We start from the raw sequence: 72089 nt of genomic DNA on the forward strand, positions 1-72089 counted from the left end.
TACATGGGAAACAATTATCCTTTCACTTTTCTTCATGAGGAGGAGCAGGACTCCATTAATTCCTTTCTGTGAATGCTCATTTTCTGAAATGCTAAAACACATTGGAGGAAGGGTTTTGGAGCCTCTGGTTCTGTGTGTACTGAGGCAGCTGTGAAACCAACTGAAGTGGTCTCTTGGGGTCTGGAAACAAGCCGCTGTCATCTCAGCCACTCCAAAGCCCTTTAGGGGTGAAGCGAATCACTGGTAGTCATAGCCCTGTAAGAATCTACAGTGATTGCAGCTGAGATGACAAACGCAGGATGATGCCCTCCTTGGGCTTATAGGCTTCAAAATCAAACCAAACAGAACTTTCCCCCTGTGAGACCTTAGCGAATAGTTTCAGTGTCTCTTTAGCTTTTATCAATCTAATGTCAGGATGGTAAAGTATCACCGGTAATAAATATGTATACAAAATATCTTATTCACCTCCTTTTACTCCCACAAGATTCCTTGGAGGACTATTATACCCACAGTGAAATAGCATGATGGCTTTTAACTAGTTCTTGTTACTCCATCGTCCACAGAGGTGTTGAATGCGTTTTCTTTTCATGTGTAAAGTAGATTATGTCACTTGTGAGGCCGGGCGTGGTGGCGCACGCCTTTAATCCCAGCACTCGGGAGGCAGAGGCAGGCGGATCGCTGTGAGTTCGAGGCTAGCCTGGTCTACAAAGCGAGTCTAGGACAGCCAAGGCTACACAGAGAAACCTTGTCTCAAAAAACCAAAAAAAATAAAAATAAAAATAAAAGATTATGTCACTTGTGTATTCAAATACCTTTTAAAATGTTTTTATTAGATCTTCGAGAATTTTGTACAACGGATTTCAGTCACCTTCACTTGCTCAATGCCTCCCAGATCTACCCCAATTTTCCTCCCTACCCAACCTTGTGTCCTTTTTCTGTGAAATCCTTCAAGACCAATTTGTGCTATCTAAATATCCTTGGCTGTGCGGCCTTCCACTAAAGCATAGTTGACATAAAGAAAACTATCCCCTCAGCAGCTGGCTGAGCACCTATTCAAATAACATTTTATTCCACTGAGGGAAGAAAAGCAATCTCATTAATTGACAAGTTTGATTTAGCCCCGGTCTACCCTTTCTCCACATGTTCTAACATCTGTCATCAGTCCCCCACGTGCCCACGTCTTCTCTACTCAGGGACTTTTGTACATGAGTGCTTCTCCTGGTTGTTTGCATGCCGTTTCTTCTGTTTCTTTGGGTTCAGCATTATATATCTGCAGAGTGATCATTCTTTATCCCTCATTGAAAATCTATTCCCTTTTGCATTCTCCTATGGTGTTATCCAGTTCCCCTTTAGAAAATGGGTGCCTATTGGCATGTCTATGTACTCGTAATTACAGTTTTATAGCTGACTCTTGACAAGTCTCTCTTTGCATCATGAGTACAGAGGTAGTGTTACTTTGTTTGTGCCTTTACAGCAGGTTTTAAATCAGTGTTGAACACATGATAGATAACTAAGTGAATGATCTCGGAATCAGTGTTGAGTGGCTATAACAGAGTGAGCAACCTTTCCTCTCACCCTCCGGAGCACGAGCAGACTCAGTACAATACAGCATCTGTGATTTATCACATAGGTACTGTGTATATGAATTAATCTGAATTATTTACTGCTTCTCTTCTCACTTAATATTAACACACTACCATGCTGTATAGATAAGAGAGAAAGGACCATGCCCAAGGTGCATAGCAGTGAAAGAGAACAGAATTGGATCCATATATGTTTGTCTGACTTAAATTCTATAATCTTGCCATAAAAAGGAGAGTAAGTAAGGTCACCATTCAACCAGGTAATAACATTATTAGTGTGTGTTCTTTGCCATTCTCCTCTCCCCTTCTTCTCAGAGAAAGGACCCCCCCCCCATTCCCACGTCATCCTGCCTCACCCTGGCACTCCATGTCACATCATACATCAGGACTATGCTCATCCTCTTCCACTGAGGCCAGACAAAGCAGCTCAGCTAGAGGGGAGTGATCCAGCAGCAGGCAACAGAGTCCATGTCAGGCACAGTCCAGCTCCACTTGCTAAGGGACCCACATGAGGGTAGAGCTGTCCACCAGGGGGCCTAGGTCCAGTTTATACATGCACTTAGGTTGTTCAGTCTCCAGGACCCTCCATGGGCATAGGTAAGTTGACTCCATCAGTCTTCATGTGGAGTTCTTGTCCCTTTTGGGTCACTCTATCCTTTCCTCAACTCTTCCACAAGATTCCCAGATGTTCATCTAACGTTCGGCTGTGGATCTCAGTGTCTGTTTCCATCTGCTGCTATGGGTGGAGCCTCTCAGAGGATAGTTAGCTTGGCTCTTGGCATGTGTGTCTTTCTGGGTCTAGGTTACCTCAATGAAGATGAGCTTTTCTAGTTCCATCCATTTGCCTGCAAATTTCACGTTTTCCTTCTTTTTTTAATAGCTGAGTAGTATTCCATTTTGTAAATGTACCACAGTCTCTTTATCCATTCTTCAGCCGAGGGACATCTAGGTTGCTTCCAGTTTCTGGCTATTACAAATAAGGCTGCTATGAACACAGTTGAGCAAACGTCGTTGTAGTACAATGGGGCATCTTTTGGATATATGCCCAAGAAAGGTATAGCTGGGTCTTGATGTAGAACTATTCCCAATTTTCTGAGAAACTGCCAGATTGATTTCCAAAGTTGCTGTACAAGTTTGTACTCCCAACAGAATTGGAGAAGTGTTTTTTTTTCTTTTTTTTATTTTCTCCTTTATTAATTTATTCTTGTTACATCTCAATGGTTATCCCATCCCTTGTATCCTCCCATTCTTCCCTCCCTCCCATTTTCCCCTTATTCCCCTCCCCTATGACTGTTCCTGAGGGGGATTACCTCCCCCTGTATATGGTCATAGGGTATCAAGTCTCTTCTTGGTAACCTGCTGTCCTTCCTCTGAGTGCCACCAGGCCTTGGAGAAGTGTTTTTATTTGCATTTCCTTGATGAATAAGGATATTAAGCATTTCTTTAATTGCATCTTGGCCATTTGAGAATCCTCTGTTGAGAATCCTTGGGTTAGTTAAGTACCCTACCCCCGCCCCTGCCGAATAAAACCACTTTATTTATATTAACTTACAAAACACAATAGTTCAAGAAGGCCCACTACTTGCCCAGCCACCAACACCACAAGCCTCGGTGAACATCTGTAGTTAGACCTCTTTCATAGCCATTCAGAAGCAATGGAGCTTTGGAAATAAGGGTCCATACTTGCACTATCGATTACATAAAGCCAATTTGCATTTCTTCAGTTTGAATTTCTTGAACAGATTAAGCCATTTGCAATTCTGCACTGCTGCAGCACTTCGTTGAAGCCCTTGCAGAGCTTGATGTCACTCTGGTTCTGGGCACACTCCAGAAACTGCTTGATCTCAAGAGAGCAAGGCCCACGAGACTGCTGGTCCAGCAACTGGGATCCCTGAGGCTCCTGGTAAGTGATGTCAGGCTTTGTGGGCTCAGCGTTACCTCCTCCACTGAAGTCACCAGTGATTGCGTGACCCAGGGTGTGCCCCACTGCAGAGCCCACAATTGTACCTGCTGCAGTGGTTGCCATCTGGGCTATCCGGGGTGCAGCGGCAGATGAGCCAACTGCAGATGGTGCAGCTACTGCTGGAGAGAGGGCTTATGGTCTGGAAGGGAGGGCTCATCCAGGAAGTGTGGCTCTAGCTTTCATGTGGCACCATCCTGAATGCTAGTAACCTCTGTCTTCAGCGATGACTAACTGTCTGTATCCCATTTTTAAATTAGATTATTTGGTTTGGTATTGTTTAATTTCTTTAGTTTTTTTTTTCTATTTATTTTTGATATTAGCCCTTTGTCAGATGTAGGATTGGTGAATATCTTTTCCCAAACGGCAGGTTGCCATTTTGTTTATTGGCAGTGTCCTCTGCCTTACAGAAGCTTTTCTGTTTCATGAGGTCCCATTTATTAACTGTTGATCTTAGTTTCTGAGCTGTTAGTGTTCAGTTCAGGAAGTTGTCATTCCTATACAAAAACATTCCTTATGAACTACTATATAGTGTTTTAACTTTCTAAATGGTAAGCAAGAAATCAGACAAGAATCAAAATTGCCTTTTTTCCAAAGCTAAATAGAAACAAAGAATTAATTACCAGTGGCCTAAACTTTGCATTTTTCCTCATGATGCTTGTATTGTCTAAGTCTGTTGTAGAAATAATAGCTAGATAACTAGTAAGCTATATCTCCTGGACGTCAGTGAGCCTCTGTACTCACTGTGCAGCATTTCTCTTACCACTGCACATAGCTGCTTCATCACTAACAATAACCTTCAGCCAGTAAAGACAATGGGAGTCTATGTTAATTTATATAAAAAAAGAAATACTGAATGTCATCTTATTTTATTTATGCCCTCTCAAAGCAAAAGGACCATATTACCTTAAGCAGTCAAAGAGATTGTACCTTAGTTTTTCTCATAACCCCAGAATTGACTTAAGATCATCACACTCAATTGAATTTTAACCAATTTCATTGTTCCAAGAACAATGACAACACTAAGATACATTGACCAAATTTTTTAGACTGTAGTGTCACCGCAGAAACGTATAGATTCTAAAACCTACTGCAGGAATTTGCAGACATAATGTCTTCTGACCTTTTAAATTTTCTGATTAGAAATATTTACTGTGGAGTAAATGTTTGCCTGAGTTTGTTCCCTGGGTTCCTCATAGTGAAAGAAGAGAACCAATTCAACTACTGTTAGTTGTTTTCTAACCTCCATGAGTACTGTGGCACGCACACACACACACACACACACACACACACACACACACACACACACACACACACATGCGCACGCGCACACATTCATGCACATACACACACATGCACATAAATACACATACACATACATGAGGTAGCTAAGTAAGTATAATAAATGTACAGTTGTATCTGCAAGTAAGCCCACTTTAAGTCTTGAGAGCTCCAGCAATCAGAATTCCTCTAGTTTGGCTTCCATCTATCTATCTGGGAAAGTCATTAATGGCTTTCTGGTTTCGTGTTTGTGGTAGATGACCCACTCATTTCCTTTAACCTATGCAGTCCTAACCAGGAGAAAAAGCTCATTTTTGATGTAAGAGTTCTAAGCTTTTTCATTACCTAACATTCATTACATAACCTAAGTACAAATATGGTCTCTGTATTAGTCTTCCTAAAACAAAATATCCTAAACAATGTGTGGCTTGAACAGAAGAAAATATTATTTTTATAGATCTACAGCCTGAAAGTCCATAACTAAAGTTCTGAACAATTTTTTGTGGTGCTTTACAGAGGGGTACATTTTCACATAGACAAGATGGGCAGAGACAGACTGTAAAAATGGAAGCACCACTGTGTGTTTCTTCCCTTAAGGACACAAGTATTTCAACATTGTGATATCATTTAATCTTAATGGTTTCCTTAGAATTCCCAATGGAAAATGCAGACAGTAGAGAAAGTTTCTGTCTAATGAATTTTGGAGATATAAACTATCAGACCCTAAGAGCCAAATGAATTTTCATTTAAAGTTACTTAATAAAATCCATGAGCAGTTAAAGAGGCAGAAATATTTTTTTTTAAATCCCCATTCGAAGTCACTGTCCACCCCTAAGTTAGTTAAGAATAATTAGGCTTTGTTTCAAATGAGTTGATTCTGCTTACAAAGACCAAACAGTTTAGAAGTCAGATTGCTTTGCTACTGCAGGGCCAGGATTTAATGCACTTATTGCTAATAGCACTCCTATTGTAAGGGAAGAGTAGCGAATCTTAGGCTTCATCCACTGGACTCATGTAGTAGATTGCTGACCTCTGTGCAGTCCTGGTCTTCAGCACTTGAGTCCAGGGACTGAGCCCAGGCCAAAGGTCCTCACTTTTTCTTCTCCAGCAATAGAACCACGACCTCCACCCTTCATCCCGGTGCTGTGGCTCAGTACAGAGTAACTCCCTTATGCACATTTATTTCCCTCTTATCTAGAAGGCAGAGCCACAAATCCAGGAATGTGTTTTACAAGAACATGCCTTTAATGCCCACAAACTCCTCCTAGACAATGCCCACTACCATTATAATTATAAATTTGGACAATCTTTTGGGGATAAGAATGGCATACGGAAGCTGGGTGCTGGGGGACCCTGCTGGATATGGTTGCAGTCTGACTTTTCTGGATGGCCATTTTGTACTCAGTCTATAAGGATGGAATCCCTTTCTTAGCAGGGTTCTCACTCCTCCTTATCTGGTAGCCCCAGATTTTGTAAGGGATGTCACATAGTCCTAGAAGTCACCCCATTACACACGTAGGGTAATTAAGAACTGTCTTCTCCTTCTTGTGATCGGGCCCCCTTTTACTACATGCAGATGAGCTACTGTACCACTGTGTGTAGATTAAGTATCCTGGCACCCTCAGCCCTAGTGAATCAGACACCTTCACCCTCAAAATCCCTCCCAACTGTCCAAGGTTTATAAACAAAGGCTGACTGGCTTCGGCGGGGGTGGTAAACTCACACACACTTGTGCTCAAGCTTTCTTGTTTGCCATTCCGCCACCGTGACCGTCTGAGACTCCATTTATTCCAAGGGAAGGGGGTGGGGGGAGTGCTGCTGGCCATATAACAGTCTTTAGGACAGCTGCCAGCTTCTTAATTGGGAGCTGGCGGTCAGGCAGTAATGGCAGAACCACCTTTGCAGCCAATAGCTCGGTACTGACTTCAGTGAAGTACAGCCCAACCAGGATATTCATCTGTTTCCTCTGCTGTGCTTGGCATAGTCACTCAAAGGAGCTGTAACACTTGGGGAGCTCCTGAGTCTCCAACGCTTTTGAGACTTGCAGCTTCATTCTAAAAAGAGCTAACTGTACCACCTGTTGTGGAAACTCACTTTCCACCTCCCCTGGAGAGGTTGGGGACCTGGCTTAGTGCCCAGGCCACCAGCCTCATCCCTGAGTGCTTTAATCTTTCCCTGAGCAGACCTTTGGTTGTGAGGTCCCTCTGCTCTTATCCAGGGGCAAGCAGCACCTAGACTGACCTAAGGACTTGGCGGCCAGGCTCACCACCACCACAGGATGCAGAATGACATGGTAATAGTGACACATTCTCTCAATCCCAGCACTTGGAGAGGCAGAGGCAGGAAGAGATCACTGTGAGTTTGAGGCCAGCCTGGTTCAAAAACACCAACTCCACCACCACCAAAAAAAGAAAAAAAGAATGACTAGGCAAGAAGCCATGTTGTACTCTCACTGTTTGTGCACATCCGCATTTGTATCTTCATTTACTGACTCTCAATGGTCAAGAGGCTTTTCCACAGCACTCAGTCAAGTGAGAAAGAGAGGGAATGAATACTTAATCTGAAATCCTAGGACTCCAGTTTCATTTACTTGGGTGGCTGAGGCACTCTCCTCAACCTCTCTGAATTTTTTTTTTTTTTTTTTTTTTTTTTTTACCATTTTAAACTTGCACGTAAGCCTCTGATCCATGTGTTCTTAGCTTAGAGTACTTACAGTTTTAGTGACTTTCCTATGGCTGTGATAAGACACCATGACCAAGACAATTCATTTTTTAAAAACTGTTTCTTTCAGACTTCCAATTTCAGAGAGTTAAGAGTCCATAACCATCATGGCAGAGGCCATGGCATCGGGTAACCAGGCATCGTACCGAAGCAAGAGCTGGGAGCTTACATTCTGAGACACAACCATGTGACAGAGAAAACTAACAGGGAATGATATGGACTTTTGAACACCCAACACCCACCTCCAGTGACACACCTCCTCCAACATGACACACCTACTTACCCTTCCTAAACAGATTCACCAACTAGGGACCAAGAATTCAACTACATGAACTATGTAGGGGCCATTCTCACTGAAAACATCACACTGATGTAAACATACCATTTAAAGAAGTTAGTCTGATGGAGGCCTACAGAGACGGAAGCACCAACCAAAGAGCATGCATGGCCTGGACCTAGGCCCTCTACACATATGTAACCAATGGGCAGTTTCATCTTCATGTGGGTCTCCTTGTAAGTTGAGCGGATGCTGTCTAAGGCATAGATTCTGTTACTTTCCTTCAATCTCTTCACCCTACCTGAGCTGCCTTGCCTATCCTCAGCGGGTGAGCATGAGGTCAGTCATGATGAGACTTGATGTGCTGGGGTTGGATGGTTGAGGTGGGTGTTCCCTTTTTCTGAGGACAAGGTAAGGTGAGGATAGGAGGAGGAAGGTGGAAGGAGGCTATGATTGGGATGTAAAGTGAATATATAAATTAAAAAATTATTTAAGAAATCAATTAGTCTCATGCTATTGATGGAATAAACCTCCATATTTGTCTTATCCTGGCTTCTGATAAGACTCTAAGAAATGGCTGTTTGTTCCTTCAAAGATGGCCTTAACTACTTCACTCTAAGTCATATGATTCTCCTAGGGTCTCATAACTAATGGTTGATAAGGGACGTAAGTGCTCGACTAGGTAGGATTGGCCATTTCTGCTCCCTAGCCTATGATACAGTAGGACTTCTGCACTTCCTTTATTTCTCTCACTAATTGTAAATAGAGCTGATTAGGGTTGTCTTCTAATTTTATATGTATTATAGGTAGTAAGGTACTGAAAAGTTTTAGGTGGAAATACTGCAGCTTAACTCACTTCCAGCCACTTAATAGCCAAAGCATTATGCTTGGGCCAATGAAAGTATTTGTTAGAGAAGATTTTTAAGGGTTCTATTGAAAGTAAGATGCCTAGAGTTTGGACCATGATGAAACATGGAGAGCATGCCAGAGGGACAAAGTCAGAGCCTGGGCATATAATATTTCTAAAGACCCAGTATCCCACAAGGTATCTACTACCAGATTATTTTGTCATGAACAAAACCTTATTTTGTTTTAGCACTTTGGGGGCATCCTACAGCTAAGCAATGGATTAAAGGAAAAATAAACAAAGAAAATGTACCAGAAATTATAAATTCTTAAGTGAAACAAAACATTTCAAGGGGGAAAACGTTTATCCAGCCTTGCCAGATCAGAGCATGACAACTATTTCTACAAGATGCCTTGGAACAATAACATGTCTGACATATTTAATGCCGTGAAAATTCTATCTGAGATATTTAAAGAGCTACTATGATTTTCTCAAAATTAGATGTTCTCAAAAAAATTTAAAACAAGTGAAATAAGTATGCTCAGAGATTAAAAATACAGAGTAGATAGCAAATTTATTTTCTGTTTCAGTCAGTATATGTAAAGTTCATGTTCAGGATTATTTTAACTAAATGTTGACATATTTAGTGGAGTGAACAAAAGGAAATAAAAGAGTAACATGGGCTAAATTGTTATTATATACAGTATTAAAATATAAGTTTTATATTAATTATATATAAGTGTGTTTATTTGGCAAAGAACAATCATGTGTGGGGCAACATATGATACCTCATGGCTCTCCATCACCAGCATGAGCAAGGTAGCCTGGAAGCTCCATAGAGAAGTCACAGTTTCCATCAGTGTGCACTTGATCCATTTGGGTGTGTGATGACAGTGGCGTAAACAGTCAGACAGTTGTCTGTCATTTGCCAAGTCTCATCTTATTGATTTTTAAGTCAGTTTCTGGAACTATATTTCAGTTGGTTTGTAGTGGGCTTGCATAGGAACTCTGAGTCCAGAGCCAACTCCAAGGTAATGGCTATCTGTATTATGCTTCTTTGGTAACAATAGTCAAAATGTTTTACATGAGAGATAATGTACTATGTTCTCATTTCAAACCATAGTAATAACTCCTATAAAATAAACTAAATTAGTTAAAAGCACTGGTTCCTGAAGAGTGTACCAGGAGAAGATCATTTTCATGTATCTACTTATAATTAATGTTTTACAACCATATCTTTGCACATATAATACTCTCACATAAATATTTTACCTTCAATAATTTAGAGAAAAAAAAAAAAAGAACGAAAGGGGTCTGAGGAATGCCCAAAAGACACGAGAAATGATTTGCAAGGCTCGAGATACTGAGAACCTTAAATGTAGATGTCTTTGTAGAATCACTTTCTCATCACAGGATGTGTGTGCAATCCAAGCCGTGGCAACTGTCATTATTGCCCAGAGCCTAAAATTTCTCTAGAGAACATTAGCTCTCTGCCAATTCGCAGAAGCTAAATGTCCTGAACTTTCATGCTCTGAGTTAATGTTCTTCCCAGAAGGAACGCTCTCTGATGCCTTCATTTCTAGACTTTGCCATATTGTGGTCTGTTTGAAATTTCAAAAGACATTTAAAACTAGGATTGCCAAGGGAAAGGTTTTAAACATCTGATGATTACCAGACTGCATATTAAACTGCTGTAAAAATAGAAGACTCAACCATTGTAGAGTCTTTGTATGCATTAAAGATCTTTTGTCTCTTCTGGTGATGCACTTTTTCTTTCCTTCCCTGACCATGTGTGACATTTTTAAAAACACCAAGACTATAACCATCTCAACAATTACTCCAGGAACACAGGAATCTCTGTTTTATGATTTTTATGTAATCTCTGCTTGATCAATGAACTACTACTTTTTACTGTTTTACCTAAAACAGTATCTGTTTTTATTATAAAATTTTCCATCACAGAGATTCCAACCCTGATATTATAAGATATAAAAAAGTCTACACGAGAGATGGGCACTTTAGCAAACTTAAACCAAGAGTTTATCCAACCTATCTACATTCATCAATAAGTGTATGCCAAATGTTGAAATACTTTAAACACAATCAAATACCCTATTCTCTTGTGCCATTCTCCTGCCCCAATCATAAACCATTCTTATAGTTTTTTTTTCATAAAAATTTAAAATTTGTCATTTATATTGAAAAATGTTATTAAACACAATTTATCTGACCTTCCAGGTGCTTTAAATACATTTGCGATTAGAGACTACATAAGTGCAAGTATTATGATTAATATTACTGCATATGCTTCTATTAGTTACTCTCTGTTGCTGTGATAAAACGTCAACCAAAAGTAACTTAAGGAATAAAGAACTCACTTTGGCTTAGGATTCCAGATGGAGTGTTCGCAATGGTGGGGAAGCGTGGCAGCAAGTCACATCTTCAGTCGTACACATCAAAATGAACTGAAAGTGGAGTGAGTCTCTAAGTTCTCAAGTATGTCTTTCAACGGAGCTGCACACCCCATAACCTTCCTAAGCAGTGTCACTACCAGTTGTCTTAGTTTGTGAGGGATGCTTCTTCTTCAGGTTACCACAGTGACAAAAAGCTCCCAAAATTTAGCAGATTAAAGTTCCATGGTACTGGCCTAGAAAATTAAATTTCTGGATATATCCTCAAAAGCAGTCAGGAAGAACAAAATTGACAACCTAGATTACATCAAATCAAAAAGCATCTGCTCAGCAAAAGAAGTAATTTAGAAAAACTGAAGCATAGAAATACAATTTGGATGGAATATTTGCAAGGCACATATCCAAAAATATATTTTAAAAAACGTAAACAATTAAATAAGCTATAAGTATTAACAATTTAAAAGTTGACAGAAGGTTAGAATACACCTTTATCAAAAGAAGACATATGAATGGCCAAGAGAGATATAAAAAAAATAAGTTCAACATTACCAATTATAAGAAAATGCAAATTTATAACAATGAGACAGCATCTTACTTCTTTGAGAATGGCAGATGTGTTGGCAAGGGTTTGGGAAAAGAAAATTGTGTATTGCATATTGTGGATGGTAATGTAAAAGTAAATTAGCTTGATTTGGTCATTGTAGAATGTAGGTATTTTTCAAAGAACCATTCCATATGCCATAAGCATGTACTTTTTATTATTTTCATCTTTTGATTTTATTTTTATTTTATGTGTGTGAATGTTCTACTTGCATATATGTAAATGAACTACATGCAAACATACTAGCTATACAGACCAGAAAATATGTCAGAGTCCCTGAATCTGGGGTTACAGACAGTTGTAATCCTTCACACGAGTTTTGGAAACAGAACCCTTGAACATTAGCATGAGTTTCTCTGTCCTGCATAACAATCAAGTTTAGACAGTCTCTATTCTAAAATGTTCCTAACATATCTGGGTATGAGGAACATAAAGGAAGATACAGTTTAAACTCTTTTTTTTTTTTTTTAGTGTATAGGCAGTAAGGCAAAATTTATGTCCTTTTTAGGGACATTTTAGGGAAATGTCTATATTTACCATTTCATGCCTATGCATAATTGGATATGCATATGGTTCAAAGCACATGCATTATAGGAAATGACATGTGGAGAAAATTATCATATAACCTAATCAATCAATTGGAGCATCATCTAAATTGCATCTCTTAGTAACAAACTATTCCTTCTGTTGGTCCTCATAAAAGGAATCCCCAAACAAAACTCAGGATCCTCCAGTATTTCCTTCCACGTGTCCTGCTGTCAATCTGCGCACACTCTCTCCCTAACTGCACCATCGCTTTGATCCCTATAAGGTAACCTTGCTACCTTTGCAAATCTGTTTGAGTCCTGTCTTAGCTTGGGCTACTTTTGCTGTGAGGAAGTGGCGTAAGCAAAAGCAACCTGGGGAGGAGAAAGTTTATTTGGCTTACACTTCAACATCACAGTTTTCTATCCTAGGAAGTCAGGACAGGAACTCAAGCAGGGAAGGAACCTGAAGACAGGAGCTAATGCGGAGGCTGTGGAGGGGTACTAGCTTGCTATCGTGTCTTGCTCAGCCTCCTTTCTTACAGAACCCAGGACCACCTGACCAGAGATGGAACCACCCATGATGGACTGGGCCATCTGCCATTAATTGCTAATTAAGAAAATGCCCTACAAGCCTGTCTAGAACCCTATCTTATTGAGGCATTTTTCTCAGTTAAGGCTCCCTCCACTACAGTGATTACAGTTTGTGTCAAGTTGATATAAAACTAGCTAGCACAAAACCTTATCTTCAGTTCTTTACCTGAGAGGTCAAGAACTTTGAAACACATGGTCAGAACCTGACATAAGAAACAATGTCACTTCTGGTGCATCCTACCTGATTGATGACGACCAATTGCCCATTCTGACTCAAGGATAATGCAACAAAGAACATGCTTTCTGGTTAACTCAAAACACTTTGGACTATATTTTATTACTTATTTAAAATTTCTTCATCATCACATATGACAGAATTGCTTAAGAACTAAGAACATATCAGTGAGTAAAATACTGAAAGAAAGCAGGCGCATGTGAGCTGGGATGGGATATAGAACTGGAATATTACATACCAGTGTTTAACTAAATCCATAGAAGCCCTCCCCCAACCCAAATCCCTGCCAACCCAATAATAAACAGATTAATGTAAAAATTATTATTATTATATATTCAAATTATATTCCGACTGTTACCCCCTTGCTCGTATCTTCCTTTTCCTGCCCTCCCTCCCTCTTCTGCCCTATTCTGTTCTCCTAGACCTCCTCCCCCAACATCTGATCATAGCCTATCAGGTCTCATCAGGATAGCCTGCATCCCTTCTCTCTGTGTGCCCACAAGGCTGCCCCAATAATAGCGAGTGATCAAATCTTGGGTACCAGAGTTCCTTAAGAGGCAATCCTTGCTTTCCCTCCACAATGCCTCCACATGGAGAGTGAACTGTCCATTGGCTACATCGACACAGGTGCCTAGGTTCTCTGCACGCATTGTCCTTGGTTGGTGCCTCAGTTTGTGCAGGGTACAGATCTGCTGGCTTTGATGGTCTCCTTGTGGAGCTCCTGACTCTTCTGGTCCTTCCATGGCCCCATTCTTCCATACAACTCTCGGAGCTCCACTGAGAATCCAGACGCAAGTTCCAGCATCTTTCCTGATCCCATGCTCAGTGGAGACTCTCAAAGGACATATATGTTGGGTTAATATTTACTTGTATGTGAGTATATAGCATGTATGCCTTTCTGGGTCTGGATGACCTCTCTCAGGATGATCTTTTCTAGTTCCATTCATTTGCCTACAAATGTCCAGATTTCCTTGTTTTTGATAGCTAAGTAGTATTTTGTTGTGTAAATAAATGTACAAGAGGTTTTTTTTTGTTTTTTTGTTGTTGTTGTTGTTGTTTTTTTAATCCATTCTTCAGTTGAGGACATCTAGGTTGTTTCCAGATTCTGTCTATTACAAATAAAGCTGCTATGAACAAAGCAGATGAAGTTTCCTTGTTGTATGGTGGAGCATCTCTCTGGTATATGCCCAGGAGTGGTATAGCTGTATGCTAAGTAGCACTATTCACAGTTTTCTGAGCAAGCAACAGTTTCAAAGTGGATGTACAAGTTTGCACTCCTACCATCAGTGGAGAAGTGTTCCCCTTTCTCCACATCCTTGCCATCATGTGCTGTCCCTTGAGTCTTTTATCTTAGCCATTCTGGTAGGTATAAGATGGAATCTGAGTCGTTTTGATTTGCATTTCCCTGATGACTAGGGATGTTGGATATTTCTGTAAGTGTTACTCAGACCTTCTATAGTCCTTTGTGGAGAATTCTTTGTTTGCCTCTGTACTCATTTTTAATTGGGTTATTTAGTTTGGTGGTGTTTAATTTCTTGAGTTCTTTATATAATTTGGATTTTAGCCTTTTGTCAGATGTAGGGTTGGTGTCAATCTTTCCCCAATCTCTAGTCTGTCATTTGGTTCTATTGGCAGTGTCCTTTTCCTTGCAGAAGCTTTTTAGTTTCATGAGGTCCCATTTATTAATTGTTGATCTTAGATCCTGAGCTGTTGGTACTCTATTCAGGAAGTTATCTCCACTGCCAATGAGTTCAAGACTCTTCCCCAATTTTTATTCTAATAGATTTAGTGTGTCTGGTTTTATATTGAGGTCTGTAATCCATGTAGACTTTAGTTTTGTACAGGGTGATAAATATGGAACTACTTGCACTTTTCTACATGTAGACATCCAGTTACATAAACACCATTTGTTGAAGATGCTATCTTTTTTTTCTATTTGAAAAAAATAGAAAATAGAAAAAATAGAAAAAATTTCTATTCTAGATTTGAATTCTTTGTTAAACATCTAGTGTACATAGGTGTGTGGGTTTATTTCTGAGTCTTTGATTCAATTCCATTGGTCAACCTGCCTATTTCTATGCCAGTACCATGCTGGTTTTATTACTGTTGTTCTATTGTACAGCTTGAGATCTGGGATAGAGACTCCTCCAGAAGATCTTTTATTTTACAAGATTGTTTTATCTATTGTAGGTTTTTTTTTCTATTTGAAGTTGAGCATTGATGTTTCAGGGTCTGTAGGAATTTTTATGGAAATTCACCGAATCTATAGATTGATTTTGCTAAGATGGTCATTTTTACTTTGTTGATTCTCCTAGTCCACGAGCACGGGAGATCTGATATTTTCTTCAATTTCTTTGTTCAGCAACTTGAAGTTTCTTTTCCTACAAGTCTTTCATTTGCTTGGTTAGAGTTATACCAAGACACTTTATATTATTTGTGGTTATTGTAAAAGGTGTAGTTTCCCTAATTTCCTTCTCAACCTTATTGTCATTTGTATACAGGAGGATTTATCATTTTTTTTAGTTGATTTTGTATCCAGTCACTTTGCTGAAGGTGTTTCTCAGCTGTAGGAGTTCCTTGGTAGAATTTTTGGGGTCACTGATGTATACTATCATATCATCCATGAACAATGATAATTTGAATTCGTCCTTTCTAATTTGTATCCCCCTGATCTCCTTTAATTGTCTTATTGCTCTAAGTAGGAGATCAAGACCTATATTGAAGATATATGGAGAGAGTGGTCATTCTTGTCTTGTCCCTGGTTTCAGTGGAATTGATTTAAGTTTCTCTGCATTTAGTTTGATGTTGGCTATAGACTTGCTGTATATTGCCTTTATTCTGTTTATATATGTGCCTTGTATCACTGATCTGTCCAAGACTTTAACCATGAATGGTGTTGCATTTTGTCAACTGCTTTTTTGGCATCTAAGGATATGATCATGTGAGTTTCTTCTTTCAGTTTGTTTATATGGTGGATTAAATTGATGGATTTCAGTATATTGAACCACCCCTGATGCCTGGGATGAAGCCTACTTGGTCATGCTGAATGGTAATTTTGATCTTTTCTTGGATTCCATTTGTGAGTATTTTATTGAGTGCCTTTGTATTTATATTCATAAGATAAATTGATCTAAAGTTATTTCTTTGTTGGGTCTTTGTGTGTCTTAGATATCAAAGTGACTGTGGTCTTATAGAATGAGTTTGATAGTGGTCCTTCTGATTCTATTTTTGAAAAAGTTTGGAGAGAATTGGTATTAGATTTTCTTTGAATGCCATGTAGAAATCTGCACTGAATCCATCTGGCCTTTTCTTTTTTTGCTTTGGAGACTCTTGGTGACTGCCTATATTTCCTTAAGAAATATAGGACTATTTAATTTGTTTACCTGATCTTAATTCAATTTTGCTAATTGGTAGCTATCAAAAAATTATCCATTTCATTTAAAATTTCAAATTCTGTGGCATTTAGGCTTTTGAAGTAAGACTCAAGATTCTTTAGATTTCTTTAATGTCTCCCTTTTCATTTCTGATTTTGTTGATTTGAATGCTCTATTTCTCTCTCTCTGCCTCTTAGTTAGTTTTGATAAGGCTTTGTCTATCCTGTTGACTTTATCAAAGAACCAGCTCTTGGTTTCATTGATTCTTTGAATTGTTCTCTTTGTTTACAATACATTGATTTCTACCCTGAGTTAGATGATTTCCAGCTGCCTACTCCTTTTTGGTATGTCTGCTTTTTTTTTTTTTTTTTTTTTTTTTTTTGTCCTAGAGATTTCAGGTATACTGTTAAGTTGCTAGTGTTTTGCCTGGTTTAGCAAAACCCTAAGACCACTTTGGAGCTGATTCCAATGCAAACACATGAGGGTCTTTATTGCTAGCTTAAGCCAGACTCACACTGTCACCAACACACATGATCATGCATGAGCCCTGAGAATAGGTAGGGAAGAATTTTTTATGGATTATAGCAAGCAAGCAAGTGAGCAAGCAGGTAAGCATGTTTCTAGCTTGGAAATCATCTCATTGGTTAACATTTATAGCAAGATATTGCCTTTAAACTGATTGGTTTAAGTCCAGTGTGACTCCAGTGCCAAACCACAAAATATTAACTTCTTTAGAAGAGCTAAGGATGAACTTTTTGGAAGATCTGGGGGGAGTATGTGGATTTCAGTAATTTTCTGTTTTCTAGATGATTGGTTATTCTATATCTCCATGCCAAGTGTATCTTCTGTGGATTTTTCTGGATACTGAATTCAGGAGTAGGTCACCCAAATACAGAAATGGAAGTTTTAATCAAAATGAAGTTACTTTGGTCTGTCAGCTAGTATGGGATTTCTCTACAAAGGCACTTAGTGCTACAAACTTTCCTCTTAGCATTGTCTTTCATTGTGTCCCATAGGTTTGGGTGTCCCATTGTGTCCCTCATTATCATTGAATTCTAGGAAGTTTTTTCTTTCTTTCTTTTTTTAAATTTGATCCCTGTCCCAGTCATTGAGTAGGGAGTTGTCCAGTTTCCGAGAGTTTGTAGGCTTTCTGTTTCTGTTGCTATTGTTGAGTACTAGCTTTAATCCTTGGTGGTCTAATAAGATGCAAGGTGTTATTTCAATCTTCTTGTATTGGTTGATGTTTGCTTTGTGACCAAATATATGGTCAATCTTGGAGAAGGGCTGTGAGGTGCTGATAAGAAGGTGTATTCTTTTGTGTTTGGATAAAAGGTTCTATAGATATCTGCTAGGTTCATTTGACTTATGACATCTATTAGTTTCATTATTTCTCCATTTAGTTTCTGTCTTGATGATCTGTCTATTGGGGACAGTGGGGTGTTGAAGTTTACCACTATTAATGTGTGTGCTTCAATGTGTAATTTAAGCTTTAGTAATGTTTCTTTGATGAATGTGGGTGTTCCTGCATTTGGGGCATAGATGTTCAGGATTGAGACATCCTCTTGGTGTATCTTTCCTTTGATGAGTATGAAGTATCCTTCTCTATCTCTTTTTGTTAGTTTTGGTTGAAAATCTGTTACTAGAAAATCAGATACTAGAATGGCTACTCCACCTTGTTTTTTGGGTCCATTTGCTTGGAATACCATTTTTCAGCCCTTTACTCAAAGATACTGCCTATCTTTATTGATGAGGTCTGTTTCTTGTATGAGGCAGAATGATGTGTCCCGATTTCACATCCATTCTCTTAGCCTGTGTCTATTTATTGGGGAGTTGAGGCCATTTATGTTGAGAGAGATTAATGACCAGGGGTTATTGGTTCCAATTTTTGTTTTGTTTTTTTGTTTTTATGTTGGTGGTGGTAGAGTGTGTGTGTGTGTGTGTGTGTGTGTGTGTGTGTGTGTGTGTGTGTGTGTGTATGTGTGTGTTCTTTCTTTTGGTTTTGTGGATATGGGATTATTTATTTCATTTCTTTTCCTGGAGAAAGTTAGCTTCCTTGGTTTAGAATTTTCCTTCTAGTTGTCTTCTCTAGGGCTGGATTAGTAGTTACATATTGCTTAAATGTAGTTTTGTCATGAAATATCTTGTTTTTCCACCTATGGAGATTGAAAGTTTTGCTAGGTATAATAGTCTGAGATGGTATCTATGATCTCTTAGTATCTGCATGGTATTCATCTAGGCCCTTCTTGCTTTCATTGTCTTCATTGAGAAGTTAGGTATAATCTGATAGGTTTGCATTTATATGTGACTTGGCCTTTTTCTCTTGCAACTTTTAATGTTCTTTCTTTGTTCTGAATGATTGATGTTTTGATTGTTATGTTGTGGGAGGATTTTCTTTTCTGGTCCAATCTATTTGGAGTTCTGTAAGCTTTGTGTATGTTAATGGGCATTTCTTTCTTTAGATTGGGGAAGTTTTCTTCTACGATTTTGTTGTAAATGTTTTCTTTGCCTTGGAGCTGGGAGTCTTCTTTTTCTTCTATTCCTGTTATTCTTATCTTTGGTCTTTTCATAGTGTTTCAGATGTCTTGGATGTTTTGTGTCAGGAGCTTTTTAGATTTAAGATTTTCTTTGACTGTTATATGGATTTCTTCAGTCACATCTTCTATCCCTGAGATTCTTTCTTCCATCTCTTGTATTTCATTGGTGGTGTTTGTATCTGTAGATTCTGTCCTCTTCCCTAGGTTTTCCATTTCTAGGATTGTCTCACATTGAGTTTTCTTCAGTTCTTTTATATCAATGTTTAGGTCTTGAATAATTTTATTAATTTCCTTCTCTTATTTGATTGTAGTTTCCTGTCTTTCACTAATTTATTTAAGTGATTTGTTAAATTCTTTCATCTCTTTCTTTGTGTATTCCTATTCTAATTTAAGGCATTTATTTTCCTCCTTTAAGGCTTCAATAATTTTCTTAACCTCATATTTGAAATCTTTCTTTGGTGTGTCAGTTGGGATAGTATCTTCAGGGCTTGTTGTCATTGTGGGACTACTGGTTTTTGGTGGTATCACATGGTCCTTGGAATTGTTGCTTGTGTTCTTATACTGATCTCTTCCCATTGTGATGTCTCTAGTGTTAGCAGGTTTGGTGGTCTCTGATGGTCAGAGAGTTTTGGCGTAGATGTCTAATGTGCTTTAGCCCCATGCCCTACTCACTTCTGCTGAGATCACTGTCTCTATTGGCTTCCTGCTTATGACCCAAGGAAGACAGGCACCTCTGTTGAGTTTACTCTCTCTGTTGGCTCTCTGACTATGAACTAGGTAAGCCAGACAGTTGGGGAGCAGGTGGCAAAATATTCAAGCAGAGAGCTGCTCCAGTGGGCCCTCTTGCCTCCAGGGGTCAAAGGACAATGTGTTACCCTAGTGTTTTTGTAGCCCACCACTCCCTCTGAACCCTGGAGGTCAGAAGCTATGCACCTGCCAGGTGTGCTGTGGCTCATTCTTGGAGCATGTGCCCTTGCTTTCAGGGACCTGGGAACTTTCTGTGGATTGGCCTGGGGGCCTGAGGTCAGATCCACTTGTGTTCCAAGCTGTGTGGGTCTCCTGTGGGCAAACAACCCCCAGGAACTTGAGTTTTAGCAACCCACAGCTCTCTCTGGAACCCAGAGGTCAGAAGTTGTGCTCCTACTGGGCGTGCTGCCACTAGTCCTTGGAGTGCACACATGTGCCTGCAGGAACCAAGGGACTTCTCTGTGGATTAACTGGGTCGCCTGAGGCCAGATCCTCCTGTGATCCACATAGTTTGTACCCCTCTCACCTGGAGATCAACAGCACTGGTGTTTTGTAGTTCTCAGTTCTGTCCTTATGTTGCTGTACAGTCACGGATGTCCTACTGATCAAACAAGGTGTGTGTTTGGTTCCGACTTCTCAGATCCTCCAATGTGAAAATTCTTTTGAGCTCTTCTGGCTCTATTTTCTTTAAAAATAAAACAAACAATTTTTCTTCTTTTAATGGAGTTACTTGGTATAAGTATACAAAATGTGTTGCTAGCTGTAAATAAAGATGATATAGTAGAAATCTGGAAGTTATTTATCTTGTATAATTGAGGTTTTTATATCGTTTGATTGGTAATGTCCTATCCCTTCCCTTTTCAGATCCTAGAAACTACAACTCTGCTTATGTGACCTCCATTATTTTGTGTGTCTCGCATAAATAACATCTCATGATATTAGTTCTACTGTAAGTAGCTTATCTCACGCAGCACGTGTCCTCAAGGCTCATCATGCTTCCACACACGGAAGCGTGTACTCAGCCAGTCCCTTGCATACACTTAGTACATTGCTCCTGTCCATTCATCCAACTACAGACATTTAGATAATATCCACAGTTTGGTTTTGGAGAATATCGCTACAGTGATAATTGTAATAGTAATACCTCTTTGGGGTCCTTATTTCAATTATTTTGAATAACCCGAAGTGGGATTGCTGGGTTGTGTGGGTGACTATTAGTTCTAAGCTGCCACAGAAAGTCTAAATGCCAGAGTCAAATTATCACAATATGAAGTCGTTTTGTTTTGTGGCTTTTGAGAAAAAGTTTCACTCTATGCAGTTCAGGTTGGCCTTGTATTCATAATTTTTCCCCACTTGTGCCCTGTAATTACAGACATATGTTGTAGTTTTTCAAGATTTCCTAATACATTACCCTTCATGCTTGCTGTATTTTTCAAGAGTTCACTACTGTATATTTGAAGTAGCCTTCTACTTCTGAATGCTCATTCCTCTTTGGCATGTCAATATTTTGACAGATTTGACCATTGTGTTAAGTCTATGTTTAATGGAAAGTTTTCAGCCACCTCCAAATACATTTATTAATATAGTTTTGCACATGTTCTTGTTACATTCCTGTCTTCCTTTCATCTCCTCCATTGTTTTCATTCCTTTTTTATCTAAATACTCTTTCCACTTCAAGGGATAATGGGATGAATAAAACTCATTCCTTGTTCTTTAAGAGCTCACACTTTGATCAGGGAGATAAGAGCAAAAGGTGACAAAGAATCTGACAAATGTGACTTCAGTGATGTGTGTAAAGGCTGTGAGAGTACCTAAGATTTCCTTCATATCTCACCTATTCAAAATGGAGCAGGGAAATTTTCTTATTCAATTTATCTTATTTTATTTTATTTTATTTTTTTTTTTAGGACAGAAGAAACTAGAATCTGAGACACATGGCTATGAGACTCACACATGTCTGGATTGTGAACTGCCAAATAAAAATTATTTTATGTGATATATTATGACAATAAAATTTTAAAAAAATTAACAGTACCCACACTTACACAGATACCTGACGATACATATTAGTTTGAAATCAACATATGCCTCACACTGTGAAGACAGTGAAAGTCCCACATTGTGAAAACAGTGGAGAGAGTACATGAAAACCCTTGGGGATAATGAGATCTTCCAACCCACTTTAGTGATTGGATTCTCACAGCTCAATTAAACGAGAAGCAGCAAGCACATCTGGTCATGATAGTTAAAATATTTAAAAGGACGAAAGCCCTGTGAGAGTTGCTTCTACTCTTACTTCATAGCTAAATGGAAGCAGAGGTTTTGGACTCTTTTTACTTCCGTATACTTTCTATGACAAAATGTGCCAATTATTTCCCATTAGGGCTAGCTTATGAGTCAAATGAACACTTCTGCTTTGGATGATTTACTAACTATTGAGAGGGAAGACTGAGGAAAGAGAACTTTCCATTTCGTGAAAGACATCAGCATACTCTATGCAGTGATATTGGGCATGTGAGTGAATTCAGAGGAACCAATGAGTCAAGTTTAGGAGATGTTTAAGGCATCTTTTAGCAGATAAATGGGTTACAAGGACCTTACCTCACACGAAGAATTGATCGCAGATGATATGCTGGAGCTTCTGAAGTACTTATGGGAGGACAGAAAAGGTAAGAGAATCCGTCTTCCACAGTAAGATACCCTGCACTCTACGGGGAAACACTTGCAAATACAGATATCAATCTCACGAAGTTTGAATTCCTAGCATCCATCTGGGAGTCTGATCAGAGTGTACACTCAATAAATTACACTTAATGTATGAAGCTATAAATGTGCAGACTGCAGCATCATCGTAATAAAACATTTGTCAACTATAGTTGTGCTAAAGATGGGCAAACAAGGCCTCTTTTACTTGAAATTTAAGAGTCCATTCTCTTTGCCATTGTTCAAAAATTTCATCTAAATGTGATCATCATAATTTTAAGTCTTGAAGAAATGCATGCAATGTTCTCCAATGTTAGAACTATGAAGAAAATGGAAAGCTTTAAAAGACGAGTACAATAGACAAAGGGAGGCCTCTGCTGTGTTAAGTGATTTGGTATTGAATTACATCACCTGCCCCTACAATGTGGGAGATGGGAGAGATAGAGTGGTGCTTTAATGATCCGCTTAATTTTTTTTCTGATGTGTTCTTGACAGATGTATGCCACAGCTTAGCAGATGCGACAGTGACATTGATTTTTCACAGTGTCAGACTCTGTCGTTACATATTTTACAGTTCATTACAGTGGTTTCCCCCAATGTTTAGGCTTCATTTCACTGCTGCTTAACGGTAATGGAATGATTTAATCCTGCAGGTGAGAATGCTTAGTACATTAAAATTCTCAGTACAATGTCAAAGAAAGCAGAATTTTCACCATGTAAGAAAACTGGCTCTGTCCCAAAGATCTAACACTTCATGTTACTACTTGGTTCTCATTTCAGCAAGGCCTCAGCCCACACTAGTTAGTGTTTATAACAGCAAGGTACGCAAGTTACCCTTTTCTGAGGATACCAACATCAGAATGGTAATAACATCTTACTGACTTAACCTTACCTTACTTATCTGTTTACGAAATGTGACTGTGGTGAGTGAAGCTGCCATGTTCAAGACACTCATGGAAAACTTGTTCTCTCATTTCTCCTGTGGCTTACTCATCTTTTCTCATTCTCTTATTCTGGAACTGATCATCAGGGAATTTTAATCTGGCAACATGGCTGCTCTGATCACATCTGTCTAGGCCTGTGTGATCTAACTGGAATGCAAACATGTCCTTAGTCCACACCTTTAATCCCAAACAATGTTGGTAAGGTTAGTTTGGAGAAGGAAGCACCCATGTTTGAAAGTGATATCTAATTGAGGGATAGACAAAGTGATAAACTAGAGAAAGATTTGACGAACTGGGTCAGAGATAAGGATATGCCTGACTCTTACAAGAAGACACAGGAAAGAGAGGTAACTTAATTGCAGGAAAGAGGGGGGTAGCAGTTTTACGGGGACAGGATGTACAAAGACAGGTTGCAGAGAGAGAACAAGCTAGACACAGGTGAAGACTGAATGAGCCAGAGAATGAGAGGGAGTCAGAAGATTAGAACATAGTGCCAAAGTTACCACGAGGGCAAACAGAGCAACTCAGTCAGAAGCTATGAGAAGCCAATTTGAATCAGTCAGCTTGGAGAGGAATTTTGAGCCATAAAACTGAGTTGAATCAGCCAGCTAGAATTCAGAAAGAACAAGAAAGGGTGAACATATTCAGCGGTAACTCTCAGAGACTGAAAATATTCTGGGGCCAAATTAGATTGTGTGGAGGCTAGACACTTTCAGGACTAGGTCTAGGTTAGCAGATGGAGGCAGTAAGCTTCCACGAAGACAATTTCATCAGGAAAACAAAAGTCACTTTACACTGTTGTAGGATTGTACTTTTTGTTGGGTCGTTCTGTTAGATTTCTGGTGTTGTCAACAATGTTTAAATATAAACCATGAATTTGCCTCTTTTATGCTATAATGGTAGCAATATGAGAATACTATGTGGAATAATCTTTTGCCTTACCCATTCCTTACTGTTTCGTGTATCAGTTGATTCATACATTTATCCTATAGACATGAACTGAACCCTAATAATTAAGTCTACTTGTTGCATCTGTTTTCTTACAGACACTGATTCTATTAGATTACAGTTGGCTTCAGAGTATTACAGGTCTTTAAGTACTTATTTTATACCCGAAAGTTGGATAAATTTAACCTACTGCTACCTCAAGGAGCCTGGTGAGACGGGAATGCTTTTCTATGTGCCAGAAAACCCAACTCCATCTGGTGATTCATTGACTTGGGTTTTCCAAGAAGGTCAACAACAAGAGAAACCTCAAGACAACTTAGCATTTAGTTCATTTCTCAGTGCGTTTTCAACATATTTTCTCCTCCTTTGTACTGACTATGTTCTCAGGGTAACTTCCTGTGGAATAAGAGGACAAGGACTAGATACTTCTTCTGTCTTTGCCCATTGGTAACACTGAACTTTACCTTGACTGAACTATTTAGGAGTTAATTGTGAGTAAGAAAGTTCCTTCTTTGATTTTGCTTATCTCTTCCACCCCTTTTCTGCACCCATAACTGTAGCATGAATAACATGATTAAACTTATTGATTTGTGCTTTTGAGCAGAGGTCCAATCAATTTCCTTAAGTCTATAAGGTTGCCTCACAAAAATGGAAGCTGGCTATCTCAGGGAAAATCCAAGTGTGGTTATAAAAGAGGATGGTGGGAAATTGGTTTTGGTAAGGCAATCCGTGCATACGTGACTGAAGTCTGTTGATCTCGCTCTTTCCTACTTAGATCCATATTCTGCACTTTCATGTTTGATTGCAAAAATGGCCTTAGTAATAGGACTTTGTATGCAATCCTTCCCATCAAGAACTGCAGTGTATTCCTCTATCTCTTGCATCCTAAATGAGCTAATGATTTAATTTAACAAAATAAAGTTTTGGAAATAGCTATGTAGCAGTTATGAACATATCCTTCAAGGGGCTTTGTGTCAATATTTTTGACTTTTACTGCTGCCCTGTAGAAAGGCCCAGGCCAGTCAGCTGGGTTGTTGAAGCACAACTAGAAGAAATACAAGCTATCTCGTTGATAGACCAATGAGTGACCCGGTATTTGATCACAGATGTATCAGGGTCAAAAGGGACTAGTGGAGAGTTGAAAGCAAGGGTTACCTAGGGATACTGCTACGTCATCAGTCTTTAAACAGTAGATTCTTAAAAACCAAAAGCACAATTTATACCAATCATGGTAGCAACACCAAATTTAGAGTCTTGTAAACCTGTTGACATTGTTTGTGTCAATGAATGTATCTAGACATTTGTTTCGCTGAAGAAATTATTAGTGCGTTTGATCAGAACAGTGTTGCCACAGATCCCATTGGGATTTCACAATATGTACATGCAAAACCTTAGCTTTTCAAATGACACTGAAAGAGAAACACTTAAAATGAAACAGAAGCAAACAAAAGGCCAGGTGTTCAACAATAGGTGAGTGGAAAATGGCAAGCGTGTTATGTATACACAGTGGAATATGTTCACAAGCCAATGAAAGTATTCCTAACATTTTTTAAAAACATGAGTGAATCTGAGGAGCACTATGTTTAAAAAATTATAAGACAGGAACCGAAAGATAAATATCCATGATTTCAGGATCTTGTAAGATCTGGAAAAATTGATTTAACAGTTGAGAGTAGAATAGGGGTTATAGGAAACTGGAGAGGTGAGAATATGGAGGTTGCTGGTCGAGTGTAAAATACAGTTATGAAGAATGAATTCTGAATTCTGGTATTTCATTGCAGAAGAAAATAACTATAGTTGACAATAATGAGTTACATATTTCAAAATACCAAGAAAATTTCAAATATTTTCTTTAGAACAAAGTGGCAAATGCTAGAAGATTTGGCATACTAATTGCCTTCATTTAATCATCTTTATGTATAACAAGAACATGTATCAAATATCATGTTTACACTATGTGTATAACCACTTAAACATAAAGTAAAATTTTAATAACCCCATTGCACTTTTTATTATTACATTTCTTTGTTTGAGGGTGGGGAAAGTGGCCATTTTGTGCCCATGGTGAGCCTGTAGAGATCAGAAGACAGCTTTTGGAAGTTGGTTCTCTTTCTATAATGTGGGTCCTGGGGGGAAAAACTCAGATGGTCAATATTATTGGCCCTTTACTTGAATCTTTAAATGTTAGAGATGCAAAAATCTGCCTTCTATTGAAAACTTCTTAATCTGTTTAGTGGCTGTTGTTGCCCTTTTACCTTCCCTTTCCACTTGGCAAGTATCTTTTCCAATCTCCTCTACTATTGTTTTTTCCTTCCCCTTTCCTTTCCCCTTCTCCTCTTCCTCATTCACTTCCTCCTACTCACACACTCTCTTCCAGCCTCCTGGCCTCTCTAGATTCAACCTCCTCCAACTCCTTTTGAGTACAGCACAGTTTAAACCCATCTCAGCTCCTATTTCATACTTTGATGTGTTCCTCATCTCAGCAAATTGAAAGACACCCTTTAACATCTGCTGTCTTAAACGTGGGATGGCAGGTTGGAGATCAAGGGCTAAATTATAACAGAAGTTCTCCCCTTTCCCAGAGGCAAATAAGGAAAGCAATATGTCAGCTGTGCTTTGATATGAGTTAAATATTCAAATTATGCTGAGAAACAAATCATTGGTCTGTTCTAGGCAGGATCGAGAAAGGTTGCTAAGACCCTATGAAGTAAGCTACCACCCAGCCAAGGCAGGAGGCATTCAGAGGATCTCTGGCTTGACAGCTTTGAGGGGTGAAAATTGGAACCAATTTGTCTAAGTGGGGAAGACAGATTGGTAAGGGAGCAAGTGGAAAACTGTGTTGAATTTCATAGTTCATGAAACATGGCAGGATGTCAGCAGAACCAAGATCAGAAACAACGTCAAAGGGAAGCAAAGCAGATGAGCCGTGACTAAAGTTATACAGTCACTTCAAGGAAGCTTCCAAACCCAGGGTACATCCAGTCCAAGAGAAAGTTTTGCTATGAGTATGAATACAACAAAAAATAGCCAACTGTCTGAGAAAAAAACACCCCATGGAAGAAAGATTAAGCAAAAGCTCACAAGCAATGCGTAGTTAACAGAACAATAAAAATTTATATTGTTTATGTAGTTGAGCACATATGTTGTTAATATCCATGGATGATTAAGGGAGGGCAACACATTTATAATATAAGAACAGGCACAGATGGTGATAAAGAGAAAAAAAATAAAGCTAGTTATTGAAATTATGAATAATAATTAATGGGCTAGAGGAAACAGCTTAAAAGCAATTACACTACAAGTTATGAGATAACATTTTATTGCTGAGTGTTAGACAGTATTTAAAGTCATTTGACTATTTTTCCTTAATTCTCCTGAATCATAGTCAGATAGGTAGTATTATGATTACTCCTCTATCACAATAGAGAAATTAAACAATGGCACGTTCATAAGAGTTATTCAGAGTCACAGAGCTAGGTGACAAACACGCACCTTAATGTGGCAGCCAATTCCAAGGTACTCCCACTTACCCGCGGAGCTGCAAATAGAAGACTGAATATAGCACCGTCTTCTGATGTGTGAATAAACTGACAGACATGTAGGAAAAAAGTAAGGATTGGGGATGGAAAGAATAGGCTCCAGAACCTACAGAAATATACACTTTGAGGTATAACAGTAGCAAAAAGGAAGCAACACTTAAATGAGTAATAAAAATTTGTAAGTATAGGGAAAAGACAAGATTTCTCATATGAACTTGAAGAGATTAATTACTAAGTGCTAAATAAGTCCAGTTTGAGCAGTGCAAACTCGGCACACAATTTTAAGAAAGATGTCATGATCAGGCTTTATTTTCCTAAAGATCAATGCATTAGCAAAGGGAGATATTAAATACTTGGGATGGAAAGTAAGTTGAGCGACCAGATAAGTGCAGTCGTATAAACAAGATGGTTGGAACCTATACCAAGCAAACAGACACAGGAAAAAAGATTTCAGGAGGATCAGCTGACGATAGGCCTTACCTTAGCAGAAAACTGCTGAAGCCTGAATGTTGTAAAGTCTAATTATCATTTAAGAAAATACAACTGAAGCACCTGCTGATGTAAGGTTTCCCATAACAGAATGGATTGTGCACAGAGAAAAGATTGAGCAACCTTATAGTAATATAGAGTAAACCATAAGGGCCTTGAAACACATAAATCTAAATATGAAATAGTCTCCTCTGACATGACTTTGAAAAATGTTGCTATTTTGCAACAGCGTATCCCAAAGTTTATTTTATATAACGCTAGTTCTATCAGATACTGAGTAAAACACGAAAGGTTTGTAATCCCACAAGCTTGGGGAAGACTAAAAACACATCTTGCTTTTAGGGTGTAAAAGTATACATTATTAAATTCAAGCATCTCAAAACACTGTTTAATAAATGGTACTGAAAAATTTAAGTGTGGGGTCACTCCCTCCAGTATTTTTATGTATATTCCCTTAAAACACGACACACAACCACACACAACCACACCCCCCCCCCCACACTACTGTAGAGACATATGCTTATGTATTAAAATACTCTGTTTGGGGTTGCTCTGTTGGTATATATACAAATACTAAGTTCTGAGCCCCAAAATCTGGTTGCAGTTCAGACACATACATTCTCACATACACAGAATGATGCTGTTTAAACTTTGCTCCCCAATATTCTCTGATTGGTTAATAAATAAGGCTGGTCATCCTGAAATTGAGCAGAAGAGGATTAGGTGGAGCTTCTGTTCCCAGGTTTAGGTTCTGAGGTTAGAGCCCATGAGAGGAAGGAAAGGTAGAGAAAAGAAAGGAAAAAGGAAAAAACGAAAAAGTGGGAGACAATGTGGCCTGATGGAGAAGATCGATCCAGCCCAGACAGGATGAAGACTGACAAGTAACTTGGAGAGTGCAGTGGGAAGTAGCCAGACCAGCTTAGAAAACTAGTTTAAATTGTATCCTCTCAATTATTGTGCTTAAAGCTTTTTTAAAAAAATAAACCAATAGGTCTCTGTCTCACTTATTTGGGGAACTAGCCGGGTATTAGAAAAGCACTATAGAATAAATACATCTAAAATTATGAAGTGAAGCTATAAAATGTTACTCTTTTCATATATGCCTATTTTATAGGAAAAGACAAAGGGCATGAGAAGAAAATGCCAAAAGAAAGATAGCTTAGTTTAAGTATGGATGATAATATCCAATAGATTAGTAATAATGACACTTAAGTAAAAAAAAGTGTTTACCACTTTAATAACAAAAGATTATATATATATATATGCCACTCTCTTCACTGGACAATAAGTCAATAGGGGACCACTTTTTTTGGATTTCTTTTGTGACTGCAATTACCCAGTCAAGAAGCGCAGCTGAGCCAAGACAGGCAGCTGCATCAAGCCCCAATTTTTTCCATGTGGAGAGAAGTTGGTTGTATGATCACAGCTAAATACCCTGTAGATCAAGTGGTTTCCAACTCATGGGTGACCCAGGCTACTTTCAGATTCTGGTCTCAAGCCAATTTTAAGATCACCTTTAGAAAAAGGAATATTTTAGGAGTTAGATTCTTCCGACCCTTGTGTTCCTCAGCCTAGAAATTAGCACACATTATTTCTGTATTTTCTCTAATTACTAGAACCACAGACTTGAACATATGGAGAAATATGGAGCACTTCAGTCAGCAGTGCTGCGCATCTTCTTGACCTATTGATCTTTCTGCCTTTGTTTCAGTGTTGAAGATTGCACCCAGGGCTTTGTACATGTCAGACAGGTGCCCCCTCACAGAGCCAGTTCCACTCTCCTTCCACCATTATTATCTCTTTATGGTAATATGTTTTTGTTCCAAAGCCAGTTTTCACATGGCCTTTAATGCTTCACCGTGACTAAGGCTTACAAGATGCGTCTTTTTCTTATAACTCATTTTTATCTTTATGTTTAAATTCTATTGCTATGAATTTGATCTTGAAAGTGTTTAAGCTATATCATGATGTTGGGCTATATCGTCTTCAGATTTTTTTCTCCAGGATAATCTTTTCAAAATTGCAATAATATTTTATTACTCCCCTACTTAAAAACCACCCACATGTAGGTTTCAGAATCAAGGCTACTTAGAAGAACAAAGGTGACTTGTCTGATGTTGACAGTTACACCCACATCTAATGGGCTGTTTCTTCTTTTACGTAATTAGTTTAAATGTTATAGTATGAAGAAATATGTTTTGCTTTCCTGATTGTAAGATAGTTGTTGTCTAGCTCACTTACTATAACATTTATAAAATAATGTTTTGATTCCTGTTAAATTTGTGAACTATTCATCCAATTGTAAACTCCCTGAGAGCTGGGGCTTGGGAGGGGAGTATCAATCAACTCAGCTCATTGCTATATCTGCAAGCACTCAGCACAGAAGCTGCTGACAATATTTGCTGAGTGAATGACAGAAGTATTACATGTTGTTAATGAGTTGACAAGGAAATCTGTGCAACAACTGCCCATAAACTGGCTTGTGTCTCCAGAAAGATATGTCATAAATGCTGAGGCACTAGGAGTGATAGCATGTAGCTTTAATTCCAGCACTCAGGAGGCACAGGTGGGAGGGTATCCTCAAGTTTGAGACTAGCTTGGTCTACACAGAGAGTTCTAGACCAGTGAGACTTGCTCTCAAAACAAACAAACAAACAAACACACACACAAATACTCAAACAAGAAGCTATGAAGACAGACAAAGACTTGAAACATCTTTTTTTTTAATTTTTCTATTAATTTATTCTTGTTACATCTCAATGGTTATCTCATCCCTTGTATCCTCCCATTCTTCCCTCCCTCTCATTTTCCCCTTATTCCCCTCCCCTATGACTGTTCCTGAGGGGGATTACCTCCCCCTGTATATGCTCATAGGGTATCAAGTCTCTTCTTGGTAACCTGCTATCCTGAGTTGAAACATCTTTAATAATTAATAATAAAAGTAATATTTCATAAAATATCTTTTTTTACTAAAATATCAGGGAAAAAGTGAGCAGTCACTTAAGTAAGTAAACTGAGTGGTAATCAACAAATATAAACAAACATTTAAAAGCAAAATCAAGCAAGGTCTCCAGGCTTTGTTGACAGGCCAAGGGCTGCCTTTGTATGAGCTGGTGGAGGGAGACATTGGACTAAGAAAACAAAATATCTAGTTTTGAAAAGAAAAACAGAGGAGGAGCTTAGAAATCACAAAAGAAATGACCGAACATACTAAAGAACCTAGCAAAGACAGTAAGCTTAACACACCTTTAGCCATGTGGCTCCCAAAAGGATGGCCTGGGTGGAGGACACTTCCAAGTAGTTTGTTCACTCAGTCTTGAATTGTACTGGAGTTTGAGTTTCTGCAGTAGGCTGTTCAGTAAGAAAAAGCTACCCAATGAGAAAATAAAAAATATACATATACATATGTATTGTGTATGTATGTATATATATATGTATATATATTCAGATATTCTCTCTTTATTTGTCGTTTTAAGTAACTCATGCTTAATTTTATTTTATTTTTCTTGACTTGGGAAACTTTTGCTGTTTATTTAGTGCCACAGATAAACACAGAGGACTTCTGAAAAGATATGAACAAATACCGTATGTGTGTATGTGTATATGTACAGAATATAAGCCATTCAAGATATGTAAACCAATAGGAAAACAAATCACAATATAAAACAGAAAAAAACATTAAAAAGCAAGAGTCACTCAGTCCAGAGAGCATCACTCCTCAATGATTGTGCTCACAGAGAGTGTGACTGGTAAAATGAAAGAGTTCAAAAATTTTCTATCAAAAACAAAAACAAAAAACAAAACCCCAAAACCCAAAAAACAAAAACAAAAACAAAACCCCCAAACCAAACCAAACCCAAACAAACAAACAAACACAGTGATCTAAGACCTCAAGATAATGCAAATCCATCACTCAATGGATGAACTCAATCCATCACCATGACAGGGAGATCAGCAACAGACAACAAAGCAGATGGAAAAAAAGCAGCAACATGAAAGAAAATGTAATCAAGATAACAGATTTTTTTTTTTTGGAAAAAAATATAGTATGTTGCAAATGAAAGCCACAATGAATCAAAACTGAACACACAATAAAGCATCACTATCTGATTCCACCAAGCGGAAAGATTTCCTGGATGTACTGTGGTTGGAGTTTTTTTAGATTTAACATTTTTATTGGAAGGGGTTAGGTATCCATTTCTTCGCTCTTCCATCTCTTGTATGCTATGGGTGAAGCTTGCCTCTGAGGCTCCTGTGTGAGTTCCTGAACTTTTAATTTCCAGATTTCTCTCAATTTTGGGTTTTCTTTATTGGATCTATTTCTATTTTCAGGTCTCAAACCGTCTTACTCATTTCCTTCCACTGTTTGTTTGTGTTTTTATAGACTCCTTTAAGGGGTTTATTCTTAAAGGCTATTTTGAAGTCTTAGTCTTTTCCTTTAGTTATATTTCACTACTCGCAGCCTATTACGGTATGGCTGCTGGGTTCTAGTGGAACCATCCTGTCCTGGTTACCATTGATTGTATTTTTACCCTGTCATCTAGGCAGCAGAGGTTGTGATTACTGTACTGTCTGGTCTTGTTGCGGGGGTGGAGGGCAGGCAGGGTGCTTCTTCTTTCGTTTTTGTTGTCCTCTCTGGTTCTTAAGAGGTTGTGATGGCTGAGCCTTGCCTTGTAAGGAAATTTTCTGGGATTTTGCCGTTGCGGCTACTGGGAGCTCTGAGTAGAATGCGTGTCTAGGTATTGAGAATTGACACTTTAGGAATTGGGAATGGGTTAGAAGCAGGAGTCTGTGGGCATCCAGCAGAGAGGAAAACAAACAAAGAAAGAAACAAACAGGGTTTCCACCAGGATATGGGAAAAGTGTGAGGAGAGGCCGTGACAGGTAGTCTGCTCCATGGCTGGCTATGAAACTGAGGTTTTGAGTGAGGGAAGAGGGACTTTGAAGGAGAGGACGGAGCTTGCCGACCTGTTATGCTGACCTACTTATCTTCGGCTGGCTTGGTTGGCGGGTTCTCGGGAACACCTGCTGGAGTTGGAGGCTGGGATAAAGGTTAAGTTGCAGGGGGAAATGTTGGAGGAGAAAAAAGCCCTGCGATCCCTTGAAGAGGGGGGCAGAGAGGAAGGGGAGGCCACAGAAGGTGGTCTGCTGCAGAACAGGGAGGTCTGGTTGAGGGATGGAGAAGACTTCAATTAGCCTGCTTCCTTCTCTGGCTTGAGGGGCAAGAGAGCTCTTAAGGGAGTGCCTGCTGGGGTTGGGGACTAGGACAATGAGTGGGGAGAAAGGCTGTAGGAAAAAGTTTGTGTCGCCTGCTGAGCTGGAGATGGGGGCAGGGAAGTTAGAAAGGCTGTAGCTGTAGCGGGTGGTTTACTACAGAGCTTTGGATGAGATTGGAGGATTGGATTTGGAGGTGAGGAGGGAGGGGAGAGGCAAAGCTTTGTCAGTTAGCCTACCTGTTTCCCTCGCCCGCATGTCCTGTGGGTTCAAGGACTCAAAGGGTTCACACCTTTTAACATAAACACAATCTAAGAAGGCAGGTCATGGTCACAGAGCTAGCAGGAATATCATTTACAGCAGCAGAAGAAATTTCAACCATAAAAGCACAGACATAAATATATTTTCTGAAAGGAACAGATGAACAGAGAAGAAATGGAATGGAGTCTATCGTGTCCAACACAGTGAACCAGAGCTCCTAATACTAATAAGGAAGAATGGAAATGACATATAATAATTTCAACAATAAGGAAAGCCATCAATAAAATTACAGGAATTAGAAAACATCTCTCAGTAATGACCTTCAAAGTAAATGGCCTCAGCTAACCAAAAAGACATATCCAGACTGGCTAAGTGCATTAAAGAATTGTAAACTCATACACATAGAAAGCCATAGATCAAGTGAAGAAGCCAGACAAGCTAGTGTTGCTGTTTTGTTATTTGATAAAAAGAGACTTGAAATCAAAATTGTCAGAAGATGAGGGAAGCCACTAGGTAATTTACTTTTTCTATTTCATTAATTATTCTCTCTCTCTCTCTCTCTCTCTCTCTCTCTCTCTCTCTCTCTCTCTTTCACACACACACACACACACACACACACACACACACACACAGCTCAGCCTGTTTAATGTTACCTGTATGTATAATGTTTTCAGGACTAACCATGAAGTACAGGATAACTAGTTGGTGTGCTTTTTGTTAGGGAAGACTATTTCTTCTGTGGACAGTATTCCTTAGCTGCCTATAGATCTTTGTGTAAGGTTGAAACTTCGTGAACTTTCATAAAACCAACACTAATGGGCATTAAATCTCAGACAAGTGCTGATATAATAATAGTGCTTAATTTCAATATTATATTACTCAGATCACATAAACAAACATTAACATGAAAGCACACAGGGTTCCAAATAGCTAAAACGTTCCTTAACAGGAAGAGCAAGACAGAAGGTATCAACAATACTTGGCCTCAAATTATACCAAGAGCCACAGTAACAAAATCATGCCAGTACTTTTCACAGAAAGAGACAAATGGAATAGGACAAAAGATTCAGAAGTAACTCCACACAGCTACAGCCACCTGAGAAAACTGGATTTCCCCTGTTTAGACCAGATCCCATTCTTCACAAAAATTAACTCTAAGTGGATCAAAGACTGCAATATCAGACCAGAAACATTAAAACCGAGTGAAACAAACAAACACAAACCTTCCCAGATACAGCATAAGTAGAGATTTTCTGAAAAGAGCCCCAGTAGCACAGGAAATAATGGCAAGAGCTGTGCAATGGTATTAGATGACGTTAGGCAACTTCTACACAACAAAAGAAATAATCATACGAATTCAGTTTAAAGAAAAGGTTTTGCCAACTATTCATCAGACAGGGTACATATAGGACATATTAAAACAAACCCAACTATTAAATGCCATAAAATCAAATCACCTAATTGTTGAATGGGTTGGCTAGTTGAACAAATAGTTCTCAAAACTGGGAAATACAAATGAACAGTACATATTTTTAAAGTGTTCAGTTGCATTAGTCATCATGGAAATGCAATTAAAACTTCACTGAGAGTCTGTCTCACTCCAGTCAGTATGGCTACCATCAAGAAAACAAATTACAAAAGACGCTGTCAACATGAGAGGAAAGAGAAACTGTGTTCATTGCGGACAGGAACATGAACTAGTCCAATTACATGGGCATTAGTATGGAGGTTCCTCCAGGAACTAGTAGATCTCATGTATGACCCAGCTGTGATTCTTAGTACAAACTGCAATGGTCCAATAATTGCTGAAGGAAGACCCCATAGTATGCAAAAGCAAAGAGCATTTATTCTGCAGAAACAGCCAGCATACAAAAGTCAACCACCCTTACAAAATGGTGACCTTGAAGAAGGAAGCTCACAGGCTCCTTTTAAAGGCAGAAGAGGGAATTCCAGTTGCAGTTAAGTAATCTTTACCAGGATGGTAAAGGCGCTTGTATAGATTTGATTGGTTTGGACTTAGGGAAGGAATGGTCACCTCACATCTAGTTTTACTCTCAGACCAGATGTTCAAGTGGTTCCTGATTGGCTGGCCTTCTCCTTTGGTTTTTTGTGAAGCCTGGCTGATGCTTCTGGGAAACTGAAATTTAGGCCTAACATGGAGGCCTCATTTTAAAATGGAGTGAGTTTGGACCTCTCTCTTACCAGACAGACCTTAAAGAATATATCTATGCTTATTATTACTATATTCAAAACAGGAAATAGGACCAGGCTAGACCTCTATTGCTACATAAAATCAAAAAGAAAACAAGGTACATATACATCATGAAATGTTATTCAGTTGTAAAGAAAAATAAAATTCCTGCATATTTAGGAAATAGTATGCGACTGAAAATCATTACGTTAAGTAAAAAAACACTATACTTAGAAAGACACATGCATCCTTTATCTTATGTGAAGGCCTACATTGAGGGAGCCTGGTTAAAGCTTTCATTTTCTCACCAGCCTTGGCTTAAGTTTTTGTCTCTCAGAAACAGACTTCAGTTACAGGGAAAACCATAGAGAATGGACAACCAATCAGAACTGGCCAAGACATCTGTCCAGAGCAGATAAGGTTGCTCAACTGCCGGTTTAAACTGTCCCCTAACTCACAGTAACTCCTGACTTGGCACCAGCCAATCCCCAATGCACCTGTACATGCACTTCTAGTTCACACCAATGGAGAGAAAGATGACCTAAATGTATCTGGAATTCCCCTAACTGGCTTTAAAACGAGCCTGTGTGCTCACCTGGGGGTAGCCATTTTTTTAAGTGGATGACCGCTGTATGCAGGATTCTTATTTTCTCAAAATAAAAACACTCTTGCCAATTGCATGTGTGAATGGTGGTCTCTGAGTGGTGAGTTTTGGTCCTTAACAACGTATAAAAGTTGTGTGTGTGTTTGTGTGTTTAAAAATAACAAACTAAAGAGGGCTTAGATAACATTTTCTTTTCTCAGTGTTTCTCTTTTAGCTGTGGGTTGAATGGCTTCATGGATCTAAACAGGCTGAACGCTGTGATGTGCTGTCCTGACATAGGCCCTGATGTGAAGATGACCAGCATAGCATAGATTAAAACCTCCAAAGCCAGATCAACACAGCCAACTTTGCTTTAAAATTAGATTACCTCCCGTATTTGTTACAGTGAGAGAAATCTAACAGAGTTCTGTTGTGCATATAAACTTGGAAGTCCTTATTTAGGTGAGAAATAAAGGGAATTTTATTTTATTGGCTTGCATGAAAAACAAAACAAAACAAAAATCCAGCAAGCTCCTTCTTGACACCCCAAACAAATGGAGGGTAAAATGAACTTTACTTCTTGTACTCCTTGGGCACAAGTGTTGGAGTGACCTACAAATATTGTATTTCTCATTATAAAAAAGTATGTTCTTAATTGTTATTTGAAGCCCAATACCCAGCTATCGGCGTACATCAATGTCACTGCCTCATCTGCGTTTAAGAGTAAGGCAAGCTGGTCTCAAACTGGTGAACCTTCTGCCTCAGACTTCTCAGTGCTAAGACTGCAGGTATGTCCTCACATCTAGCAACTACTCCAATCTGCTTTCAAAGTTCTCAACTCCCTCAGTCTCTTACTAAAGCCCTTCTGTCACCCTACCTCTTGGCATAATAGCTGACCTTCCCTTTGCAGTTCGTTAGCATGGTGTGCACCGGGTGGCGATGGGTCTTTCCTCAGTTCCAACTGCAGAGATCCCTTATCGTTATGTCTGTTTTCTGTCTATGTCTGCAAACATTTTGAAGGTAGATTCAGTCTTTTCCTCCTTGGATTTTTTTTTTTTTTACTGAGCCTGGGACAGTGTTTGGGAAGGAACAGAGCCTCTCAACTTTCATTTATGGCAGGATATGTGAAGAGTGTCAAATGTGCCTCTGAGCATGGACAGCTAGGTCCTATGTATACTCTGTTTTCAGGGCTGAATGCTGGGTATACCAATCTAGTCTGTGAAAATTCATCAGGCTGGACAGTTATAACTTACACATGACCATTTACTGTATACTTCAGAAAATTTCCCAGGAAGGAAGAACACCAGATGTTACCCTGTTAACGCAAGCAGACCCTGGCGTAACCTCTGTGGCAGGTCTCACAACTGAACAGCTGATCTCATAGTTGTACTAGCCGGGCAAGGTGGCACACGCTGTTAACACCAGCACTCAGGAGACAGAGGCTGGGGGAATCTCTGTGAGTTCGATGCCAGCCTGGTGTCCAAAGTGAGTCCAGGATAGCCAAGGCTATACTGAGAAACCCTGTCTCGAAAAACAAAACAAAACAATTTAACAAAACAAAACACACACAAAAAAAACTCCAACCAACCAAACAAGAGTAAAGCAAGCTGCTAAAGGAAAGGTGACCTTCCTCAGCCTACTAGTTGAGTAAAGAATGTGGCTTTTTGCAAAATAAAGAGCTGGGGCAGGAAGTAGGGGCAGAGCTTCTTCTGGGCAGGTGGTGCCACAGACTGAGATGCAGGGAGACCCAGACAGATGTGGGTGGAAGAGGCAGAAGGAGACAGAAGGGAGACAGAAGGATGCAGAAAGGCAGTGAGAACCACTAAGAGTGCTGGAGTGCTGGGAAGTAGGAGTCAGCTGAGGGGACCGCCCCAGCAAAAGGTCAACAGCCTCACACTTTATAGATGTCTCCAAGTGTTAGTTAACTCTCAAGCCACAATACACAAGAATCCCAGGTTCTTAAACTAAATTGTTTAAAGTTGTAAGCACGTCTCCCAGTGCCAAACAAACCCGGATGCCTCCAGTTTTCCCTTCTAAAATTGTTTCCAAAGCCCTGGGTGACCCTTCTTCTAAAAATACCCATGTTTAATGTTGAGGGGTGTCTTTTTGTAGTTTTCTTGCTTCTCATGCAGCTGTAAATTAACTATAAAGGCACTTAGTCCATGGTCTCACCTTTTATAAAATTTGTTCAGAAAAAAAATCATCTTATTTATAAATACAAACAAACTTTCTCTATACTTCATAATTATCTTTGTGAGATTGATCCGTTCTGAATACAACTCTAGTTCCTTCATTATATTGTAGGGGCAAAATTAATGCCATATCCTATATGTAATTTATATTCTACAATTAATGATGGTCTGTATGAGAACTTGTCCTCTAGGTGCCCTTCTCCCTGTGTTCTGGGAATGACACCTGCCACCACTCTACAGAAACTGCACTGGAACAATTAGATACATTGAACGCCCAATGATCCTCTGAGATAAAACAGCTTCCCTGGAGATTCAACCTCCTGGACCCAACCTGCCAGAAGGTCTGCTTTCCTGAGACTCACAACTTTCCCTGGAGATCTGGGCTCCACTCAGCCTGCCTGTAGGACTACATTCCCGAGACTCACGACCCCCCATTTATGGTTCTGTCCTTACTTCCCTGCGACCTACTCTTAATTACAGTTTTTCCTTATAAACCCATTACCCTGAAGCTCTGGTATCACTCTCCTATCCTGCTCCATCAGGAAGGGTTGTGATGTGAAGCTCTGAGCCCGTAATACAGGACCCTGTGTTTGTTACATCAATATTGAGTCCTGGTGGTCTTTTTTTTTTTTTTTTTTTTGATCTCATGATCTGGGTAATCTTGGCATAACAATATGCATCTCAGCGTACTAATATTCTGTATTATATGTATCTATCCTCTTGTTGATCGACAGTTTCTTGCATGGGGTGTCATGTTAAGTCTTAAGAGGAAATTTCTGGATCGTGTTTTACTTTTGGGCTTAATTGAGTTTCAAGAATTTTTTGCATTTCCTCATTCAGTATTATGTGGTTCGAGTTGCTCCATAACTTCTAAAAATCCCACCTTGTTCACTGGACATAAGGTCATTTATTCTGGTGGGTGGGTAAGTCCTTCGACTATGGCTTTAAATTTCAGCTTATTTGTTAGTGATGATGCTATTCACTCTCCAAACAGGTCTTTAATAGTTATATACAAACCTGCATGTGATTTAACTTGAGGTGTAGAACTTCTGTATCACCAAAAAACAAATCTTTTACAGTGACTTACAAAGCCTCATTCTCCATTCTCAATCCTGCCAGGCAATATTATCCACAACCATATATCTTTTATTTAAAATTGATATGCATATATCAATGTATATGGGTTATATGCTTATAATATAACTTTAACCAAATCTTTCTGAAATTATCTTTTTTTTACTTCCCTACTGCTCAGCCTCTCATGAAAACACTAAATCCTCTGAGAAAGTGTATTTTTAATTAATCCTTATCATTTTGGCTGAAGAGAGAAAATTTGAGCACAGATTTTGTAAAGAGGCTAGATGTTAAAAGCTCCAACACTACTCTTGACCTAAATAGTCAATTTACCAAGAACCTATTTTATTACTAGTTAATCTAGTATAATAGTGATTGTTCCTCCAATAGCAGAGTAAATTGAGACATATTAAAATTTATGTAAATCAAAATCGTTATGTAGCTTCTTAATGCTATCATTTTACTAAGGTCAATAGCTTTGCTAGCAGATACTGTGGGTCCACTTGCTGTTGGATACATGTTGTATGATGTCATGCTCATAGACAATAACAGAAAAATGCTCATTTTCAAGGAGGCTAAATTTTATTTTGAAAGGAGAAACACATAGAAAGCAATGTAAAGTATATATGAAACAGTGCATATGTAAAAATTCCAGTTTAAAGGGAAGTGAATTATGCCATTAGATCACCAAAGGGGACAAGGTTTAGGACGTTAACCAAGAAAAAAACCCTTTAAAAAAGTTTCAAGGTCAGGCTTTTAGGAACATTTTAGATATAGCAACGCATGATGGAGGCTGGGCGTGGGGATTCTTTTACCAGCAAATGGGATTTTTGTAGAGCTTGTCTTTCAATCAATCCTTCTTTACCACTTTTTCTCTGTAAAATTCTGAAGGAAAATTTGTTGTGTACTGACATAGAATCAACTTAATTTTTTGTGTGAATGTTAACTTAATTTTCACATGTCTGTGAATTGCATGTATGCCTAGTTCCTATGGGGGTCATTTCTTCCTTGGCACACTATACTGTTTTCTGATGAGAAGGTATTTTCTGTTTCTCTATTGCATTCAGCCTTCAAAGAGACACTTTTCAACCTTATTTATGAGGGAATCTCTCAGTACTATAGATTGGAAGTGGAACGCAAACACAGTGTAGGTGTCCAAAAGGGAACAACTAAACAACCTCAGTAGCTTCAACCTTCAATTTTCCGTACTAAATCTGACTCCTCTCTTACCCTATGTCCCCATCAGTCAGTATAGCATAATACTGAATACCAATGGCATGAATTTGGCTACTATTTTGTAATTCAGAAATTCTGTAAAATTAAGGACTTTTGGAGTACCTTTAAAATTGGATGAATTATATAAAATATGTAGGAAAGTCCCTGGCTATAACAAATTCTGCCTATGTTCTCTGATTTTCTAAGTTAGTAGTACATTCAACAGATGCAAGATCTAATGGTAAGTATAGGTGATAAAGTGATGAACATGCCACTGTTACCCTCAGTGTTGACATTTCTGCCTATTTTATGGGAAAGGAACCATACTCCTGGATAAGATTTTAAAGGCTATTGCTTATTGAATTTGTAACCTTGGGGGACAGGGAGCATTGAATCCCTGTGAGCCTTCTTCTGCATCTTAAAAAGACGAGTGATAAAATCTTCTACTTTGAAACTGTGTTTTGAATATTAAATATGACAAAGTATGCAAATTGCTTGGCACACAGTTGGAACTAAAATGTAACACTTGTTTCCCGTCTTCTTCCTGTGCTAGGAGGCTAGGAGGATGGTGGGGTAGGGAGGTAAGGTTGACACACTCAATTTAGAGAGGCCAGCGCTTGACAGGCAGGTAAACGAGTGTGTGGAGTAAAGTGCTCTCCAGAAGAGCAAAATCCTGTAGGTGTTGGACAACGCGCAAAGGAGGGAATGCAAGGACCTCTCCTGAACTACATCTCCCGGGATGCTCAGCAAAGGGAGCACCCCGCCCCGCCCTGCCCCGCCCAGCCCGACTCGGCGGGCACCGCCCACCCAGCGGAACCCAGCGGCGAACACAGGCTACAAGTGCTGCGGCTGGGGAATAGCGGACTTTTCTCTGGGAGCCACGCGGACGCGAGTGCTCCTGGATCCAGCTTCACTGGGTGGCCAAAGCAGAAGGTGAGTGGCAGAGAGTGGCATGGGGAGGAAGCGCGCGGAGTGGAGAGAGAGCTGGAGCCTGGAGCTAAAAGGAGCCTGGGCGCGCATCCCCACTCCCCGCCCTAGGTGCCAGCAGGACCTCAGCGGATGCAGCTAGACTGCAGGTGCCTTGATGGGCCAAGAGTTCGCCGGAGGACTGACTGATCCCGCAGCCAGTTGGGGGCTCCCCTATCCAGTTCTGGCAGTGGGTCTTTTAAACCTAGTGCGCTGATCCTGCATCCCGCATCCCACATCTCTAGGTGGTCTTCTGCAAACCAGCTTTGTCCCTGTCAGTTCTGTCCATATTTTGCTTTTTAATTGAGGAGCAGCAGACTAGGGAAAAAGGCTGCCCCCTGCCTTGGAGGTGCAATCTCATTAACTGAGCTTTTAAACAGATCAGGGGGGAGGGGGGAAGAGGGAAGAAGGGACCTTTAGCTGGTCCCCTGGGATTATCCATCCGTCACTGAGGCTGGATTACAGATCTGCAAATGAACTGTACAGTTAGTGAGGCAGAGAGGGGAGGAGAGAGGGAGGGAGGGAGGGAGGGAAGACGGGAGGAAGGGAGGAAGGGAGGAGAGAGAGAGAGAGAGAGAGAGAGAGAGAGAGAGAGAGAGAGAGAGAGAGAGAGAGAGAGATTCTAGCTTTGTTATAGATTGGAAGTTTTGTAAGCTATCCTACCAATTTTATCTAAAAGAGTGTAATATGATTAATTAATTGTGCCAAAGGCTAGTTGGAGCGACTCATGCCTCAGGGACTCCTCTGTGAGGCTTTCTTTTCTGTAATTGCTGAAACCAGTTTCCATCTCTTCCTTCACTGACGGATCCTTCAGGAGGGGCTTGTCCACTTGATGAAGGAAAACTCTGATTCAGTTATGGTTTCCTTGAACTCAGCGCTGTGCTTATCTCCTTTTTTGTTGTTGTTCTTTTTGTATATTTGAGGCAAGGATGGGGGGGGGGAGTCAAAATACAGCAGGAAACATGGGGTATTTCTTTTATGTTCTGTGACTTGCCTGGCTGTCTTGGTGAGGCTTGCTTGTACATGGTTGGAGTTGGGGATTTTGACACCAACTCCCCCTCAAGCCGTGGGTTAAACCATTCTGGACTGAAATAAAGACAAAAGGAGTCCTTGATTAAACCCCCTATATTTAGTGAACGGGGGGGGGGGGTTGAATTTTTATTCCCAAGGAAGCTAGCAAAGGTAGGAAAAGATAGGCAGATGGCTTTCTGTTCAACACAGAGCTCTGTCCTAGCAAGGCTCTTGTGCAGTGGAGGTGGAGAAGTGGAATGGATAGAGTTTCAGAGGTAGCCTTGGGAAATCACGCCTCACCTCTTTGCCTTGATGAAATGCTATGCGTTTATCATCTTTTCCCACCCGGAAGTGGCCACTTTCCGGTGCTTGTTTGTTGGCAAACTGTAGGGAGAAGTAACTCAGACTCACCGAGATTTTTGCCAGCGGGAAGAGCGGACACTCTGTGGGAGCAGGCAGTATGTGTGTGTGAAGCTGAGGAGCTCACTGTGTGTTTTATAGAAGCCACAGTGAAGTGTGTGAGCTGCCCCTGTGGAACATGGAGTGGATTAAGCAGGATAGATGTGCATATGGTTAAATTCACACAGGGCCCAAGGCTGTGTGTCGTGGGTTACTAGATACATGAATGAGTGAATCACTGGACCCGATTCTGATTCCTCCTGTTGGTCACTGGCTGATTAAGTCATCCTTTTCATTCAGTTCATAGCTGCTAAGTCAAGATGCTGATGCCATGGCACCCAGCTGATGAGAGCATGCGTTCATTAAAGCTAATCTGTATTAGAATCTGTTCTGACCTGGAGTTGGAAACACACACTCTAATTGAATTGTTAGGAAGTCTGCTCTTGCTCAAGTCCTCCAGAAATCCAGCAGCTCGGCTAAAAAGGGCCCCACCTTTCTCATTTGTGTCTTTCTACAGGAAACTTGCCTTCTCATCTGAGGGATTCTGTCACAGGAATGTGTGAGTCCCTGGATAAATTTGGCTTGGTGACAGCAGTGTGTTGTCCCCAGAGATTCTGCCACATCCTCCTCGCTCCTTTTCTACCCTGACTGCCAACCCCTGTGACAAGTCAGAAGATTTGCTGCTTTCATGGCCTTCTGCCCCTAGCTTTTCTTTCTCACCCCCCCCCACCCCCTCATGAGGAACTGAGGCCAAAGTGTTCTCAACAAGCCATGGCTGTGAAGGAAACAGGGACCAGAGGAGCAGGCCTCCCTACAGTATGGGTTTAGATTCTGCCAGGTTCTTATCTGTGCTGCCACTAGAAGAGCTTCTGGAAATTGCTGGGAGAATTCTAACCAGCTCCCATGGAGCTCCAGTCCCTGACTAAGAGCAACAGCCCTGTGGACCTGTGCAGTGCTGTGGAGTGGAGTTCAGGCAACGCTCCTGGTGACCATGCAGAAGAAGTAGCTATCAGAGCTGCTTTTCGCTGTCAGAAAAACTTGACATCCACACCAGGAGCAGTTGCGGTGGAAGTGTCTAGAACTAGCCCATTTTTAACATCCCCAACCTCCTTGCTCCCATACGATGCTACTGAGACGAGCTTCTTCCCGTCAGGCCCTCCTGACTCAGAGATTGACCAAGTCATAGCAGATCGTAAAGTCTGTAATTGTTGCAGCCAGGAACTAGAAACTTCTTTTACGTACGTGGATGAGAATGTCAACTTGGAACAGAGAAGCCAGAGGTCCCCATCAGCAAAAGGCAGTCATCACCCTGGAGATCTTGGATGGGGGAACTCTAATGAATGGTCCCACGAGGCTCCCATGTCTCTGATATCCGAAGATGAAGATGACACAAGTTCAGAAGCCACGTCTTCAGGGAAGTCTGTAGACTATGGCTTCATTAGCGCCATCTTGTTCTTGGTCACTGGTATCTTGCTGGTGATCATTTCTTATATTGTCCCTCGGGAGGTGACAGTGGATCCCAACACAGTGGCAGCCAGGGAGATGGAACGCCTAGAAAAGGAGAGTGCAAGGCTAGGGGCACACCTGGACCGCTGTGTGATCGCTGGCCTCTGCCTCCTCACCCTCGGGGGAGTCGTTCTCTCGTGCTTGCTAATGATGTCCATGTGGAAGGGGGAGCTCTACCGCCGAAGCAGATTTGCCTCTTCCAAAGAGTCTGCAAAACTCTATGGTTCCTTCAACTTCAGGATGAAAACCAGCACTAATGAAAATACTATGGAGCTGTCCTTGGTAGAGGAAGATACCCTTGCTGTACAGAGTTAATTCTGAACTTCGTAAGAGACAGCCATGGACTTTATATGAAAAGAAAAAAAAATTAAGTCAACTGAGTCCTTTAATTGTTTGGCAAGAAACGGTTTTGTTTGTTTGTTTGGTTTGGTTTTGGTTTTGGTTTTGGTTTATTTTTCCCCACCAGTTGTAAAAGAAACCATGGTCAGTTTCCCCTGACTTGCTGCAAACTGAAAACTTATGCACTGACTGTAATTACCATGAGCTTCTATGTCTATACCCAAATATTTCCATCAATGTAATTCACAAGAGGTTTCTTTTACATAAACATGAGTATTATTCCTACTGGGTACTAGAGCGGCTCCTGCAGATGGGATCACTTGGCGATCTAGTCTGTGAAACATAAGGACTAATTAAATAGTATGGCGTACATTTAATTCCCAAAGGTGCTTTTCTTTTTAAATGTTCTTCCTGTAATTTGGCTAAACACTAAAATGTAGACTTTGGAAGTGTGAATATTTTGAAACTTACAGATGGTGGTTATTTTTCAAAAGCTATGAGATATTATATTTTAAATTATTACTATATTTAGAAATGACACCTATGCCACTAATATGTAACATCTAATAAAGAAAGTGATACAAATAATCTTCAGACCCATGTGAGGCTAACTGTTAGCACAAGGTATATTGCTGATGCCTTCTTCCCCAATGAAGTAGATGTATTGGTTGATAATGTGTTTTGTTTCCTGCTTGTGGATTTGCACTCACCCTGAAGATCCATGCCCTTGAAATCTTCCCTCTCATATATGTGTGTATATATATACATATATACATACATATATATATATATAAATATATAGCAAAATATTAGACTTTAAAAACATATCTCCCGGCAGCCAAACATCTAGACAGGTCTGAGTGGGCTTGGCAGTCTCCCAGGTGACATTTGGAGAAAACTCCAGTATAATCGTAGCTACACTCTTGGGAACAATGCCTAGCAAAAGCTATCACATAGGAGTCACTAAGCCCATAGCCAAATCTTACACTGGAGAGGAAAATCCAACTCACTCATTTAGTGGGAGTTGTGCTTATCCTTAGTCCTGATTCTTTTTGACAAGGTCTGAATACCATTCTGAGGACCTTGGACATTGGAGCCATAAGGACCATGTTCATACCTCAGAAAGTGGAAAGGTCTGGTTTATAGGAGGCACTCTGGGCAAGTGGTCAGGAAAGCAATGAGAAACACAGGCTAAGAAAGATATTGAGTTATATTGGTGTTCTTTGAAGTGGCCCAGGCGTTTCATTACTATGTTACAAAGACAAGTGGTTCATTCTTTTTTTTTCCCCTTATTAATTTATTCTTGTTACATCTCAATGGTTATCCCATCCCTTGTATCCTCCCATTCTTCCCTCCCTCCCATTTTCCTCTTATTCCCCAAGAGGACTGGAGCCAGGAATGGGTGTGGGCAAAGGGATGAGCTAGTGAGGAAGGTATTTCATTGGAGATTTTTAAGCCCACCTAAGTCTAGTGTAGACATCTGTGTTGTTATTGAGGACTTCGGATGAACCGTGAGTTTGCGCATCATGAGCTCTGGTAGCTACCAGAGCAATTTGTCGAGATAGCTTTATTAAGAGTTAAAGGAGAATGGAGTATAGGAGACCGAGGTGGGGATGGCAAGTATGCTACAGAGTTTCTAGTTAAAAATAAGAAAAGAGTGGGAAGTATATACATGGCCCCATTGCCTCACCCCGTAAAGTACTTACCCATGAAGTGCTGGCTTACTGAGCCACAAAGTACCAGAAAGAATTGCATTTTGTTTGCTGTAGCTGGTCCTTTGTGCTTGGTTTCCACGTGATTTTCATGTCTTCTATGCCAAAAGCACAATCTCAAAAGTTTAAAATTTACCTTCTTGACGTATATTTAGTTTTGATTGCTAGTCTGCTTGAGAAAACTACTTTGGCAGTGTCTAGTGAGTAGATAGAGTTGGGTTCAAACTGCATCAGCCAAACTGGTAAAATAGAATTTAAACTGATTTGAAGCCAGGCCTCTGAGTCATGTAGACATCCCAGCACGTGGGAGGCAGAATGAGAAGATCAATGAAGGGCCAAGGCCAGCTTGGACCACAGTAAGTTCCCGAACAGCATATAGGGTAAGACTGTCTCAAAGCATCAAGCTAAAACAAACCATTCGCATTTATTTATATGAGATCTCTGAACGCTGTTTTTATTTATTTGCAAACCATAATTAATTAGTTGCATAGCAAACGAAACAGAACTAAGTTGTGGTCCAACTTTCGGTTCTTACTGAGTTTGGAAATTAAATACGAAGGCTGTATTTTCAATCCTATGCAAATGACAATAAAGGAAGAAAGGAGTTGGTTCATATAGGAAAAGTTACTGAAATTACTGCGCTTAGTGATATATATATTCTAAAGACAGCACTTTTAAAAAAATCATTTCAGAAAAGAAGACTTTAAATGAAAAGTAAACAAATGCTCATTTCTGCGATATCTAAAACTGCTCAAACACAGGGCACATCACATAAGGTTCTGCTGATATGGGGGAAGGCGATTACACCCAAAGGGACCAATTCAGAAAATCACCTGGATGCTTTCTTTACGCTGCGCTGATGAAATCCTGATAATTACCTCAATCGACTTTCCTCCAGCTTTTCTATTCGTGTTGCCCTCACCCATCCTGTGAAAGCCTGACTTTGAGACGATTACTTGAATTTAAAATAAAGCCGAGGAACGAGGACGGGGCCCCGGGGTTGTGTCGTATGTGTGAGGCCCTGGGTCCAGCCCTCAGCGCTGCAGGAGAATGATAAACCTAAAGTTAACGCAGGCAAAGAACTTCCGGCCCTGTTGATTTCAATATGGTACAGGGCAGCGTGGGTACTAGAGTCACTGTGGCCTGACCATATGAGAAAGCAGACACTGAGCAAACTGGGGCCTACGCTTTGACTTTGGATCTTTCTGGGGCTTCCTGGATATGGTGCCTCCATCGTTATCCGTGGAGGCTTCGTTAGGCTAATGGACAGTGTAAGCTTGCTAATGTTACTAATAAATGACCCTGTTTGTGGGCAGGAGACATCGCTGCAGAGGTCGCACAGTTCTTTTTACAGTGCTGTTTCCTTGGCAGCCATTTGGAGCTCCTGATGTGACCATGCAATGTGACGTGCTGGCCTTTCCTGTGAAGCTTTCCTCCTTCCAGGCTCCTTGCTAGGCACCTGGTTTGTGATTTAAGGCTGCTAGAAACCATCAAGTCCTCTCTTGCCCGAGGCGGTTTTGCCCATACCACTGCTAAGTCCCTGAATTCCGTAAAACCCAGATGCTTACCTTGGTACCTAATACTTAAAATATCTGATCCCATCCTCTCTCTTTAAAAATAAAAATAAAAAAAAACCTGTTTTGACCAATTTGACCACGGCTAGCACATATCTTTCGACATGCAAATGTAAATAAACAAACTGCCAGACCCCCTCCCCCAAATTTGTGCTTTCCTTTCCTTTGTCCCTAGAGTGAAGTCAAATAAGTAAAAATGTACCATGAAAAAAATATCAGAAATTAAGGATATGAATACACACACACACACACACACACACATACACACACACACACACACACACACAGAGAGAGAGAGAGAGAGAGAGAGAGAGAGAGAGAGAGAGAGAGAGAGAGAGAGAGAGAACAATTACATCTGAACATTCCGGCCTTCGTCTCTCTAGCGTACCCACATATGAAACTCTTATCTGGGCTAATGGCCAGAGAAAAACAGGCAACATCCATGTATCTATTGGAAGATTTTTCAATCTGAACATTTGATCCTATGGCAGCAAGGCAAGCCACCACAAAAGCATGGCCTGACAAAAGGAGTTCACAATGCTTGTCAGTGGTTCCCCGGTGGCAGCAGCAAGATATAATACCGTCTGCTGCATCTGGCGGCACCAAAGAGTAAGACACATCCGTCCAGCTTCCTGGGATTGCTTTAGCTTCTACAAAGCGGGGCATACGCAATGACCACAACGAAGAATTAAAACGAAGTCTCAGTGGGCTTTTCCCAGCACCTAGGAACTAAGAAGGCAGATAACGAACCGACAGTTTTGATTTTCAAACTATTTTCGGCTATATCATTTTTATGGTCCACACAATATTCTATAAAATCTATCTTTTAGTTTTCAAGGGCATGTAAGTTTGGAATTAATTTGCCTGACTGACATCAATACTGTGAACGGGAAGGTGCTACTGAAAACACACAGAATTGCTTTCTAAAACCCGTGGCTTAACTTAAAAGCATACTTATGGCTTTTGTTTATTAAGTGTGCAAGTTGATGGGCACAAGCCTGTATATATGTTAGGGTATGTTTTATAGCTACAGAACTTATATTCCTAAAATATCTTAGATTAATTTTCTTATTGGTATTTAGCATGCCTTCTTGTTGATTTCTGTGAAGAAGAAGCTTTTCACAGGTAATAACAATTTGGAATCAACCTCAGAATGAGATGCTTTAAGTATATGAATCTTTTTCTTCATTTTCTAGTGTCCCACAAATGCTTTTTTATTTATTTTTAACCTTGAAGCTATAAGCTCATATGTACGCAGAATATTCATAAATTATTTTAATTTTAATTTATAGTTTTCTTACATAGAAATGTGAACAGCACTGTTTTTGGCTCCAAAGTTGAGTGACTTCCCTTTAGTTCAGAAACAGCTAGTCTTGCTTCCCATTGTGTCCTTCACAGGCTGAAAAAAAAAATTAGGCTATGAAGGCAAAGACGTATCTTCCCACCGCTTTGTATTTCCTGTGATTCTCTTCCAGCTCTTCTTTTTACTTTTTTTTTTTTTTTGCTAAATCAAAGTAATTGATGTTGATTATGTATTTTTTGATACTGTACTGGGCAATCATGGAAGATGATGGGGTTTTTTCCCTCATGGCATTGATACCTTTATATATTAATAATGTGTCCTGTCATTCTAAAAATAAAAATATTTATTGAGATGTTTTTGGTGTGTTTAAATTTTATTGAAGTCTAATAATGCATATTTGGTCTTTTAGTATTACCTTTTTAAATTATCCGTGTACAAGAAAAAAAAATAAAAGTAATGCTTACGCCCAGGTAATGTGTAACATTCTTCTTGCTAACCCTGTCTTTAAACTGTGTGTATCTTAATAGTTTTTCTTTGTGTGTATGAAATAATGAACACTACTTAGATTTCTCTAAATTAGTTGGTATTGAACTTAATGCATGATCTGCAGGATTTGAATAGGCAGTTTAAGAACACTCACCTGAAAAATCTAAGGTCTTATTCCTTGACCAGCATCATTTAATGCCTTGACCAGACTAGGAAATCTAAGTAGGGATGTCAAGGGAATACATACAGAAAAGCTGGATTCAGATGGGCTCTGATGGAATGGCACCAATTACCAAGCAACCCAGAAGCCCAGCCTGTTTATTATATTCAGAGCAGGAGAGGAGTTGGCTAGATATAGGAGATGTCTTGTAGGAGGGCAGACTCAGGCTATAAACACCGGGAGGAGGAAGCTACAATTGCTGGTTTATGCACACACTGGTTAATCATTTGTCAACACTAGCAGTTGGACCAAAAGAAGGCTTTGCCTTTCTGATCCTGACCATGCCAAAAATATACATTCATTTACGACTGCTTTCACTCTTGACACATTCTCAAAAGGCTTCCTCGCCTCCTCACAGAAGGAAATATTGAGTTATATTTTATTCTTTCAACCTCTTCAATTAATTGTGGTACCCATTTCCTCTTGTAATATTAAGTAGAACTGTGTCTCTATTATGTATGTGTCGTCAATGTCAGGTGGGTCTAAAAAATGATTTGGAAGTGAGGACTCATAAACATCTCTTTTTCCCACTGTTTTAAAAGAAAAACCAAGTTAAGATTCTTGCTTTTTATTAAGAAGAAGGATCTAGTTATTTTCACATATATATTTCTAGAATGCCTTTTATTTTGTTAACTAACTCTGGTTATTCAGGAGGAGTTAAGAAAGGTCAATTGCACAGTCTTCTTCTACATGGTCTTTGCAGGTCACAGAAAGAGTAGTTTCAGGAACATGCTGTGATGTTGCCCTCTTTATAGATGTTGCTGTTTATAAATGGGGAGTAAAGTGGAGTTAAAAAGGTAGCAAATAGATACTCCATCCTTGTACAACTTATCAGTCTTAGCTGAATATAGGGCCCTTTGCAAGCCAATAAGCATGCTTTCATTTATGCTTAAAAGTAGGAGAGCTAGAAGTATACCAAAAGCCACTGATGACTGCTGCTATTTCTCACATCTCTGTTTTTTTTTTAAAGCATTTTATATCAATAAACATAAAGGTCTGCTCTCAAATGATAGCATCATGCATTTAATTTTTTTATACACATTTTCTAAAGACCTTCCACAAAAGACATACTCTAGTAATTTTTGTTAAAGATTTAAAAGCATAAACTACCATACCTTGTGATTATATATATGTATATGTATATATGCATATATATGGTGTTTTGTATTATTATATGGACATTTTTATATTAAGTTAGTGCCTGTGTTTTTAGCTCATGAACAGCAAGAAGATCTTTTTGGGGTCCTCAATATGTGCTTTTTGATGGAAGCTTTGTCTTGATGAATTCTCATCTTATTCTGCAAGTTGCTTATTACCATTTGCTTTCGAATGATGAATTGAAAAACTAAACCTGAAAAGAATTAGGTGATTGCCTCAAAGTGTATACTACTAAGCAGTAGAAAGTGAAAATTTAGGATTTTTTTCTTTGCTAAATCCATTTTTATTCTGACTTGGAAGAACTTTTATCCAAGCAAGAAAATCTACGTATGCTATTTTGCTTTATATTTATTATTTTAAAAATGGTTCAAGTAAACCTACGCAGGCATTTTCTTCTGTACTGCTAAAAATAATGTATAGTCATTTTCCTATATGCAAAATCACACATAGAGGTCTTATACAGTATTGCAGTGTAGAATCGAGGAAGAGACAGAAAGCTATATTTGGTGGTCACTGTCCAGCAAATATTTTGTATTTATGTAGTATATCTTGCACAGTCCTCACAGCACATGATGCAGCAAGAGTGTCAGAATCAAGCAGACACATGTCTTGAAGTTTGAATGCTTGTTCGTCTCCTCTTCTCCTGTTCAGTTGTCTGAGTCATAGTTTCAATGTCTATGATATGATGGTATTTGCCTTGCCACGAAACTTAAATTCATCGCCATGATAGACTGTTTTTCCCTCTCCCTCCTGCCCATTGTCCTCTTCTCCCTGTGGTTCTTTTATATTCCACGTTCTATTCCTTTCCTTTCTTTCCCCTTATTTATCCTCACAATCATCATCCTTATCATTTTCAAGGATAAATACAACACCACAGTGCCTTGTGCCTCCAGCATTGTACACACCCATCCAAGACTTCTCTTTATGAGATGAAAAAAAAAAAAAGTAGACTACTGCCTTTTGTTTAATTGCAAAGTAGAATGTGTAGAATACTTTCTCCAGACCTTGAATAATTAAAACTCCAATCATTTGTATGTTCTATGGGAGAAAATTCAATTATCTCTTGAACAGAAGAACTTTGCCAAACATTAATTGAACAAAGTCCTTTTGTTTGATTGAAAGCCGCATCCTTTTCCTCTTCCTTCTCTTCCACGCTTTCTCTACATTAGCAGGGTTGAAAACTAAAAGAATGTGTGGAGTGATCTCTCTGGCTAGACTTGCCTTAATTTCCTCAGATTGCAGAGTTCATGTGCTTCAATTTATCTCTGACTTTTACTTAACCTTGCCGAACTATCAAAAATTGCTCTGGGGTAGAAATGATATTTTTTTTAAATTGCAGTTTCAAGACAACCAGGGAAACACAGAGAAACCCTCTCTCAAAAACAAACAAGTAAACAAAGGCCAAAAGAAAGAAGAAGAAAGATTACTCCAAGCTGATCTCATTTTTCTTCTGGATAATGAAATAATACATTCGTTAGTCCCGCCTACTGCTAAGTGGAATGCCAAGGAAACCAGTGCAGCAGAGCAGGCGGAAAGCGGAAGCCAGCACCTGCCTTCAACGATACCTTCACAATGGATGGTCTCAGAAGAGAATTCCCAGACAGAATGAAAGAGGCTGAGGCGGCTGAGGCTAGATTCCAAATAGTCAGAGATGAGACTGAGAAACAAGTTCAAAACTTCACCAACAAAACCTCTTGTTAGAGATCTTTCTAGAGACAGAGCTGCTGAGGGCAGTTTCCAAAGAGAACCATTAAGCTGAGAAAGGGAAGCTCTTGAGTCAGAAAGATACCTCAGGTCTGGAGAAAAGAATTGGCACAGAGAACTGAAGGGCAAACAGTGATGCAAACAGGAGTGTTTCTTTTTCTTTTAATTTATATCTTTTTTTTAAATTAAAGATTTATTATTTGTACAGTGTTCTGCCCACCACAAGAAGGCGCCAGATCTCATTACAGGTGGTTGTGAGCCACCACGTGGTGGCTGAGAACTGAACTCGGGCCCTTTAGAAGAGCAAACTGTGCTCTTAACCTTTAAGCCATCTCTTCAGGCCCCAGGAGTGTTTCTTAAGAAATCCCACTCTTGAGCCATGGATATTTGCCCATTTGGACCTCAGAAAAACAACTGGTCACCAGTATTATGCTAGTAGGCAGTAGGCTGGAAGATACATCGAACCTTCAAACAAAGCTGTTCCTAAACACTTCATTCTAGAGAATTAAAGATAATAGATTTCCAGAGGGTTAACTGGGGCACCCAGGTGAACAGTAAGTAATCGGGTGCATTCAGAAAGTAGAAAGGGGCCAGATAAAGGAATTGGCCCATACTTTGGGTAGAAGAGTCGCAGAACTTCTCTCTGCCAAAATCTCATCACTTGTGTGGAACAGTAACTACAAGAAGAGGGTGTCTTGTGTTACCACATCCCTTTCCCACTATCCTGTACTTTATTATGCAGCGGAAACTTACTTTCTTGCTTACAGTTTGATAGGTCCCATGAAGAGACATGTCAACCCTATGAAGGAGATTGCGCGTTTTGGAGGTAGGAGTTTAAGAACTGCACGCAATATGAAGATAAGACTTTCACTTGGGGGTTGAGTCAGTGCACACTATAGGAAAGGGCAGACCAGAGCAGAGACACAGAAAAGGCACACCTTCTTTTCTCTTTGTAGGCTTGTTGCAAGAGAGCCTCTGCATAAAGCAGGACGGCATTTCCCAGCCTTCTTTGCACTCAGATAGGCCCAAATGACTAACAGTGAACAGTGATGTGTGCGATTATAAACCAGCCTGCCACTGCTTACATTCATCTCTGTTATGGCCACTGACTGACAAGACTGCACTGAAGGTAGAATCATCCATTGCTCTGGTTAGGCAGATTTTTGCTTCACATGTACTTGCTCAGAAGGATCTGCTATTTTATGTGGCTTCCATGTCTACTCTAGTTGTCGATAGCTAGCAGGCAGACAAGGAAGGCTTGGAGGATTTGGTGGGAGGTTTCCACATTAATTTGGTCAGCTCTCACTACTGCCAAGATAAGAGGCTGTATTTGTCCACCATTATGTCCGTTGGGAACAAAAAGAGAGAAGTGAGTGAGGTAAAAGCTAGTCTCTGACACCATGCATGGCCCACTGAGAGGTAATGCATGTTGAAACCTCAGTACATCATGTTCAGTATAACTTGTACATGTCTATGTAACAAGTTATTCCAAAAACTAGTGGCTTAAAAAATAACCACGCTTTTATGATATAAAATTTCTGCTGTTTTTGTATTTGAGAGCATCTGGGTTGTGTGCTTCTGTCTCAGGATTAACTCGGGAACTTTCAGTCACAATGCTGTGCAGAGCTTTCAGCCTTTCCTTTCTTCTCTCTTTGTGTGTGATTAGGATGTGCATGTGCAAGAGTGAATATGGGCATTTGTGTGCCATGACGTATGTATGGGTTTCATCTGGTGTTAGTCCTTGGGGTGGAGGTTGGTCTGAGGTATTTTGACGCTAACTACTGCTTGCTGTCTCTGTTCCCCACCTTTTACCTTGCCTAAGAGCCTAACCTGTTTGACCAAGAAAAGATCACCATGTCATGACTTGGGTCTCTAGTCCTTTTTTTTTTTTTTAACTTTTTATTGATTCTTTGTGAATTTTCCACCATATACTTCAGTCCCACTCATTCTTTGATGTGTGCCCTCTGTCCTTGCAACCTCTCCCCTAAAAGAAAAAAAATAATAAAAAAACAAAAACAAAACAAACAAACAAATACCTCCCCAAAACAACAAAACAAGTAAAACTCTTGTCTTGGGAGCTATAGTATGTCACACTGTGTTCCACAGCACATCCTTTTCTCCACACATCTTTACTTGCAAATGTTCATTGCAATGAGTCACTGGTCTGGCTCAAGGCCCTTGGCCACTCCTACAGTATCAGCACTGGGGCCTTCACTGGAGGTCCTCTTGGATATCCTGTCCTATGCCACGGAGGCCCTGCAGCCCTGATTCTGCAGGACCAGCGCCTTCACATGCTCCAGCAGCTCAGAGATGGGGCAGCTGTAGGGGTGGGGCCACCTCAAAGGCCTGGGTCTGGGCCTGGGTGGTAGCTGATTTGGTCATCCCATCACGTCTCCTGCATCCACATCTTCAGGTCGAGCTCTCCAGCACTGCCCATTCTAATTTACCCAGTGCTGCATCCCGCACAAGGCGTAGCCAGCTCTACCGCTCTCACGCCCTCAGGCCGGCTCACCCAGGCCCACGCCAGCAGGGCCAGCTCTATTGTGCCGTCCTGGAGAGGTGCAGGGTCTGCTCTGCTGAGTGCCGCAGCCGGTGAGGGGCAGGGCCAGCTCTCTCCTGCATCCACACTCTCAATGCGGCTCACCCACGCTTCTGCACCGGTTTCATGTGATGACGGTACCAGTTCTAATTTCTTTCCTTTTTAATCGCAAATCTGACCAATTCTCAATCAAAACACCCTATTACAGTTATCTGTTATGTGAGGAATCTATCACACAGCTAACTAAAATAATGTATTAAGATTAGAGGATTGATATTTAACAATAAAAACGAGTACTAGTGAAAAATTACAGTGTGCCCGGCCAGGTGTTAGCAGTTACTCATTCAATCCCCAGAACAATGATATGAGTATATTCTTTACCCGGATTTGGTGCAAAAAGCCATATTCTTTCTGCTTATGATGGACTGGTATTTACATGTTTAGTTCTTGTACCTCAACATCCTGCCTTCCCTGTACCGAGCCCTCCCTCACTGAGAACGCACAGCACTGGGCTCTCCTCTCTTTAAATGACCAAGCTCTCAGTTAACTCACTGTAGCTGGCCATATACTGACCACTAATTGTTTCATGCGTTGTTTTTCCCTTTTATTACTTAAAATTTTCATGCAATGTATTTGATCTTGTTTTCCCCTCCCCCCCAACTCCTCCTATATCTTCTGCACTGTAGTCCTTTCTGTTCTGAGTGAAAATAAACCCTGAGTGGGTGAGGCCCCTTATCCTGATTTCCAGCGTGAGAAATAACCCAAAGAAGGAAAGTCTTAGGTCAGGTTTGAAAATATGACACAAAAGAGCTACACATTCTACTTGGCAAGCTGAAGACTAACATATGACTTTATAGCAATATTAAATAGCTTATAATGGTTACTATGTATAAATATTCACTTAAATAAGAAACAAAAACTATTAAACTGATCCAGATGTTGTCACCAAATTTGGAACACTTTAATCTTAGCTAGCTTATAATATAAGATATATAGAAACAACTTAAAATGCAAGCTCAAAAACTTTGCACTAAAATATTAAACTAATAAAGATATTACTATCATAGTTGAAAGGTGTAAATGTTACCATGAAAAATGTTCTTATATACCTCACGTCATAGGAGCATTAATGGATTTCATTCTGGAACATAGCAGTACATGGTTGAAACCTTCAAAGTAACCATTCTTCTAAGCATCCTCATTCAAAAAATCTTTAGAAATCATCTAAAGAACAGATAAAGGTTTATTTATGAAGTTAATTGTTACTGCATTAGATTTTTTAAAAGGAAAAACAGAAAACACTCACTACTGAACAATAGGAAGACTGGTAAACTCACAATGTGTGTGGCTGTGCAGTGGTCAAACAATTTAAAAGATCTCTCAGGTTCTGAAGACATGTTCATAAAGTAATAGTAAGTGATGAAATCAGCGACATGGAGCTTTTCTTCACACAGCATCCTTCCAGTTACAAGCTATACATGATTGACACATGCATCAGACTGTGATACATCTACAGTGAGATAGATATAGTGCTGGATTTACAGTGAAGGTTTTGTGTTTTTTTCTTTTGTTCTACGTTTTAATTTCTTTTTGTTCTAAAGGTACTTTCATTTTTCAATAAACATTCCTGGTACTCCCAACACATTCCCAAATGAATTCAAAAGATTTGCAAATATGACCTCGTTTTATTTAATCTTATAAGAAGTAGGTGAGGTAAGTATTGATGTTACCTCAACTGTATTGATGATGAAGCTGAATCACAGCAGTGCGGCCCCAAGATCCTATAGCTAGTAAGATCTAGAAGCATGAGGCCATGCCTTAAATAAAACTATAGCATGCTTAGAAAGGTGTTTGAATTTGGGAGGGAAAATAATGTAATAAAAAAAAACAATGAATAATGAATTAATCATTTTTACTTCTGTGAGTTATCAAACAGATTTAAAAAAAAATAAAGATGCAGTTATCCGTTAGCATATTGGCATACAGGAAAGCTACCGTGGTTGGAGTTACAAGAGTTGACCGTGCGTAGTTCTAGCTTCACGCTGAGGGAGGATGGGGGCTCCCAAGGTCTCTCTCTCTCTGCCAGTGCTGATTCATGAAATCATAGAGGAAGGTTAGGTGACCTACTTTGACCTCTAATCGCATTTATATTCTCATTCTTTAATTAGCCATACAGCAGAGACTGCTTCCTATCAATCTGGTACCTAGTTTTGCCTGCAGCTTAGAGTAATGGAAAGACAGCATCTACGAGCAGAGCCCGTTCTTCTCTAACCTTTCTCCTCAGACTTGAATAATACAACTGAGTAAAATATAGCCAGAAGGGCACGTCAGCACGTTGCCAGGTAAGTATAGGAATTACACCGTATAAATAGCTGCCATGAATAATTTATCTGGAACTCGATGGCATTATCTGCTCTGAATGGTATTTCAGTTTTCCTTCCTCTTCTGGGGCTTTTACAACTTCAGGTTTTGTGTCATAATATACATCAAGGGATAAAGAAATAACCGTTGTAACAATAAAAATTTCTAATCTGATAACAGGCCTATAATTATCTTGAGAAATTCGTAATATTGTTGGCCTTTATATAATTATAGCAGTGAAACAGGTTGGTAGAAAAATTGCAATTTTTCCTTACTGTATTAATAGGATTTCCCCATTTTATAATAGTGGACCAGAAAAGATTTTCTTCACTGACCATCCTCTCCTTCCTCTCTATATTCTGGAAAATTCACAAAGTTCACCTATAATCCATTTGGTCAATAGAAATATATCTGACAAAGTCTATGTGAAAATAAAAGTCAAATGAGGAGAAGATTGTATGTGAAAAGTTGACATTACAAACTATGAACCCACTACAGAGTGACATGGCAAGGCTCCATGAACCATATTTGTAGGAAGCTGTGATGTCAAGCTAAAAAAGGACACTTGAAAGAAGTTGGGAATTAACACAGAAAACACTGTTTAGATAACTTAGCCATTTTGCTCTTGTATTAAAGCTGAAAGGAAGCTTGAAAAGCTTAAAATGGAGTTTAAACAAATCTTTTAATCTATAAAATTGTAAATATATATCATGATGCTTAGAAACACATATATTTGGGGACTGTTTATGTCAAGCTAGTTCACCGAAGTCCTTCATGTGGTTATCAGTTTTTGATAAGGATATTTAAAATCCACTCAACAATTTTCAGAAGAAATATATTAATAGGTATAGCTACCATCTTTTACAATTTGCCTGGTTTTATTTCTCTTATTGAAATGTAATTTTGTTCTTTAATCTGCATCTCCATTACTCCGTGCACTACACTTTATGAGCCATGCTTCTATTGTCAAACTGAAGCATTTAGTAAGACAATTTCAATCATTTTCAAATCCTTCATATTAAGTACTTGGCTTATTTCACTTAACACAAAGTCTTCCCTCTTCATTCATGTTTTTGTAAATTATGAGATTTTCTTTTTCTTTTTTGCTTTGTGTGTGCCACCTTTCCATTAGTAATTCAACAGCAGGGGACATGTACTCGATGTGCTAAGCTGATCGGAACAAGACTGCAATGAAGATGAAACTGTAGATACTTGTTCCCCAGGGCGACTTAATTTCCTCTGTCCCAGTAGTAGCATTGGTGGTCATGATTGCTGTACTTTCACATTTTCTTGAGAAGCCTTATAGGGCTTTCTACAATGGATGTGTCAACAACCCTCTAACCTAAGAAGGTGAGGAGGCAAGCATGCCTTTGTCTTCACATTCATGTCAACAATAGTCACTGCCTATCTTTTTTTCTAATAGTCATTCTAACAATTATTCTAATTCCTCAAACCTCTTTAGATGCAAGGTCACTACTATGCACTTAACTCTCCAAAGATGAAGAAAATGTTTGTTCGGTTTTGACCTACAGAGAACAGTGTTAGGAGAAAAGGCTGAGAACACAAACTACAGTGATGCTCCTCAGAGAGCTTGATTCCTTTGTTTAGCTGAAAACAAAAATAAATAAAGACAAACCTAAAGCCTAGTTTGTGATCAGGGAAAGTAAGTGAAAACCTGCTGTGTAAACTATAACGAGGACCCTGAGGGTTGGAACCAGATCGCCGTGGAGAAAGCAGATAAATGCCTAGAACATTGATACGCTGAGTGTAAATGAAAGAAAACCCCAAACGCTTCAGGTGCAAGGTCCCAGGAGAAGAGGCAGGAAGGATTATGTAAGTGGCAGGGATTCTTTAGAGCCAACCTGGAAGAGCTTAGTATATTTCCATGAGTAGGGGCACCAGAAAAAGTCTAACTTGGAAAATAACCTTTACAGTGTTCAGTCACTTAAAGGCTTTCAAACCATTAAATGCAGGGGATATAATTTTTAAATTGAAAGCCTTAAAGGTTTATATTTGTAAATTATTATCCCAGACCAAAGAAAATAAGCTCTTTATTGTTTACATAGAGTACACTGTAATTAATCTGTAAAATACAAATGAGATAACTCAATAAATAATACAAATAATATTAAAGGTATTCTTCATTGCCTCTTTCATGAGCACCTTCAAATAATAGCAATTCTAAAGCCCTGTTGGATGAGGTCATCTATTGTTGTCTATTTAAATAGTAGAGGATGCCAGCAAACACAAGTATTTTCAATGTTAATTAGATTATGCTAATGTTATTGAAAGTAATCACTCTATGTACTTCCTGTTTTTCTTCATGCTCTGATGTGGAACACAAAGGTTGATCCTTGTAAGCTTTGCTGTTTTTAAAGAGAAAGCCTCCTCCCAAAGACATGTTGAGCAGAATTCTTGGGAGGCACTTTTAGGTGAGGACACTGCTTTCTAATTATTCTATATAAAATGCCAGAATGCAGGATAGAAACATAGATATTAAATATACTTAGAATTTTTCTCTCCCTCTAGGAATTGTTAAATATGCAACAAATTTTGGGCTTTTATTACTGTACCTAAATATTATGAATTACAATAACAAGATAATTTAGTAAGATATTTTCTGTTTTGACACAAATGACTCTTAATGAAAAATGGCTTCCAAAACACCCCCCTTTTCTATTCAGATTTTCCCATAATTGATGTTTTCTGGTAGGCCACAGCTTACTTACTTCTATCTGACGGATCCCATAGATGGCTGTCCATGGTACTCAGAGGCTGTCAATTTAATGGAGTCTTGTAGGTATTCTGTATTTGTGCTTGTAAGATTATTCTAGGAGTAACTTATCCAGAATTTTAAATGTGCTTGTGTATATATACCATGTCAAATTAAAACTAAACTTCTGTCTGAGATGAAATTGTCTGTCTGGCCTGCTTTTATGTTTATCAAACTTTTCACTGTACAACTGGCCAAAAAAGGATACTATAATCTTAGATGTGTGAAATTAGCTTCCAAAGGGAGGTCCATATGTTGAATTGCCTAATGCTTGGCAAATTTATAGCTGCCTCTTGAAGCCCATGATAGTATAGGCTGTTGAGACGCTTGACTAGGAACTGCAGTATTCCCAACACCTGAAGACGACAGACCTCTAACCAAAGCAGACTTGTCTGGTCTGAGATTTTATTCTCAACATTTTCTAAGCATTATCACCAGGTCAGTTGTAGAGCTGACTAGAAAAGCCATCGGACAACAAACACTTAGGTATTAACACAAGCAAATCAAGGACCGGAGAATGTGTGGAGATTGTGTGTCTCAAAATGGCAATCATATTGATTTTGTGTGATGGAAACCAAACCGCAAGAGGCTGGAAATCCTATACACACAGAGCCCTGAAAATATAATACAGCAGATAAACAAAGTCTGATAAACTTAGCCTCATTGCATTCTTATGGATTTTCTGCCGCTGGAGAACGCAAGAGAGTAAGTTCATCTCTGGCTACCCAGAACTAATATCACTCTTAAAGGTGTCTTGCACAGTGAATAATGATTTTACAAAGTAGGCACAGCCATTTTAGCAGGTGGCACATTGGAAGCAGAGATAAAACACAGTGTGACGGGCTGGCAGAACAGGATATTTCTTCCCTGAATAGTAGTTCAAGTTCAAGTTCATATTCCCTCTGTTATCATTCAGACTTGAATTCTACCAGCTGTATCTGATAAAGGAACGCAACATAAAGAAAAGTCCTTTACGGCACCCAGTATAATGTAGCGGCCTCGTGACCCTTTCCTTCAAACCAACTTGGCCATGAGTTTGGAGAGCATGGGAAATTGTCCTCATTTGAAAGTGACCCCTATTTTGGAATAGGTAAGGATGCATATGGTAGCTAGGCATCCTATTATTTATTTGGTGCTCATTTTACTGTGTACGGGTCACAATCAGTCTATCATTTTATTATTTTGTTTTTAACCTTTCCCCTCCTAATCATCCATCTAAGAAAGGAGTGGTGTTTTTATTAATCCCCAAACATTTGAGGTTTTTGTATGGGCTTTTGTTTCTCTAGAATAATATCAGTTATAAAAAAAAAAAGTGAAGCCCATTGACATTTCTGGAGGTGGCGGGGGAGGACTCAGGCTCACAAATGTCACCTGCACTGTTAAATTAGCCTTTGTTCTTCAATTGTTGCAATCAGTAGTCTATGTTATGTCATTTAATCTTAACCTTCATTTTGACGTTGTGTCTCCTTAGTGGTGTTGTGGAGATAAAAGAGAAAATAAGTACCCTGTGAAATGATAGTGCTTTCTCTGGGTAAGAAATAGAAGTTTCTGGAATTTTACTGATTCTCAGACATTCTATCTTCCAAAGACGATGCAAAAGGGGATGGAGGAAAGTAGATAAAGCCTCATGTCTTAGCAGATGCTTGTCCCCCCCCCCATAACCTTTGCTAAAACTCCTTTGTATTCTATCTCTAGTGATATTAAGCTGTGTGCAAGAAAGAACAAGTAAATAAACAAGCTCCATAATTTTCATAGGAGATTATTAGTTCTGAGGCTAGGAAAATGGTCAGTAGATTCACACCTACCTAAAGAATGACTCTGGAGATCATTATATTTTCTCAAGTCAGGAAGGCTGTTCAGGTACAGATATCATTAACCGACGTAAAGGTGTTGGCAAAAGAAGTAGACCTTGTAACAGAGCAGTGCCTTGCACATATGCACTGAATGCTAAGTGTTAGCATTCATTTCCATTTGGCTCAAATATAATAAAGGAGAACATTCTACTCAAATTGTAACTAAGTACTTTCTGGTCAACCCAGTAAATATCAAAGTCACTTGTTCCTTTTATAATATATGGTTTACAAGATCTCCAAAAAAGAGTGAATTTTACTGTTGATTACTTTTTATTTAAAATACTATAATGCTAAGAAAATAATGTCAATTATTTAATTTGTATGTGTATGGCTACATTTCCGGAAAGAAATTTTTATATTTTCAGAATTCTCTTAATTTCAGCTTTTCCCTTTCATTTAAAGTTTGTGAGCCATTGCAACTGAGGCCTGACTAACTTTGCTAGAATTATTTGAGTATAGGTTGGAGTGTAATAATGAAGAGAAATGTTGGTTGCCTAAAGTTATCAATGGGAGGAGAGGGGACTTACTGGTATTCATCTAGATACATGGGACTGTTCATGCCAGAAAAATATGGATACAGTGAAGTTGAGTGCTGTAGTTTGGATGATAAATGTCTCCCAAGGGTCCTGAGAGCCCAGCTGCTGGGAGATGCTGAAAACTTTAGTAAGTAAATGTAATGGGACATCCTCAGGCCATTAGAGCCATGCCTTTGAAGGATATTTTTCCATTGCTGTCTTTATCTTCCTGTTTTTTTTTAACTTCATTTTATTATTTGTTCATTCATTATTTATTCATTCATGTAAGTGTGTATTGTGAGACCCTTGGCTCAAGTTCAAGGCTTTGAACATTTTATTCAAATGCTGTGCCCCCAAACACTACCCCAAGCCCTTCTCTGTCTGTTGGCCCTGGGGTATTCTGCATCATGGCTACCTACCATATCTACCAGAAGCTCAGATCAACAAGTCTGCTTAGTCCTAGACTGGGGCAGCTAGGGCTGTGAACTAACTCTCTCTCTCTCTCTCTCTCTCTCTCTCTCTCTCTCTCTCTCTCTCTCTCTTTTAAGCTTATTGTGCTAGGCATTTGGCTATCATAATACAAACATAACTAATACGATGAGAATGTGTAGAGAAGATTATGGGAAAAAGGAAAAAAACAGCTTAGAAGAAATTTGTTCACTTGACCTCGACAGTTTCTTAATAAATTGTATTGATTGACTTATAGTCTAGTTATTTTCCAACCCCAGAGAATATCAAAGTAAGCAAGACCAAATCAGAAGCTTAGGATCTTCCAGGAGTTTTAATATAGTAGGGAAGCAGATATAAACAAAAAAATCACACCCCCCCCCAAAAAAAGGAAACTGATGGATAGAGGTAAGAATATATCTGAGGGAAGGAAATGTGTGGAGGGAAAAATGCTGTAGATGGTTTTCAGTGAGGTTTTCCTCCATGAAGCATAGTTAATTCTTGAAGGCCTCAAGGAAGATGATGCTTACTTTGTCAGTGTTAGCCTTTGGTGTCAATACCATGGAGGAACACCAAAGAATGAGTTCCAATACTTATTAACTTTAATTCTGATCAGTGTAGCAGGAATTATTCAACCTGAAGGCTCTTTCTTCCAAGCCTTGTAGAAAGTCACTGACACCTAGATCTATTTGTGTGATTATCTGATGGCACAAAAAGTGGTTGTTTAAAATTCTTCAAGAGAGATAAGGCTGTGTATCTGTGATAAAACCTTGAAATGTGCTTCATAAATAAATAAATTGCCTGAACTGTTTTTGGTTACTGTTATAAATGTCCATAGAAAAGAAAACTAAGTTCACACCAGAACAGCTTTAGCCCTGTGTGTGGTTTGATAAATAAGGAAACTGGAAGTGGGAGGAGCATATTTGAAAGTGTGGAATCTGCAAACAACGTCCTTAAACATGAGGCTATTAGTCACGTAGTTCAAAAGACTTTCCATGACAAGAATTAGAAGTTTAGTTTTGATACTGTTAAGTTTACCTCTTCTGGTAAACCTCTGGTACCTTTAAGGCTTGCCTTACACACAGAAATATACCTATGACTTGTTCAAGAGGACCAGATAAATTATTTTCATAGGTTGTTTTAAATAAGATATACACGTATTGGAATCCTACTACTCAGCTGCCACTGGGTAGATCCTCTGAATAATGACTACCTCATTCAACCTTTATAACAACTATACAAAGTCAGTTCTACTTGAGTGACAGGAGCATCCTGGGAGCAGAAAGACAAGAAAACTAAATGAAAGCTATGTAAGAGTCAAATCTTGGATAAGAACCCAGGATCATTCTTTTTAATGGCTGAGTAGTATTCCATAGTGTAAATGTACCACAGTTTCTTTATCAATTCTTCTACTGAGGGACATTTAGGCTATTTCTGGGTTCTGACTATTATGAATAAGGCTGCTGTGAACATGGTTGAGCATGTCCATGGTGCAGCATTTTCTGGGTATATTCCAAGGAGTGGAATAGCTGGATCTTGAGGAAGCCCTATTCCCAGTTTTCTGAGAAAGCACCAGATAGATTTCCAAAGTGAAAGAAAACCTGAAATTTGTGGACAAATGGATGGGACTAGAAATGATCATAATGAGTGAGTTAACCCACAAGCAGAAAGACTCACATCTTGTATACTCACTTATAATTGGGCACTAGCCCAAAAGGGATGTCCCACAAAAGTCTTCACTTACCAGGAAATTGGCATAGATGTGAGGACATTCTACTGAGACTCTAGGTAAGAGAATTATAGGAGATTGGGAAATAGAAGGACCCAGAGGGTCCTAGAAACCTACAAGAAGAACATCAGGCTGGGTGGATTGGGGCCCAGGGGGTCTGCTGAAACTATTACACTAACCAAGAACAATACAAGTAGTAAACATCGAACCCCTACTCTGATCTAGCCAATGGACAGGACATTCTCCACAGTTATGTGGAGAGCAGGGACTGACTCTGACATGAACTCTGGTGCTCCATATTTGACCACTTTCCCTTGGTGGGGAGGTCTGATGACACTCAAAGAAAAAATAAGTAGGCTACCAAGATGAGACTTGATAGCCTATGACCATATAGTGGGGAGGAGGTCCCCCTCGGTCACAGACCTAGGGGAGGGGAATAGGGTAAAAGCGGGAGGGAGGGAGGAATGGGAGGATACAAGTGATAGGACCTTAATTGAGTTATAATACGAATAAATTAATAAAAATTTAAAAAGATCCCATGATTCTAATTTATAAAACCAGTTTTCTAATCATTGTAATATTCTGCTTTTCATCCCTGAACCATATTTTATCAGCTACTCTGAATATGCTTACTGAATTGGTGGAAGACTAGACTGAAAGAGTCCTAAAAACCCAAAGAATATGAATGAACCCATCCAGGTTATCTTAGAATGGAAGAAAATACAAGATTTCAACAAAATGAAAATATTAAGACTTAACCTATAGACAAACACAATTCTAAAAAGGACCCTAAAAAGAATTAAATATAGTTTAAAGGCTCCTAGGTAAGATACTGGGCAGGTGGATTTTTTTAAGGAACCTCAGTATTCAGGGAGATAGGGTAAGAGAGGATATGAATGCCCTGAGCATCTGTTTAATCTGGGGGCCATTGTATTAGAGCTGCAAAGGAGAGAATACTGCAATCAGGAGGCTGCTTTAACTGAAATAGTCAGCCTCCAGCAATCAATCCTAAGAGAACAGTCCCCTTGCCCTTCCCCCAGCTGTCTGGCTTTATGTAGACTCAGTAAAAGCTTTTGGAGTTGTAGTGCTCACAGGATAGTTCGCTATAGATCATGGTGTAAGGTTACATCACTGTATCCTCTGCAGGTAATGACATCCTTGGCTAGGGCTCACATCAGACACCAGCCACCTCACCGTATCTGACTGCATTGCTGCAGTCAGACTACAAAGTGACATGAGAGAAAGGGCAAAGGGATAATTGCATCTTTCCTAAGGAGATTTTCAGGCACTCAGCCAAATAAAGGTTAAGATAAGTTAATGCTGCAGGCAGAGCAAGAACAAGCCACAAGCATTTGCTGCCTCTCACACTCCTGCCAACAGATGCATTCTGTCAAAACCACACTCAGAATGGCCTTGCTAATAATCATCTGGCTCTGCTATTGGCAGCTCGTCTCCTAAGATAGTGTCACTGAACAGTGCAGGCCCTGTGACCCAGCATTACTTCTCCGGTACACTTGGCTTTTCAACCCAAATCTCTAGACCCAAGGGACTGAATGACCCTTGCTCTACTTCATTTATGCAGCTTAGGGGCTTCCACTTGGATCAATCAAAGGTTTATCAGACCCATTATAGGGTCAGGATGTCAATATGCTCTAATGTTAAAGGGGAAGCTTTGTAAGCAGTGTTTTTTTCTCATGTATATTAGATGATTGAACCACATGAAATCACTCGTGTTGTAGGTCAATGTATAGCCTCATTAAACCTGATGTGTTTATAATATTTAATCTTGATTATACAAATATATGCAATGAAAATTAAATCTAATTTCACCTCAATCTCCCAGTTATGACAAAGGTTCATGTGTTGAGGGTTTGATTCCAGGCTTTGGTGCTACTTGGAAGTAGAAAAACTTTTAGGAGTTAAGGTCTAATGAAAAAAAAAGTCATAGGAACATACCATGAAAGGAAATAGAGCCCTAGCCTTTCTAAATTGTCATACATTCATTGTACATAGTAATGTATTATGAGGAATAAGCCGTGGTCCCCTCACTAAAAGTACCTTCAGTCTAATGAAGAGACAAATAAACAAGCCAGTGACTAAACCATAATGAAGGTATCCCATGAGACTGGCTCTAAAAGTAAGATTAGAGCATGGTGGTCCAGAGGCCACAGCCCACTGTTAAGGCTTCAGTAAGCAGACTACAAGCTGTATAACAACAGAGGTTAAGTATAGAATAAGGGATTACAGAAGCAGGAAAGATCTCCCAAAGAAGTAGAAATAAAACAGCTATGGATGGATGGTGGGACTGGAAGAGGCAGATTAAATAGTGATGGGGAGGAAAGAAAAGGAAGGGAGGGGATACAAGGAGGGACTGCTTACACTAGGGGCCATGTGACTGGCATATGAAAATCTACTACAGTAGAAGCTTCTTAAATAAATAGGCACCAAATAAAGAGATGGACAAAACCCCAAGTAGACATCACTTGCCACCAGTGTCAGGAATAGGTTTTATCTATCTAATTGTATTATTGGCCAAAAAGGACCCATGGAAACCCCCCATACAAGTCAGGCTGTCCACACACTGATGTTAAGGCTCTATTGTTGCAGACAGCACCTACACAAGACGTTGAGCACAGAGAAGTTCAGCTTGTACCTACTTAGAGTCTTCACCCCTACTGGCTAGTCTTCATGGTCCTGGAAGGCCCTTGTATGCTGAGAGAGGAGAAAGACAAACCTCAAATCAGCTACAAAACCTTCTGTCTACAATGGGAACCTGACTGAAAGATGTGCTGATGCAATATGGGCAGAAAGGCTGTGGGAATAACCAATCACTGTATGTTTGGATTTAAGGCCACTCCATGAAATGGAAACCATGTCTGACACTGCTTGGATGGCCAGGAACCTGACAGTGGAAAGGTCATGATTCTAGGGTAAAACAAATACTATTGTTTTGCCAGAGGAACATTGCAATGTAATGATTCCCAATAATGCTCTGCTATATTCATAGAGCAGTGTTATGCTCAGCCCTCATTGAAAGAGCTTCATACTGATGGAAACAAATACAGAGACCCACGTTTGGACAATGCACAGAGAATCAGAATCCTTAAACCACTCTGTCATGAATGTGATGCCTCCATCAAACTCCCACCCCCATAAGATTCAGAGAACCCTAGGAAAGAAGAGGCAGAAAAGCAGTAAGTCAGTGGGGACAGAAAATACTGAAGAAACAATGATTGCTAGGCGCACAGGATGGACACACATAGGGACTAACAGAGACTGTGGCAGTGTGCAAAGGGCATGTATTGGTCTGTGCCATATGGATTCCCACTGTTGAGAAGGCAAGTGGACACAGGCCCCATCTGTAACCGAGAAGCTATCTTCAATTGACAACCTCCCACAAAGGAAAAATTACTTTTCTCAAATGGAGTCTCACTGGATATACGAACCATACTTACAGACAGGCCTCATGCCCAGCAGTCGATGGCCAACAATAACAGCAAATCAATGGAATTTCTGAAGTTTGTTTTTCTTGTAATACTTTGAGCTTTTTTTTCTCCTTACAGGTCTTTTGTTTATATATTATGATTTTTCAGTCTTGTATTTTTATGGGATTTCTAGGTGTGCAAACGTGTATGCCCCTGCATCTATCAATATTTTTTTTGTGTGTGATTTTTCATTGGCTCTTTCTTTCCTGTTTGTTTGTTTTGCATTATTCTGGTTTGTCGGTTTTTATTTTATCTTTTTAAAAATGCCCATTTGTTTTGTAATGAGAGACAGAAAGAAAGTATGGATGCAGGGGAGGTGTGGAGGATCTGGTAGGAGTTCAGGGGAAGGGTACCATAATCAGAATATATTGTATGTGGGGGTGGGTAAAAAAACACTTTCAAGTTTTGAAAAAGTTAAAAAAAAAAAGTAAGATTGTGATCTGGAAGCCTAGAGGAACTTAAGGAAGTGTTTGCTTTCAGATGACAGTCATTTGAACTTTTTTTATTAGCCAAAGAGAAAGACGGGAGATGCAGTAGAGACTCTGAGAACAGAAAAACAGGCATCACTCACTCACGTGGAACTGAGGAAACAAACATCATGGCACCACACCCTTTCTGGGACCTGGGAAATGTGTCCTTGTCAGGTATTTTGTTGTTGTTGTTGCTGCTGCTGCTGCTGTTTGGTGGCTGATTTTGTAGTGGCGAAGATTATGCCTCTTCCTGCTGAAGGCAGGAAGGTTTTGTTTTTGAATAAAGGTGTTCCATGGCCATTAAACAAATTTCATTCTCTCCAGGACATAAGAGTTTCCTTTTTCCCATATCACTGGCATCATTTGTTGTTACTTGTTCTATTGAGGATGGACATTTGACAGGGATGAGTTTTAATTTGCATTTATCCGATCGCTATGGATTCTGAACATTTTTATGTTCCTATGGGCAGGTCTCTGTTTTGCTTCCTGGCTGCTGTGAAGTGAGCAGACCTCTGCACATGTATTTTCCATGTGCACTCTACTGCCATGCATACAAAGCAATGAACCAGATAATTATGGGACAAAACCTGTGAATCTATTAACTGAAAACCTTTTCCAGACAATAGCTTGCTTGTCTCACAGTCGCAGAAAGGTGCTGAGCAGAGTTGCCAAGTATTTTTATGGAGATGCTCACACAAATGTTTTCTTGAGGATGTATGCTTCTTATGCCAGTGCAATCACATTAGCATCGTCTCACTCTGTGCCCCAATTTGTCTACTCAGTTTATCTCGCAGACCTTGGAAAGCTACCTCATTTATTCAATGGTTGTAGGTTCTTCATTATATGGGTCTTGTAATTTAGTCTTTTCTAAGTTGTTTCGAATTTTATCATTATAGACATTTATAGAATAAATCATAGAGATGTAATTCCTGATTGATATGTGTGCATTTTAAATTTGACTGATACCTTTTGTGATGGCTATCTTGCTTGTCAACTTCACTGTATCTAGAATGAACTACAATCCGGATAGGGAGGGCGCACCTGTGAGATACATCCTGCTGGGTTTGAAATACATGAATCCACACCTAGTCCAACCTTATGAGGTAGAAAGACACATATCAGATGTGCATCATGAGTCTGGAAGACACATCTTTAATCTGAGCCATGCCTTTTGCAGGGTGCATGTAAGGACATGGAAAACGGAAAGGCATTGGAGCCTACCTCATCAAGATTCCATTATATACGAGAGACCAACGGAGACATCCAGCCTTTCAGGACTGAGCAACTACTAGATTCTTAGACTTTCCATTCACAGTTGGTCATTGCTGTATTAGATGGACTGTGGCCTGTAAATCATTCCAGTAAATTCCACATATATATGTAACTTCCATCTACAAACTGTATATTTCATATACATATCACACACACATACACACACACACACACACACACACACACGGGGGGGGGGGGCGGGGAGAGAGAATATTCATCCCAAAAGATCTGTGACTCTAAGGGACTATGATTAATACTCCTTCGAATCTGTCCCCTAAAATATTTCAATTAAGCTTTTTGCCAATAGCTTATGAAACTGCTCATGTTTGCTGTTAATTAAATCTATCCCCTTTATAGGTATTTTAATGGATCAGGTATTCTGAGATACAATTGTAACCAGTTGCTTCTTTTTAATGTCATATATTTTTTATTTCCATTGAGATGAAGGCTCTCTGAGATTTGGTTTAGTTTACTCTATAACAATTTTTATAATTTTATTTTGAATACATGTATTTATGCATTATTTTAAATGATACAAATGTTTCATACACTTAATACAATAATATTATAAGTCATCTGGTATCAATGAAATTATCTTTCCTTTTTGCTTGATTTGGTTCTTTTGTTTGTTTGCCTGCTGGTTTCTGTTACCAAGCATTATTTTCTGGGTTTTGGAATCCTTTTTATGTCTGTAATTTATTTAAAAGTACCTTTAGTGTGTTATTTGTGCTTATGGTTTATTGTATTTTTTAATGAAATCATTTTTAATTTGTCCAATTTTTCCTGGAAACAAAAGTCCATTAAATGTATATGTGATTTACTATAAAATCAATCAAATAATAAGGTCTTGCTACTGATACCTCTGTGAAAGCAACTGAATAACTGCCATGAAATATATTCTAGTTAAAATTTTTTTATTTTAAGCATTCAGTTAAACTAAAGACGGAAATACTTTTTAAAAAATTATGTAAGTTGGAAACAAAGCATTAAATTTAGCAGAAAAGAAAAATACACAGCATTTGCTACATAAAGGACAGAGTGGTAACTGGGTAATAGTATATAGTTGAGAGGAGGTTGCAGCCCCTCTACTTCAGATAAACGCTGTCTTGAGGCTGGAATGGGGAGGGAGGATACAGGGTAGACTTGGCCAAAGAATTCATAGGAGCTTAGCTCCTAGATGCATTATTCATTCTAGTACCATTAGGCTCATTTTCTCTGTCATAGC

General features: G+C 39.4%; 1 protein-coding gene across 1 annotated transcript; it reads left to right on the plus strand.

Moving 5' to 3' along the window:
* The first annotated feature begins 41838 nt into the window (after window positions 1-41838).
* TMEM74 (transmembrane protein 74) lies at window positions 41839-46013 on the plus strand. The gene is made up of 2 exons (XM_084803233.1): window positions 41839-41975; window positions 43936-46013. The coding sequence occupies exon 2, from the start codon at window positions 44322-44324 to the stop codon at window positions 45237-45239; it is 918 nt and encodes a 305-aa protein (XP_084659359.1). The 5' UTR covers window positions 41839-41975; window positions 43936-44321; the 3' UTR covers window positions 45240-46013.
* Window positions 46014-72089: the final 26076 nt, after the last annotated feature.

The sequence above is a fragment of the Acomys minous genome, assembly GCF_964271855.1.
Source record: "Acomys minous genome assembly, chromosome: 12".
In the NCBI taxonomy this organism is placed as follows: Eukaryota; Metazoa; Chordata; class Mammalia; order Rodentia; family Muridae; genus Acomys; species Acomys minous.

Excerpts from the sequence above, each read along its gene's own strand:
- TMEM74 (XM_084803233.1), top strand. The coding sequence starts at position 44,322 with ATGGAGCTCCAGTCCCTGACTAAGAGCAACAGCCCTGTGGACCTGTGC.